This window comes from Cyanistes caeruleus, chromosome 2, assembly GCF_971803275.1.
Source record: "Cyanistes caeruleus chromosome 2, bCyaCae1.hap1.1, whole genome shotgun sequence".
Taxonomy (NCBI): Eukaryota; Metazoa; Chordata; class Aves; order Passeriformes; family Paridae; genus Cyanistes; species Cyanistes caeruleus.
This window is the reverse complement of record NC_141702.1, coordinates 32,668,412-32,740,500: the sequence shown is the minus strand read 5'-3', so window position 1 is coordinate 32,740,500 and position 72,089 is coordinate 32,668,412. Positions and strand designations below refer to the sequence as shown.

The 72,089-nt window shown below is 40.7% G+C and overlaps 1 protein-coding gene across 2 annotated transcripts; it reads right to left on the bottom strand.

Annotated features, from left to right (window-relative positions):
• Positions 1-22,358: 22,358 nt before the first annotated feature.
• On the bottom strand, positions 22,359-60,717 carry SH3BGRL2 (SH3 domain binding glutamate rich protein like 2). Of its 2 annotated transcripts, none has more exons than XM_086876369.1 (4): positions 60,484-60,717; positions 39,267-39,452; positions 27,672-27,752; positions 22,359-26,613 (listed from the first exon to the last, which is right to left on the bottom strand). In XM_086876369.1, the coding sequence occupies exons 1-4, from the start codon at positions 60,631-60,633 to the stop codon at positions 26,599-26,601; spliced, it is 432 nt and encodes a 143-aa protein (XP_086732495.1). In that variant the 5' UTR covers positions 60,634-60,717; the 3' UTR covers positions 22,359-26,598. The 2 variants fall into 2 exon arrangements, with proteins under 2 accessions (XP_086732495.1, XP_086732494.1); XM_086876368.1 differs by lacking the exon at positions 60,484-60,717 and adding an exon at positions 59,824-60,035.
• Between the last annotated feature and the right edge of the window lie 11,372 nt (positions 60,718-72,089).

The window sequence follows — 72,089 nt, the reverse complement described above, 5'->3', positions numbered from 1 at the left end:
ATGTGTGATAATTGTAACATCTGTAATCTTGAAATGACTAAAACCATCAATTACTATAGCAAGACACTTGAAATGCCATCTTTTGGGAAATACTATGTTTCTAAATGGGGATGTATAATTAGAGTCTGACTGTCACTATGCATCTGTGCACAAAGAAATAAATATTAAAAGCAGTGAAGTGTCTGGAGCCCTAATGTGAGAGTACCAAGCATGGGTTTATGGTACACACAGCATTACAGAGCAGGAACACACCACCACACTTGCTAATTTCAGGGTTGTTGTTTTCCATTTGCAGTGTTCTTCCCATTATTCCTCTCACATATTCCCTCTACAGAGAGATTGTGGTTTGCACCATGTCTCTGATAATGTCATGCCATAGTCAAGCTGTCTGCTATGCCACAAAGGTCAAGTTTTCATATCTCCCACATCAGAAAGCACTGCAAAACCACAGGGTGGACACACCTTGATCTCTATGGTTCAGGGACAAAGGGAACATGCCACGCAGCTGCTGTCTGGGTGTCTAACCCAACTTGCCCTGCTGCCTCTGTAGGGCAGCGTATGGCAATAGAGAGTCTACATCACCCATTGCTATCTTCTTCTGTGGTCTGAGCAAGCCCCTTTGTGACTACTGGCTGCTTCATATTTATTTCTGTTCTAGTTAATAAAGTAGGATACTTGAAAACACAAAGTTAGGACCTCAGCTCTCTGTAGTTTTGCTTTTTCTCTGTTGTTTGGGGTCTCATTTCAGGCAATGGAGAAGCCATCTTCTGCCACGAAAAATCTAGTTCACCGTGCTCATGCTTCTGAGCAGGCTGCAGAATTTACAAGGAGAGTGGAGATGCCCCCTTTTGTTTCACCGGGATACTGAACCCAGGCACCAGAAGCCTTGGATGTCAGAAAGGACAGGGAATACCCAGCTAGAGCATCTCCTTTTGGCTTCAGGTAGGGCAGAACTCTGCCACTGCCCGAGTGGTTTGGGGGGCCCTTAAACACACTTGAGCAAGATGCCTCCTCCCTCCTGCCCTTGCAGCAAGCTTGCCTCAGGCCAGCCCTCAAACACTCCATGCCTCAGAAAGGCTGGAAGCAAGGCCATCGGTGCCTCTCTGCTGCTGCAGGCACTTTGTGAAGATAAGTTAATTAATGTTTGTGAAGGAGGCACATTATGAGGTAATGAATGCCACAGGAAAAACTGTACTAGGAAATTAGCATTTGAGAACAGGGCTTGGCTGGCATGCAGTAAATAAGGCCTGGAGCCACACATTCAACAGCAAGGAAAAACAAAATACTGAGCAGCTTGGTCCCAAAGCAGGCCTGGTGCTTCCTCAGTTCAGAACCAGGCAGCAGCCCAGTGGGAAAACCAAGCAGGAGCATTTTGGGCCTGGCAGAGGTGGCAGTGCTGCCCCAAGGGGCCACTGCATCTCCTTGGGGTGCTTTTAATGCAGCTCTGCCTGCATGTGGCTCTGTGTGAGTGTGTGTGTGATGGAATTACCCAAGGAGAAGTAAAGCAAAGCATGCTGAGATGAAGCTACAACCTCCCACTCCTCATGAGCCAGGGGACAGTGCCAGATGGTGCTGGAGGTCCACAGCAAGATCTGGCACTGGGATTCTCTGTATTCCCATTCACATCAGAGCTGTCACAGGGCCTTAAGCACTGTTGGAAACTTGTACAAGAGAGGGTAATTTCAGCCTTCATCCTGTAAGTAGTGTTTTGTTTGCTGAAGGGGCTGAGTGGAAAAATGAATTCCAGCATAGAAATGTATTTCTGTGATAACGAGAGCTCACGGTGAGTTAATCATGCCAGCAGCATACTTTGCACTATTACCCAGCAGCCTTTGTCTAACTACCACAGCATTTTATTAGACCTGGAATTCTCCCTTGGAAATACTGTTTGTATGAAGAAGCAGGGGGGGGAAAGAAAAATGTTGTAACTGCAGTGAGCCAGATGTCCTGATTCTGTTCTTCTTATAGAAGTTTGGATATCTAAAAAAAAAAAGTCAAGGAAATATCGTACAGGTGCCTCTGAGATTTTTTTAGAAGTTTGATGTGAAAACTGCATTTCAAATCAGGGAGGGGAGGAAGGGAGAAATACTCTAAGTCATGGAAGAACACTGATTTGTTTCTATGTTATCCTCACATGCAGGGGGACACAGCTTCCCACTGGCACCTCAATGCCAGCATGGAGTGGATGTTAAAGTCATGTAAATCCTTCTCGGCAAAAGTGCCGGCTGGATTTAAATCCAATGAAGCCAGCTTTCAGGAGGAGTGCTGAGAGGGCAATAACAAATGATTCTATTAGCATTAATGCAGTCAGCTTGTGCTATTTATAATGTAAATATCATCTGAGTATAAAAATTGCCTCATTGGCAGAACAGAGGTAAAATTCCCATTCATCACATTTTAAAATAGTCTAATCACACAATATGTATTCAGTAACTGTAAATGAACGATGTTCTTAACATAAAGATGATTAATATTGGGCAGATATCTGTTATGTGCTTTTCTGCTGATGGCAAACATAAATATTTTGGCCCAAACATAAAAACTCTGAGTGTATAAAGAAGTGTTTATATCAATCCACCAAATATTTTCTTTTATTCCTTCAGGGATTAGGGTCTTAAAAGCACATAAAAGAAATATGATTATATCTTATTTATTTGACTTTTGAAACATACTACAAAAGCCATACATACACTTCTGTTTTCACACTGTTGTGGCAAGCAGCCCCAGGGGCTTGAACTACACACCAGTCCAAACATAAAGACTGACCACTACTTCCAGTTCTCAAACACTGGCATTGTTTTGATTTGGGGTACTCAGATGCCCTACTTCCAGTTCTCAACTACTTCCAGTTCTCAAACACTGGCATTGTTTTGATTTGGGGTACTCAGATGCTTTTGTTATTCAGATGATGCTCTTCCAATGTAGTCAGCAGAAGAGCAGCCAGAAGGTGAAGGAATGACCTTTTTCTGGAGCAATTATGTGAAATAATAAAAATATCTCCTTCCCAAAGGCTGTTTGAATGTAGGACTGTGCAACAGATATAACCCCCAAAGAAGAGGTGCCCAACCTTCTGTCCCCACCACATTTGGCACAGGCATTCTCCCAGCCACCACTATCCCACCTTCCCCACAGTGAATGTGTTTCCTCTGGGGGCCTCATGCACAGCTAGAAAAAGCCTGATACCACTATGCTACTCAGAGCTTTATGTCCCATCTCATCAATGGGTGGATTTTCAAACCAGCTATTTCCTCACCTGCCTTGTCTTCGAGATCTTACAAACCCAAGAGACTGTCTCAGAACCTCTCTGCTGAGCCAAACAGAAGACACAAGGTGTTCACCCAAAATACAGAAACATGGTTTTAAAACCCTGGCTTCCCCAGTTCAACCTAGAACGCTCATCCTTAAAAAATACCTTATTCCCTGGTCACTGATGAGGGTGAACCTCCCCACCAGAGTGCATGCTGCTCTGCTTTTAGGGATTGCTGACACAGAACGTGTCCACCAGGAAACCGTGTGACATGTTCTTTACATCATGATTCAGACTATTGCATGAAAAATCAGTTCCAACACATGATGTCATTGCAAGTAGGGCAGCTGATGTACCTACTTTCCTTATCTCATCCCGCCCTTACATTTTTAAAATTCCTCTTTGAAAGCAGAGGACTTTCTGCATTCAGCTGGAAGTTATGTCAGAATTGATATCACACATGGTTAGAAAGCCATGTAAATTTATTCATGGCCAGTTTGCATCACTTACTCTAGTGCTTATGTAGTCTGTGCTTGAATAATTCCATTCAGGAAGTCCCAGGAGAGATGAGACCCCCATCAGAGATTCTTTCTCTCCCATTCTAACTCATTGTTCTCATAAGTAGGGAACAAAGTTTGACAGATACTGTGACTATCACACAAAACCAGATCACCCACACAAATCACTTGGAACTATATAGATTTCAAATAATGCTGAGGAACAGTGGACTATTGTTCTGAAATGTCAGAATGAAACAGCCCTTAACACCACCTATACTGCACTAGACAGTGACACTTAGAGGCACTTGCACTACAAACTACCATGCCTTCTAATTCTGCCTTGTGTGCCACTGAGTCTCCAGCTAATTCAAAGGACTCAGCACAACTCAGCAGGATAAGCAAGGCAGGCTGGTAATGATGTAAGTAAAAATAGCAGTGAGTGATGCCACCTCTCCATTTTGAGCACACCCTTGTTCCCCTGCTCACAACTGGGAACAATCCCAGTGGGGAACCATCCACTACCAGGCACCATACCTGCTTTTTAAAAATGCAGCATGTCACATTCCCCTTGAACCAATGGGGTTGTGCAGAGCCCAGACCCACTGCCCCCTTCAGACAGCACACAGATGTGCCTGGTGATGCTACCACATACCTGAAAAGAGGACTGGACCCTGGAGGCAACTGAGCCTCCCTTTGCTGCATCAGCCCTCCAGAGATCTTCCTGGGAATCATTGCCAATACTGAAGTGGAGCTTGTCATGGATCTGCTGCAATTTCCAACCCAAAGATTTTCAAAATCTACTTTATCATGAAGCTCACCATTATGGAAACAAAAAGTAATTTCAAACTAGTTGTTTTTTTCATGCAACTATGTCATCCAACACCAGATTTCCTACAAGAAGGTTGGATGGGTTTTCTTTGTCTTCATTCTCAGTTTATATTATATTTTTTGTATCAAAAATGTTCTTCATTAATAGCTTTATATATAATGTCCATATGCAAAGGACTCTACCTCACCATGTTTGACAAAGCTGCTGATGGTAGGCAATAAAAAGAGATTACAGTGTTACAAAGGACAAAACTGTCACAGACAGCACTTTTCAGGAATATGCAAATGTATAGCCAAAACCTTACTCTTCAATAATCTCTCTGAAACAGATTGTTCCCTCTAACCTATTATGTAGCCTAGAAAAAATCAACTCTGCTGTCAATGTGACTTGTGGAGATACTAGAAGGATCATCCTCTGCTGCCCAGGGATTCCTCCACACTTCACAGACATTTGTGCCAGTAATACCTACTGCAGGGATGGGGGAGGAAAAAGAAGGGTTTGAATACTAGGAGACTCAAACATATTCCTGGATAGGTTTTTCTTATCACTACAGTCTGACAGAATAAATTTTATAAATGAGAGGGACAAGGGAGGGAGAAAGACCATGACTCTTGTCACCCACACCCCCACAACTACAGATAGAAGGGATATAATTTTCAAGACAGCATGAATAAGTATGATATGAAAAAATAACTTTCAGTTTGGGTGAGTTTGTTTTTTGTAAGGACTCTCATAAACACTGCCTGACTTCCCACAGATGCAGCTTTCCTGTAAATATTTTGCTCCTGAGACACTCGTGCACATGCCTCTGCCACCTGATTTGAGACACTCTGATGTCTGTACCTTTGTCTTTGCTAATAACTCTTAGCAACACTTCAGGTGTGTTCCTGGCTGAGGCTGGAGAAGCTCCCAGACACCCATTGCCTTGGCAGACTGGGAATTCACTTGCTATTTCACCTGCTAGGCCTGACCCTGAGACATTTTGGAGAGCACCAGCTGGTCTGAGCCTCTGTAAAACCCCACCACAGAAGGTTGCAGAGGAAACCACCTTTTCCCATGCTTGGTTGTCCTTATGAATGAAAAGGACCTGAAAACCCATAGGTATGTTGACTCTTTGGTAAAACTCTGCTTGAACCAGAGCATGTCCCAAATTATCTCTCTGGGTCAAAACTGAATGGCAGTACACATCTTACCTCCAGTGGTTATTTAAGGAAGAGATGTAACACACATCCTCAGTGCCTCATCTGCACTGATCTAAGGTATCACACCCTCTGTCTCCTCTTTAGCTAGATGGGTGGCAGTCACTTGATTTGCTACTCCTCACATAAGCAGCAAAGAACATCTATCATGCAGGCAAAATTGTATGTGCCAATGCCCTGCTTCCCAAAGGTGGTCCTGCATGTACTGTGATTTATTCCATTTATCTGTAACTTGAAAAATTAGAGTTGAGTTGTGAAATTTATCCAAAAGAAAGAGAAAAAACACTGGGGTCAGCATTGAAGATATTGTATTATTGCAACTGAAGAAGAAAAATCTTGCTTTAGTTAGGTTGGTAAGGACAGCCAGATCCAGCTACAAGTCTTCCAGGCAAAAAAAGGCAAATGCTCCTCTAAAATTCTCGAATCTCTCTTTTGCTTCTCTCACTAGAAAAGCAAAAGAAAACATGAGAATTAAAAAAATGCATCTAAATTCACAGTGAAATGAAATTCAGAATTGCCTCATTTTATAGCTGATTGCTGGAAAATAAGCTGAAGTAACAGTATCTGGAATAAAAATAAGTATTGAAATAGGCACTATGGAGTAAACTTTCCCTTTTTTCTAACTACCACAGAAATAAGATACTTTACAAGGTGGTTGTTGCCTTTCAAGGAAAATTGGGTTCCAGCATTGCCATTTCTTTGTGACTTAGCAAAAAAAACACCCTCACAGGAACACCCGGCAAAGCGATCTGTTTTCCAGCAGAGATAACACATGCTAATGGGGCAGTGAAATGCTGAGAGCAGGTTGTATCCCCAGCTTTTCTGAAAGATACCTTTCAATCACACAGCTTACTTTCATGCTGCTTTGGCCATGGCAGTCAACAGAAAATCATGCCAAATGGATTAGAAGAATAGAGTGACATAGGTCCAGCCTGAGAAGTGACTTTTTGCGGTATTTGACAAGAAATGGAAGGTAAGACTGTAAAGATAACTGAATTTAACATTTCAAACTTGTAGTTATAAAGTATGAGTGCACTTGTAAAATGGAAAATACTTTGAGGGAATCATATCTCAGAAGAAGAGAAGAGTGACCCAGCAAGAGCACAGGTCTCAGTGAGTTACTCAAAAATGAAAATAAGTACAAGAGGATACAAATAACAAATATCTAAAAGATACTGACAAAGAGAATGGGAATTACTCTTTCTCATTTCACCTTGTTCCTCCCATCTAAATGGCTTTTTAATTTGACTTGCTTGCTGGGCTGTCTCCTTTCCTGGCCAAGAAGGCCACTGGCACCTGGCCTGTGTCAGCAATGGTGTGGCCAGCAGGAGCAGGGCAGGGATTGTTCCCTTTGGCACTGGTGACACCACACCTCAATCCCTGTGTCCAGTTCTGGGCCCCTCAGTTCAGGAAGGACACTGAGGGGCTGGAGCGAGTCCAGAGAAGGGCAGCAGAGCTGGAGAAGGGTCTGGAGCACAAGTCCTGTGAGGAGCAGCTGGGGGAGCTGGGGATGTTTAGCCTGGAGAAGAGGAGGCTCAGGGGAGACCTTACTGCTCTCTACAATTTACCTGAAAGGAGGTTGTAGTCAGCTGGGCTCGGTCTTTTCTCCAAGTAACAAGGAATAGGACAAGAGGAAATGGATTCAAATTGTGCCAGTGGAGGATTAGGTCAAATATTAGGGAAAAACTATTTTAAAGGTTTATCAAGCATTGGAATGGGCTGCCATCCCAGAAGGCATTTAAAATCTGTGGCAGCTGAGAACATGGTTTAATGGTGGACTTGGTAGTGCTGGATAAATGGTTGGACTGGATGATCATATAGGTCTTTTCCAACCAAAATGATTAGTGATAGTATAATTATAACTATCTGATTTTTTATTTTTTTTTTACTGTTGATCCCCTTGATGCCAGGAAAGTGAAACATAGAAATACAACACACAAAAATCATGCCAGAAATATGAATCTAGCAGTGAAAATACAAATTAGCCTGATGGAATCTAGAAGAGAAGTAAAAACACAAACATATAAATAATTTATATAATATATATATATATATATATAAAAAATATTATGTAAATAATATTAATTATATATAATTTTTAAGGTATAAAAATAGATATGTATGTGTAGTTTTGGTCATTAAATTCTAGATTAGAAATAGCAAATTATTGAAATGAAGCTATTATTAGAATTCAAATGAACCAGACTCACATATGTATAAAGCTGTCTTTCCAATGGATATTTAAGAAGAATATCACTAAATAAATCAGAAGTGTGAGGTGCCTGCAAGCAAAGGCCCATTCATCATGGCAGGACTTAGAAGCCATAATATCAGTGACAACCTCTAGAGACAGTTCAAAATAAATGAATAAATAGAACTAATCCATATGCTTTTGTACAAATGTGAATCATTTGTATCTGAACAAATGGAGACATCCCTGAGTCCCAACACAGGGAAATTTGTCCTTGTTCTCCACTACCCACACATACTGGTTTCTCATTTCAGTGTAAAATGAGAAATAAGGTATGATTTCATTTCACGAGAGCATTATTTTTTCTTAGGAAAACCTGAGACACATCAGAAAAACCAAATAGGATAAAAAAAAAAAATATGCTTCAAAACATCTTAGATTTGTGGCAACTTATCCACTCTTTGAAGAAGTATTTGACATCCAAAATCAGAATTGCATAATAGACTGGCTTCATGTAAAGCTGGATCAATTAGTCCTGCTCAAATCAGGAGCTATTACTCTGTTCCATTGCCATCTTTCTCCAGTTCATTTTCTGACTTTTCTGCTGTTGTTCCCTGAGGAGCACACTGCAAACAGGACTGGGGAGATGAGGATCAGCAACACTCCTGCAGTGCCAACCAGCTGCAGTGCCTGGGGATGGAAAAGCCATGGAGGGGAATAAGTGGTCTCTGCCAAAGGCATTTGTGTGGGGGAAATTTGTTGAGCTGAACAGTAATGCTTCTTGTAGGAAACTCTATGAGATGGAAGAAAACTTCAGAAGGTCCTTCAAGACACAGAAGAGTGGTTGTCATCCATGCCTGGTCACTGCAACACAGACACAGCTGACAGTCTCACTCTGCTGATCTAAAAGAGAAATTCATTACTCTGTAATAATGGGTGTTCCCTGCAGAAAGTGATAAGAAATATAAATGCTAGAATGTTTCATTCTATTTTACTTTTTACTTTATTTGCAGGGACAATACCACTTCAAAACCAGGGGGAAAAAGTCACAGCACAGGTGGAAAGAGATGTAGACAGTTAAAACTCTCTGAAATTGAATCCAGTGAGGGACATAATGCGATGGGCTTCTTCAAATGTATCACCAGAAAAAGAAAGGAAGGAGATACATGGGCTTGCTGATGAATTGTACAGGAGAGCTGGTGACAGAGGAAATGGGAAAAGCCAAGCTTGATGCCTTCTTTCCTTGGTCCTTATGGGTAAAACCAGGCTTCAGGAACCCCAGATTCCCAGGGCCAGTGGGAAAGTCTAGAGCAAGGAAGACCAGGTTAGGTATCATTTCAAGGAACTGGGCACACACAAGTCCATGGGACCTGGTGATGCAGCCATCAGCACTGAGGGCACTGGCCAGTGTCATTGTAAGGTCAATCCTTTATTTTTGGACAGTCATGGCAACTGGGAGAGGATCCTGAGGACTAAAAGAAAACCAATGTGAGTCCTGTCTTCAAGCAGTAAGGGTAAGAAGGAGGATTCAGAGAATTACAGGCTGGTCAGACACACCTTCATCTCTAGAAGGTGATGAAAAAAAGCCAGTGTTCTTAATACCTTCTTTGCCTTGATCATTTCCAGTAAAACCAGACCTTAGAAATACCTGGAATTGGATGTGGCTTCCTCCTTGAAGGGAAAAGGAACTATGAAAGACCTAATATTACACCAAGTGAATGGTCGCTATTAGTATCATCATCTGAAGTATAGATAAATATTTAAATTGAGGAAACAAAAGGTATAATGTATAAAGAATATTTTTAAAGATAACTTGAACAAGTATAAAAATGCATGTATCACACTGAATTTTCAAGATAGAGGCATAGTTCTACTCCACTCTACCCAGTCAGTCCCTTAGAATTTACACTCATGGATTATTTTATTTATTTTTTTTTTTTTTAATCTAAATGTAATACAATGTACAGGAAATTTTGTGCTTTAGGGCATTCAATGAGCACCATGGAAAAGAAATCCCTGGCCTTTACCTGAATTTAGTATTATTAGTTCTGCTGGAAAATGGACATTTGACTATTCCTGTAACAATTTTTTGTCTTTTGTCAATTTTACTAAACTCTCCAAATCAGAGCAAATTATCACACCCATATTTCTTCTAAATGCTCATGCAGACAAGGCAACCACACATCTCTGATGCAGTAACAATAATTTTGAGCAGGCCAGCATGCTGCCTTTGCAGCCTGAGACCCTCTGAAGTTTGTGTGGACTGAGATGACCCCTTGGGCAAGGTCAGCAGAATCTCAGCCACTTGCTTCCCAACCAGCTTAGCCAGTAAGCAGATTATGGATGCACTTGGAGAGTTTCTGAGTGCTTAACCCAATGAGAGCCCTTCTGTGTTTTGCACTCCCAGGCCCACGGAGATGTGCAAGGCTGCCGAGGTTCCATTCTTGATCTGACAGTGCTTGGCACTGAACTATTGTCTGCCAGAACAGCTGGTTAATAGGGAGCAGTCCTGCGTTATTTGTTTATAAACCAGCTCATAAATGATGAGCACTACTCTGTCACTTTCTAAATCCATACATGTTTTGTCATCATTCATTGTAAAGAGGAAAAGCCAAGCTAAAGACGTACCTGTCAACAAATGTTTCACCTTACCAGCCCCTGCATTAAGAAATGCCTATTGAAAGCAAAGATTTTTTTTTCACAAACAAAACCAATGTTCAAAGTCTCATGAATACTCAATACTTATTTTTAGAGTAGGCAATATAATATTTTTTATATTTATATTTAGGATGGGTGATAACACTGTGATTTTTTCCATTGGATGACTGCAGTTTTATCTACCTGTTTATGAGGCTGACAAGTGTAATGGAAAATTCTTACAGATCAAAAGACCACACCTGGGTAATTTCCAAGGTGTTCCAGCTCTGCCACTCCTCTCTGTGCCCTCCCACTCCATATGTCACTGTAGTACAATTCCACCCTGCTCTAACCTCCCACACAAATCCTTTGGTCTGATGGGTGCTCCCATCAGCTGATAGGGAGTCCAGTGGATCATCCAAGGTGTTTTCTTCAGCATCCTGGTGGGCTTCAGATGTGTTCATCAGCTTCAGCACCGCCTGTAGGTGTCCATGCTCCTGCCAGTGAATATCTCACTTCCTGATGTTCACAGAACAGTTTATTACTGCCTTCTTCTTCTTCCCCCTGCCACCATTTCTACTCTTCTTTTCATCACCCCTGCCTACCTTTCTCCACCCTGTCTCCTTCCAAACAAACCACCTGGTTATCCCTGTTTTGCTACATTTATTTCCAAATGCCTAACACCACTGCATGTGCAATCTCAGCATTAAAAGTCATTAATGATATGGTTTCCTAAGCACAGCTGCCCTTACAAGGCTCAGTTCCCCAAAAGATCTTGAATTCTCCTTGAATTACCTGGTTCATACTAGTTTCAGCTGGCTTGTCGTGTATGCTTTCTAAGACATGGTGTCTCGCCTACATCTTCATTCCCCTATTCAGCTTCAAGTAAGCTCAAGCACTGTCTTGTCCCATATAAAGCTTCTCCTGTAACATTTCTTTCACCTTGTTTGTTTGGGGTTCATCCCATCCTGATCTCCCTTCCTTTCCCAGTCAGAAATCATTAGCCTGAACGTGTCCTTGGGACGCCATCCTGCTTCTTGCAAAGGCACCATCCCAACACCATCCTTATCCTCTGCATCCCACAAGGCTCTCCTGGTGATGGAGGGACACCCAGTCTGGGCACCGCAGCAGGGGCAGGACAAGGGACAGATACAACCTCCTACTGGCTGCAGAAAATGTCTCTGGGGCTCAGGTTTGCCTGGATCTATCACTGCTGGAGGTGGGTTTATCTTTGTCAATGTTTGTGCTTGAACAGATGTGCACGCTGCTTGCTTTGTTTTGGGGAGGAAACAAATTTTCTGGGTGATACAGCTTTGCTGAGAATTGACCAAACCTGGGTTTGGCTAAAAAGAGGAGGAAGAAAACCAAAGCATTTTGCTGCATTGCTTGACACCTGATGGGGAAAATGCAATTTTCCTTTCTAAGTATCTGGGAAAAGTATTTTCTATTGGCAGATATTTTGCTCAGAAGTGATAAATCATTTATTGTAATAATTTTAGTAGGAATACAAGTTTTGTGAGACCTCTCTTATCCCTGCAGCCAGTCAGTTCGCCTCTCAGGCACTGGCTGCAAATTCAAGACAAGCAATTTTGTGAACACAAAAATAGGGTGTTATAATCAGGACACCTGATTATAATGTCACAAAAAGGTAAAGGGAAACACAGAAGAAATCTGATCTTCCTTTGAAATACAAGTGCAACAATTAAAAACAGGGGGTGATGTTTTACTAGAAAAGCACAGGTGAACAGGACTTTATTTTTATTCCTTTAATTTATAAAACATTTTATGAAGACAGCTGACCAGTGTAAAAAGAGTCACTGGCTCGATTGATTGATCTTCCTTCCCAACACCTAAACTAGATGAAATGCCAGTAGAGCATGAGAAAAGCCCAAGTTTTGAGAGGGGGTTTTTTATTATCTGGTATCAATAAAGACCTGATTATGTTCTTGCTTGTTATCAGTAAAGATCTGATTATATTCTTTCCTGATCTCTACTTCATAGGAAACTTTTTTAAAGGTTATCATTGCTCGTGTCAGTGACATTTCTGCTAAGCTCTGTGCAACTCCTGCTCCTTTCTTTGCTGCCAGGGCTGAATTCCCTGTAATCTTATCTAAAAAGTCCTTATGTGTTGTTTCTAGTTCAGTTATCTACTGTGGTAACAAACCATGGACAATGGTAGTATTTATAAAGGTAGCTGGAAGAAGGAGATTAATTAAAAGCCATTTGGAAAAGAAGATGGTCCCATTGCCTTAAAAAAAAAAGATATCAAGACCATGCATCTGTAATTGCTTTGGAAGATTTACTTTCACTTTTAAAGCAGATGTCTCTGTTGTGATTTAATTGTGAATAAACTGGAATAGCTGGATGCTATGGGAAATCTGCTGCAAAAGCAGATGTCAGCCAAACTGTTTTAGCTCATACCAAGCACTTGTAAACTCCAGAGGGTTATGGCCTCTTTTAGTTAAACCACAGAGCCTGCAACATATAGTGCTTATTGTTTATTTAATGCAGTCTGTGAAAAGCAATTTATTAGGGAATGTTGAGATTGTCCCGTTCCCTGACTTGTCTTATCCTTTCCTGAAGAATAGTTCAAGGATGTTCTGCTCTTTTTTGATATGTAAAATCAGGCAAAACCAGGTTAGTACCTTATTAGCACTAAGCGCATTTTCAGTAAAAAAAAATGTAATGCAAACATACAGGTTTGGAGAAAATCTTAAGCACAGCTGAGACCTTCAAAGCTCTTTTAAGACCAAATTTCTTTGACTGGCCTTTCATTTCATGCTGAAATTAATTTTTTTCACTAAAAGATGGAACTTCTAAAATTACTCTAAGCAGACTTTTTTCTAATTTCCCTTGTTCCCCAAAATCTTGCCTCACAGTGACTACAGCAAAGTTTTGGGCAATTGTAGTAGAGCAAGCAGGAAGCAAGCATGTACCTGGAGGTCTGGGAGCTGTGACACTGGTGCACTGGAGATGGATATGGGATAAAACAGGAAGATTTTTTCCACAGAAGACAGGATTTGGGTCCAGGATTAGATAGCAAATGCCTGCATTCAAGTTGCCCTCTGTAGACGTCCATTTGTGGTAATGAGAACTTTGATGTTCATGTGAAAACATTCATCCATTAATCTTAAATTGAGCTAAGCTGTATCCCACAATTAGTATGTTTTCTAAGATGAATAAAAGGCTAAAGGATGAATTTAGTTTTTGGACTGCAATTAATGTCCACAGAATGATGATGCATTTATCCAGTGGTAACACCAACAGATGAGGTGAGGGTATCTCTAGAGTTGCTATGATCACAATGAATTCTTTAACATTGAAGGGTTGTAACCAATATTTAAACAATTGAGAACAATGCTGTTTATGTTCTTGTGGCTGCTCTGACCATGGTTTGCTTTAACAGAGCTTGTGCTTCAGGTGCTTTGTGTTGTGAGAAAGCACACTGCTGTTTTCAGGATGTGCCTGTCATCTGCTGGTCCTTCTGCCTACACAGCCAAGCAAGCATGCAGGAGCACCTTTGATGGCACACTTCTGCTTCCTGCAAGTGCATCTTTGAACCCAGCAATGAGGAGGGCTAACTTTACTCCAAGAATTTTGGTAAACTTGTATCTCTCCACAAAATTTCGGTCTGGCTGCTCAGTAATGTGTGTAGGAGAAACAATAGAGATTCACAGGGGCCTGTCTAATTGCAGCCTAATTTTCTGACTTGACAGTAGCAGCACTGAAATTCTCTGAGGGGTTTTTCCCATTTCTGTGTGCCTGTGCAAGGAGAGGCATTTCACTCTGCCTCTCCCCCAGTGGCACAGAGATCCTGTCAGCCTCAGCAAAAACAGCTGCTTCCCTGGAGAAACCTCTCCTAGGCCAGCACGTAATACTGTGGAGCAATAAGGCAATTGGCTTAAAATTGCATTTTTTTACTTGAAAAATGTATATAGTTGATATGTCACTCTGCATATAATTATTAATCTGTATTTCAGCTTTTCTTTAATCTATTTCTAGGCAAAGTAGGGATGAAAACAGGACTTTTATATAACCCTGATGAAAGCATCTGTCAAGTAACAGGAAAGAAATAAGTACAAGAGACTTGTTAATAAAACAGTAAAACTATCTGGAGACATAGCATTACAACGAGGGAGCTTAGTGCTCTAATTAAACCATCTGCTTTTAAAATTGATTTCCTTTAGCAACTGGCTTGTTTGCTGGGGTGTCCCTGTGTGGCACTGAGCTAAGCCCCCAGACTTGCCTCAATCAGCCTTCCCTGGCCATGGAGGCACTGTCCTCCACACCAGCTGTCTCAGATGGTGCAAAACAGCCCCCAAAGACATCATTCTCACGCAGGGGTGCTCCAAAGAGGTGGCTCCTGTCCCAGTGGGGTGATGTCAGCTAAGATAGGGATGTTTCTACCTCATCCATACATCTCCTTCACTAGGGTCTATGCTGAAACAGTAAATGACAGCCCCACCGTTTGGGGGAACAGGGAGGTGGAATAAAGTAACCTTTCTCTGTCCACTGAAGAAATTTCCTTGCTTGAAGGATAGTGGCTACTGACTGGTTTATAACATGAAACAATAAATATTTGGCTGTTTTGATCCTGAACATAACTGGAACAACTTTGCAGTTTAAAAGCTTTGTGAAGAAGTCAGTCCCCATGTCATTCAGTTCTACAGAAGCATCATCAAGTGTCCACTGCCCAATTTATTTTCCACACATAACATGCTTTCACTGCAGGTGAGCAGGTTTTCCTACTTTCCTCTTGCTGTGTTTGTCTGCTTTTCCAGACATGGTGTGCAGGAGAAGCAGAAATGCCATTTCTATCACCACGGGCATGAGCATCATGCTCACTGTTGCCTTATTTTTGCTGAAGATCTTTCATCAAACTAATGAAATAAAAAAAGTACCTGCAAATGTCAACCACTGGGATCAAATTCTTGCGAAAGCAAATGTGCAGGAGCCTCCCCAGCAGGAAAGTAGGCAGCAATGGGGGTGGCTGACTAGAGCCAATGTGCAGAGCTGCTGGGAAGCAGTGGCACAGGTTACACATACTGCCTTACCTGCCCTCACTGAACTCAGCCTTGTAAATCCAGAGAGCAAAGCTGAAGGCATGGGAAAAGCCAATTAAATGCAGCACTCAATTAAAATCCCTCTAAAAACTTTTATTAGTTTTGTGAAAAACAGTTTACTCATCCTTTTACTATTCTTCTCAGCTTCTTTATGAGGACAGACTGTTCAGGGGAGCTGAAAAACCAAGGTGTAGGGTAACCTGTGAGCCTGGGAAATTAACCCTTTATGTGCCAGTTTGATGTGGTCTAAACAGAGTGCTGAGCTGCTGCCTGCATGCTCAGCTACCTTGAGAGGAATCATAGAACCATAGAATATCAGGGTGGAAAGGACCTCATGGACAATCTGGTTCAACCTTTCTTGACAAAAATATGGTCTAGGCAAGATGGCCCAGAACACTGTCCAGCCAGATCTTTAAACTGTCTAATGCTGGGCAGTCCACCATTACCCTGGGGAGATTATTCCAATGGCTGATTGTTCTCATTGTGGGAAATTTTCCTCGTTGCTCTGGTCAGAAGCTCCCCAGGAGTAACATTTACTCCTCACCCCTAGTGTTTTACATGTGACTCCTTATAAAAGGGGAGTGTCCATCTTCTTTATAAATACCCTGTAAATACTGGAGCATAGTAATAGTGTCTCCCTTCTCAAGGTTCTCAACAAACCCTTTTCCCCATGTGGAGTCTTTCTAGTCCTTAAAATATCTTTGTGGCCCTTCTCTGGACCTTTTCCAGCCAGTCCACCTCTCTTTTTGTCTAGTGGGAGCCAAAACTGAACACAGCACTTCAAGTGTGGCCTCACAAGTGGGATAATGACTCCTTTATCATTGTTGATGCTGCCCTTGTTCATGCAGAAGCAGCTCCTTGGCTTGAAGTGATTACTGACCACCTCCTGGGGCAAAAGACTTGAGCCTAGCTCAAAGAGCAGCAAACAGTCAAAAATAATCCCTCTAGAGCTTCTTGGAAATGGTAGGAATTGCTGTTTGAGCCTTTTCTGTTGTTTTCTACATCTGTAACACCTTGGTGTTGGCAGAAAGACACAGAGAAGGTGGTCTGTCTGTAATAACTTTTATTTTCTTCCTCTTCAGCTGTGCCAAGAAGAGGAGCCTACTGTGAAAATATGTCTCTAAAATTAAAGCTAATTTATCAGGAGCACCCCTACTTATTTTCTTTAATTTTAAAAGCTGCCTTATCTTGCATTAACAGAGGCTTGAGCAACATGTTCTTTATAGGCAGCTGTAAAGTGCTCACAATGCAAATGGATGACAACAGAATCACACAATGTTCCTGGGTGCTCCTCCAAGCAGACGGACCCCATCCAGACCCAGCCACAGTCCAGTAGGGCAGGAAACACACCTTGTGGTAGGGCTTGTACCCTGCAGCACCCAGCAGCACCCCATAGCCCCCTGCTGACACTGCAGTCAGCACAGGGTGCCAAGCAGGTGCCCGTGGACCCTGGCATTAGAGACAGAGGGCTCTGCCAGCCTCTGACCTCCCTCACCTGGCTGAGTAAAGCCCATGGGCTTCACAGCCATAGCAGGTGATGGCTCTGCCAGCGTGTTCCCCAGGATGAAACTTCTGCTGCTGCAAGCTGGTTTGGTCAGTCTCACATTTTGTGTTTGGTGGGAAGAGGAAGAAGAGGGCACCCACGGAAGACAGCTGGTGCCTCACAGACGGCAAAAGATGCCACGTCGGAGTTCAAACTGGGGAATACTTAAAGGTGGCATGAATATGGAAAGCCAGTGAGTTTCAGCTGCAAGTATCTCTGCCTGTGAGTGGTGCCAGGCCAGGGAAGGCTCACTATACGTGAGGTTTGGTTACCTCATGTTTCACAATGTACAGACTGTCTGTGCTGTCCTCTAGATGTCAGTGACAGACAGCACATCCCAGCTCCCTGCTTCCTTCCACACCCTGCCATGGCTGGGCCAGGCTCTTCCCTCCTGCCCTTTCCCTGGCTTGATTGTCTCTGATACAGGACTGACATTTTGGGGCAGCACCAAAGGAATTCGTCCTCCGAAGCAAGCAAAGATGCAAAGCCATGACTTCCATTTTTTGAAAAGGCCTGTTTCCAGTTTTCCCATGGGTTACCACTCCTTGGTAACATGGTGTCACTATGTGCTGGTGGAGCATCTGGATGTCCATGATAACATGGCTGTGCTTTCCCAAAGCAGGTGTGCTCTCCTTAGAGGTGATCAGGTGATCCCTGATTGAGATGGGGAGCACCACACCAGGGTGTGCTGACGGTGTTACAGCAGGACCTTCCAACAGTGGATAGATAAGAGGGTGCAGGAGAAAGAGAAGGCTATTCAACCACTTCCTGTACTAATTTATATGAAGTGAGCTCGTTATTAATGGAACTGCTGGTAGTACAGTTTTCCATCAAAGCCCTTCTTGATGAAAAATGAGGTGATTGAAAGTGCACATTTAAAAAAGTCAACGTACTCGCTCTCTTTGCGGCGTCTATCTTTCAAGAAAAATGCAAAAAGTAATTATTGCATTGGCTTATTTTCCATCTCTTTATTCTACAAGGAAAGTGAATGACATCTCTCTAAACATCCCTATTGTAAAGATCTTCAGTCAGCACACTGAAGCACAGTGAAGACCATATTCACTAGAGACCTCATTCCCTAATTTCACCTTTCTTTCAGCCCTCTACCTACCTTTTTATTCCCCAGGATGTGAAAAATGTCTTCAGAAAGGTGCAACAATTACATAGCTTGCCTTTATTGATCTCCTGTAGTGCTAAGTGCATCTTTTATAAGGACTGCTGCTGATTGGTTGAAGATTTTGCTAAGATACTGTGATGTAGTTGGGTGGGATAGAGGAAGCTAAGAAAACCTGGAATGTTTTTCTAGTTTCAACTATTACCATCCATGAACACAGTTTAATATAAATATTAGGTCATCCTAACCCTGAGAGGATGTTGAGCAGGTCTTCATGGTGAAGAAGGTCCTGTAAAGTTACAGTGATCAAAACTCTCCCCAGTCTTTAGCTGGGAAAAGCTGCTGAAGTAGTCACCATTTCATGTTTCATTCTTCATGGTTTTAGGACATATGCAACAGTGGTCTTATTCTTATTCTTATTCTTATTCTTATTCTTATTCTTATTCTTATTCTTATTCTTATTCTTATTCTTATTCTATTAAATTATTACATTAAATTATTGTTATATTACTATATTATTATTATTAAATATAAGAGCATCTGTCCCACTGGGGTTTGGAAAGCATGAGCTCCACAGCACCATCTCGATGCATCTACTCTGAGGGCTTTTGGCTGCCACAGTGAAAGGTGTTTTCTAGTGAGTGGTACATTGCAACGGCACTTGATTACTCTGGGAAGAAGATAACCAGTATGTTTGTTACATTTCCCCTTAAAAAATGTCCCAAAACTTCTCATTTATCTTTGTAACCTCTCAGCTGGTGACACAAGGCAGGAAGACTGATGTGAAGCTGGGGGTGGTGGCAAAGAGAAGACACAATGGCACAGGGATTGTATTTGAAGGTACAGAAAGGTGTAAAACAAAGAGAGAAGACTGGAAATTACTCTGTTAAATGTGTTGGAAGTCTAGGTAGGATGGTACAACAAGAAGTGGAGGGATTCAGTTGCAAGAGCCTGCTGAAAGACACATGCAGGAAGCAGGTTGGACCAAACACCACAAGAGAGATTTTGTTGGGACAAATGCAGTGATTTTGCTTTGACATTAGGAAATCCAGGCAGCAGCACTGTGCTGGGGGTGAATGAGAAGCAGCAGCAAGAGAAGGGGAAAGGGGGACAGCCTGAGCCCTATGCAGAAACAGCAGGCAGCATTCAGCTGCTGAAAGGAAGGAGACAGATTGTGTACATGCTTGTACATGAAAAGTTGCCATTGCCCTTGTCTTGCTCACCACAGCCCACAAACAGAGCCATGACCATAACAGATCTCAGGCCTCTCACATACAGGATCTTATGCAGGAGTTGCTGCTGTCTGCCAAGGATAGTCATGTTCCTTGTTTTAACTAGCGGGGAATTGGAATCTACATTTACAAACATCTTTTAAAAGATATGTCTATCTATTAAACTGAAATAAAATTATTAAAGTTTTAAAAGATGGCTGGCTACCCCTGGTCTTTTCCAGATCTGTATTTCACTCCTGCAGCTATTATAAGTTCAGGGAGTGCACCCCTGGCTATCGATTTTTCTGACACCTTTGAATTAACTGAAGGTTAAAGTCTGTCAAGAGAATGTTTAATTCATGTATTTAGCAAGCACAGTTCTTTCATCTGCCCACACAATATGCCAGGAAATATGCTAAATTGGAGCAATACCTCAATCAGGGCTAAAATGAGAAACTGTTTAACAGCAACACTTCTGCCAAGACACTGAGAGCAAGTATCAGGATCATCTTTAATTACAAATTCTGCTAGCTGAAGTAATTAAAGAGCTCATTCTGGACTTGCTTTGTGAAGCTACTCTGTGTTATTGACTAGTGGGAATCTCCTCATCCTAGGGATTTTGATTGGCCCTGGATTTCAGTGGTGCCATCAGGAGAACTGGACTCTTCACTGGCTCAGCCAGTTCTTCTACCTGACAAAAGCATAGCTAAGGCAGAAGGAACCAACTCATGACAGGTAATTCCTGCAAGGGAGATATGCAAATGAAAGAACAGCCAGGACAATGAAGACAAGCTGGCCATGAATAAAGTTCAGTCGGAATTTGAAAGATTCTTTTTTGCTGCAAGAGAAGTAGGATTTTGAGACAACCTTCCAACTAGCACAGCAGAGCCAAAAAACCGCAGGGAAAAAATATCCACCCAGACCCAATGTTGTGCTTTTAGCTGGAGTTGTGTAGTTTTATGAAACAGGCTCTGTGGCAACAGAAACAGCAGAGGACTTGTCTCTGTAACCCAAGAATCTCCTCAAGGCTGATTATTTAATGCAGACCATGAAATCTGTTGTATTGAAATGCCATCCCCTCCACAGGTTTCAGTAGATGTAAGCGGGTTTGATGGATACTCACACTTTGCTCAGAGCAAGAATGTTCCAAAGGACATGAAATGGCCACTTAGGGCTTAAGTATCATAGTCCATCTGGAGCAGCACTGATGCTACAGCAATTTACCTTAATGACTCAAGAGCATATTTCACAGCAATGCTGTATAGCTCTTCAACCTAAAAGCCCTTTCATGGCTTAAACTCAAATTTACGCCACTCACAGAATACATCTAAAAGAAAAAAAGACATATCCTTCAAAATCAGGAATAAAAACAGAGGACTCGAAGCTATGAAAACCCAAAGATTAAAATGTGCTGAAGGAATATTATACCAAGAGTGCCAGTGATTATAGAAGTCTCAGAGTAGGAAGATATTTCCTTGGGGGTCAGCAGTGAAAGCCATTAAATAGACATCACCAGGTGCAGAGTGGTAGGGCAGCAGCAGGATGGCCAGACTGCAGCACCAGTCAGAGGCAGTGCTTGTGGGACCACAGCCATCTCAGCAAGCAGCTTTCCTGTCTTTTGGAGATGGCACAGGGCTGTGCCACTGCTCCAGGCAGGTGATATCACCAAAGGACTCTGCAAGGGCTATTCCCAGCAGAAAGACATTAGGCAATAGTTGAAAGAGAACAATATGGGTGTGTGGGCAAAGAAAACTGAAGCAGAAAAGCTGGAGCCCCATCCAGATATAGCTTTAATTAGAAAATCCACAATTAAATGACAAAGGTTATGTATCTGAACCCATTTGTGTGCTGCTCATTTTACGCTCAAGAGTGATTCAGCTTTCTTAATTCTCACACCTGATAGGCTGACCTCTTCACATCCACATTCTTCTTGCATCCCTCTGTTAAGCAGATAAAACTGTGAAATTCAGAGAATCTAAGGAAAAAAGAAGGGAAGGGCTGTTAGCCTTAACATCAGGCTCCATGAGGTGGATTTTTCAAAGGAAGGATGGGCTGGTGCTTATGCGCTGCAGACAGCAGCAGCACCCACACCATGTCCAGCACTGTGTGTGCTTTGCCCTGTGAAAGAGAAGTTGACACACAAATTGGCAGGAAAGAAGGAAAACTGGCTGAGGCAATCTTGGAAATGCATGCAGAAAACATGAAATCTGAGAGTTACCCTTTTCCTGTTGGGCAGCTGTGAACTGGAAGTATTTAATGAAGAGCAGTAAAGGGGCATCAGCAGCTGGAGAAGCAGAATGGGACAAACCTGAGCTGTTACCTTCAGCAAACCTCACCCACTACAGCTCCATATTATTTGCCTGGCCTTGCCCTGAGCTCCTGACCACCTTCTGCAGGTTTGTCTCCATGCCAGCATTGATCTGCTCCTCACTCCTTCAGTCACACATTGGTGAAACAAATCCCTCATGCCTAGGTGCAGTGGTGGTCTGGTCCTCTGGGAGTCAGAAAAGCAGCCATGGCTTTTGTTTGGCATCTGGGGCTAGAAGTCCTCTACACCCTGACTCTGCTATTTACCTGGGTAGACCCCAAACCTGCAGGTATTCTGGACACATTGCAATTCCCACGCAGCTACCGGGGTTCAAAGCCAACTAACATCTTACAGAATCAGGCTCACCCATCCCAGGTGAAAAGTTCTGCAGCGCTTCCACCTGCAGATGCTGCCCAAACCAAAGCACCAGGCTGCCACCAAAGCAAGCCACAGCAAGAATAAACTCTTATTTTTTCATTTCATATTTTCATTTCAGCACATACAGCACAGTGCAAATTTCTTTTTGTGAATTACAGTTCTTTATTAGATGAACACAGTTTAATACATAACACATACACAACCTAGGATGCAACATGCTCCCTCCCCTACTGAGTTACAGAACACTGATGCCATGAAGGGGAACACCAGCTCTGCGTTTGTGACCCCACAGGGATGTTACAGATGGCTGGGAGTGGAAGCTTTGCACACAGGGAGGTCTACACAGGACAGAACGACATACAGGAGGAAGAGGTAAAGATAAGGGAATAAGCTGGATCTGCCCTGGCTGAAGGACTGCTCTCAAAAAGATGTTGTTTTCCCTCCCAAATTCCTTAGGGAGCCGGAGGGTGAAGCATAGGCCATGATGCAGCTGGAGTCCTGTGGAAAGCAGTGGTGTGTGGTGTCACATGCGGCGCTGCCAGTGAAGGGCCCCTGTGAGAACCTCTGCTCAGGGTGCCAGAGCAAGCTGAGGGCCATTCTGCACTGGGCCTTCCACTTGGGCTCCCCGTGAAGGGTGAACATATAGGGCTCCATCCTCCTCCCACTGCTCATGCCAAGGGTAGTGAAATCAGCGAATAAGTTACTGAAAACCAATGAGATTTGGCATTTCCCTGGTGATCACCTCACTCTTGCACTCCTGTGAAGGGCCACAAGGCATTTCAGGGTCCTGCTTCTGAACCATGGTAATGCCTGAATAGGACACCTCAAATAAATGGCCTGAGGGTGAAAAAGGACAGGGAGGGACAAGCAAGAAATCCACTGAGAGCTTGGCAGCTACTCTTCATTTCAGTGATAGCACTTGGGCTGCTCAACATTGAAATCAGACACTATTTTAAAGAAAGTGTAAACATGAATTTATGGGCTTTACTCCAGGTTCACTTCTCTTGGCAGATTTGATGCTAGACAGTCAACAAAAAGGAAAAGAAAATTAAAAAACAAAGTCACCTAGGAAAAATCAAGAGTTCAGAAGACTCATCAAAAACTGTTTCAGTCTTACAAAGAATGTGCCTTTTGACTCAGGCCTCAAAATAAATGAACTGTATTATTAAAAAAATAGCAATATAGAAACTACGTCTTTCTCAGTTCAAAGTTTAAGCACACCTAAGAAGACCCCACAGAAACAGTCCTCTTTCTGGCAAGGCACTATCCAGTAGTGTGTGGCACAAACAAAAACACCTCTATCAAAGCCACTGATACAGTGAATGTGCGCGTGCACGTCAGCCCACACAGCAACTTTAGCTAGGTACAAAGATTAAGTTTCACTCACACTGCTCTCCATTTCAAAAAGTGGGGTAGTTATAAGTATTAGCTAGAAACTGGGATCATTTGGTTCTTAAGCATAGCTTTATACGCCAAAATTTTAAACAGAATTAAGAATTTCCTATCTCTTTCAATAAATGTCTCTAGTTTCCCCAGACCTTTTCAGTTACCTGATAGCTATATCATTACTACAAAACTGATTAAAAAAATTCCAGATCATCTTGTGTAACAAACTAGAAGTCTACTTGCTTTGATTACAAAAATAAGGCTGTTGTACAACAGTCAGAATTCACATCCAAACATATATATTTCTTTTTTTTTTTCTTTTTTTTTTTTTTTAAACTAGCTACTTATAATTCAAAAGCACACATTCTAAGGGACTTACACTGCCAATCCATGCAAGCAAGCAGGATATCTTTGGAGCTAGTGTTGTCCTCCATACAACTGTCTATGCCCACACACATGCTCTGAAATAAGCCAGGTTTACTTAACAGCTGAAACAAGACTAACTCTCCACTAAACGAGAGCCTTCTATTCTACAATTATCAAAATTCAAAAGGAGCTTTGTGAAACTAATTTCACCTCTGGAGAAATCAGAGTGTTTTTTCCTTTCACATCAGTAAGCCTGGGGTTTCACACCCAGGATTACTCATGTGTCTATGCTTACACACTTAGGTAAATTTATCAAACCTGGGACTTCAGGCAGTTCTCAAAGTTTACAACATATCAAGTACATGATAAATCCAGGATGGCTTCTCTGTAATCAACTGCAAAATTACATAAATTTATATATCTATTAATTTACAAAGTTAAATATTTAACTTCTTTTTAGGAATAGTTATATTGAATGTGGTGAAGTTAACAATGTACAGCTCCACCTCATGTCATATTCCCTTCCTATAGCAAGGTTCAAGTCTCATGAAAATACGGGATTGGTTACAAGAATGTCACAGTACCTTGACACAGACAACATAATTCTTAAAAATGCATGTACATACATCAATGCCCGTTCAAGATTCCTCTAAAGAAGGTGCTCTGGAAAAGATTTTGACCAGTGAATACAACCACGGACTTCAAATCTGTGTGTGCTCTTGTTCCATCTAGATCTTTAGCTCAACTGAGCAGCCAGGTTTGTTCAGTCTGGTAAGAAGAAGGCTAAGAAGTGACCCAATGTTAGCCTACAACTATTTTGAGGGCCATTAAAAAAGGAATGGTGCCAATCTCTTCTTGCAACTGCCAAAAAAAAAAAACTCTGCAAAGGCAGCAGCCTCAAATTAAAGCCTAGGAGCCAAAGCTGGACTTGAAGAGATAAAGTTTTCACTAGGAAAGCACTGCAGCAATGTCACTGGTTACTTAGAGAGTTATGAGATCTTCAGCTCTGGATATTCTTAATGCTCTGCTATACAAACCCATATCTGATCCAAGCTAGTGTGGTTCTTCAGCCTGATTTTGACAGTGCCGGACCAGAAGACCTTCAGCTATCCCTTCCAGCTGACATGTCTGGTATGCTACAATTAGTGATGTCAACAGAATATGTGATCTGTTTCACAGTGGGGTTTTGTTGTGATAGTATTGCTTTCTGACACTTTTTACGAGTCTGGCTTCCTTCAAACCACACAGTCTGAGTGATTGCAAAGCAGCTTTTCTACACAGTGGCTGTCTTTCATTTGCTCAAACACAAGGATGTCCACTCTGATGGCACTACCTTGCCAGTATGAAATCACTTGAATAAAAGCTACATTACAGCATAGCTGTTATTTATGTATCTGGATTTGATTCAAAATGCGTGATGCAATTTTACTTCTATCTAGAATGCATTTTGTAATGGTCACTGGCAAGTCATGGGCCCAAGTTCTGCTATGTGCATCAATGCAGTCCCTCTGGAATAATCTCCACTTCCTTTACTTGGCTCCTGTTCCTCAGCTGAACAACCTCACTGGCCTCATTTGGCAAAGCACACACACAGCTTTCTCACTGCCTTTGAGGCACCTCCACATGACCACATCTGGGGATATAACCAGGACAGCAGCTAGGCAAGTTAAGCATGATCTTGGACCATGGTGGAGTGTTTAACCATGGGACTGAAACCTTGCTCTCAAAGTATCCCCCTGACCCTCATGTGGTTTGTGGTGGAGCTGTGTGTTACTGAAGGTAAACTGAAGTTTTGGCAAAATTTCATTTTAAGACAGTCCAACTATAGAGCTCCAACCTTGGGTGTTAAGACTTTCTCAGTTAAGACATAACTTCATATTATCATTAGCTATGAGGCTCTCTTTAGCTCTTCTGAACTCCCCAGTATTGCCACCAAGTGCTTTACTGAACATTTTACCTGCATTTGGAAACACGTCAAAATATTTCACTTTGGCACCTCCTTCATGCTAGCAATTTGTTTTAAACAGTCAGTTGCAATGTGCATCATTAGACAAATTGACTCTTCATTAACAAGATTAGCAGCCCATGCCTCTTAAAACAACCATGATCTGGAATAAACATCACAATAAATAAATGTAGAGCAAAAATATGGCAGTTATTGGCTTAGACTGAGATCTCAAGATTGATGCTTTTTACCTTCTGGATCATAGCCAGCATAAGCATCCTAATAACCACCAGCACTTCAACTATCATCATGAGCTAATTTGACCTACAGTAGTGGGAAGAATTAAAAAAGGTAAAGAATATGACAAGCCCTACACTTCCAATCCTTATTCTCAAAAATACATGCCTGCTAGAATATCAGGGCCACTTGCAAAATCCAAAGACAAAAGTGAAACATCAACAGTGAGCATTTTTACAATGGAAGATGAGTAGCCCAGCCTTAATCCTATCTCATATGTGTGTTATTAGCTCCACATTATCAGAGAGCACCATCTCATGGCAAGCAGACTACTACTAATGACATGTTTGCTCTATCACAGTGATCCAGTGGGGAAGCTGTTATGTGCTGAAGAATAAAGTCACTCATTCAGGAATGTGCTTGTTGATACTTCACATGAGCTTTCTATGGTTCTGACTCCTATTGAAAAGAGAAAAAATAAAGAGTGTTATTAATTATTATTAACATAATATTAATGTTATTAATACATTCTCATCTCCCATACCTGTGACCTTTGCATATAAGGTGACCCTAACCCCAGACCACTTAGGAGCTGAGGATGCATCTCTCTGAAGTACCACCAGACTGAAGCAGTAAGTTTATTGAGACACCCCTCCAGGCCTCCAACACAATATTTCTTAGGAACAGAGCTGCACAGAAGCTGCTATTTCAGATTGTGCCAGAACACTATCTTTTTCCTAGGACAAGTTATCCAATCTACAAGGTGAGGCAGGCTGCCAAAATAACCTGCTTCTGTGGTTCTCTGCTGAGGTTCCTTCCTACTCCTGTCCCTCAAGGGGTCCAGAAATAAATGAATTCCTGACAGAAGAAGAACTCTATAGATACCCAAGAGCTACCACCCAGGCCTGAAACAGTACTAGTACCAAATATAGATATACAGTCTCCAAGGAAAGAAAAATCCTCCCCTCTGTGTCTGATCTACTGCCAAATGGTGCACCACAGACTGTGTTTGAACAAGTGTCCAGACTTCCATATGGCATATACTTCCTTCAACAGAAAGATGCTACCTGGCTTTATGTTTTGACCTGTAGATATGTGTTTGCTAAAACTGAATTCAGAAAAGTTAAATTAAGTTCTGAGTGCTCCAACATTTCAGCATTAAAAAAAATTGTTAATGCCTAATGAATAAATGCTGAGCCATTATGCCAGGCTTCAGAAAGTCCAGTGATTAAGATCCCAGTTCTGTCTCCTCTTATAATTAAGCCAGTTGCAATCTTTAAACTTAATTTACCTGCTGTCCCAAATTACTCCCATGCATGTGCTTGTTTTCATTTAAAATGCTTTACTTTTCCTTACAGCTATCTCAATTACTTCATTAGCATTAAGGTGATATGGACAAGGTATGGATCACAGCAGGGATGCATCCAAACACAGAGTTCCATCCCACACAGGGATCAAAGAAAATTCAATCTCAACATCTCAATAATTCCATAAAAAGTCTGCAATACTCCACTAACCTTTGATGCCAAAGTAGGTTTCAGTCCAAGAAAGGAAAATACAGTGTTGCTCTCCTTTGATTCAAAAAAACCATCATAATCCTAGAGAATTAAAAGAGGAAAAGATGAGTCAACGTTTATATTCCTATTTTCCTGATTGATATTACCACACCTTGTATTAGACTAAAAAGTGACATGTAATAATGCTCATAAAAATATTGACACTTACCCCTATTCTCCTACCCAAACCTAAAACCTAAACAGAAACGATATCACAAACTACAACCTACAGTGGTGAAGAAAAACACATAAATTCTCTAACTTCAACATCTCCCACTACTCTGACAGGAAAGTATAAGCATGTACTTGCATCAAAAGAAAATCTGGTGTGGGTATATTTTAAAGGTATTTAAGTGCAGAATTTCTCCTAAAACCTTTATGGTGTGCTAGGATGAAGATGCTTTACCAGCATTTCAATGATACACTGCTATATCAGTGTGAACTGGGATACTTTGCAGTTGCATAATTATTGAGACAGTCTCAGCCCTCCCAAAAACACAACCATAGCTGCACAAGGACAGCTCCTCAGCCTAACCCCCTATACTAAAAGCACCTGTGAAAGATACCAAGAAGCCAGCAGGAGCATATAATGGTCCTCAGGCCTCAGATTTATTAGCTGACAGAAGTAGAAAGAGTAAACCCTCTTAAGATGACTTTTTGTTGTTTTCTTCTTAAAACGTGGCATATGCTAACTTAGGAATTAACAAAAATTTACAAGTAATTGCCAGAAAGCAAATCCAAGTAAAACAGGCAAATCAACTAAGCCATGGTGTAAACCGAAAGATTACTGAAAGGATTCCCAACAGTGCCATGGATTAAAAAGGGACAATATAATCATTGAATACCTAGAGGAGTAATAAGTAATACTGAAGCTCTGCAGAAGGATGTCGGATTAAGCCCTTGACCTCTAAGAAGGAGACTTCAAAAGCTGCATGGACACTAGTAAACCTTAAAAAGGTCTGTTCTGACTCTCCTAAAGCAGATGAAAACCCACGAGGGATAAGACTATATAAGCAACACACAGGAAGACAGCGTGTGATCTACCTGAGAAATAACCTTACTTTGCTCCACGGTGCTCATCAAGTGAGTCACACTGTCTCTGGGGCTGAAGATAGGGCAGCAGTGGATGAGTACAACCCACAGCGACCCTTTCTTTAACATCAGGGCTGACCCAAACTGACTGAAGATGCCCATTACAACCCTGCAAACTACCAGCAGACAACCTGTGGGCATGCAGCCATTGTGGCAGACAATGGGTCTCCACCAGGAATACTGTCCCTCCTAAGCACCACAGGCAGTCTTCACTAACCCCCAGACACTTCTTTGTCTCAACAGTGTGTCCAAAGAAGGTTCTATGTTTGTTTGGGTGACTCATCATCTCTCAGCACCATTTCCAAGTTCTGGGGTTCTCCTGAAGTCTCTCAATCCCAGTACTTCAGCTAGCTCTAGAAGTATCACTGTTCTAAGACCATGGTTTTTACACTATTTGTTAATAAACTGGTAAGAAAAGAAAGCAGAAAAGCGACTGAAAATAATGTCATGAGAAAAAGGGCCACACTCCTGGCTCAGACAATGACTGACACTCAGTTAATCCACCAAAATCTGTTTTTGAACATCTGTTTAACCTAACCTCCGTAAAGTAATTTAATACTTAATGATAAAAAGCTTTCTTCAAGTACTAGCTATCATTTCACTTTCAGAATTATCAAGTCCTGACTTGGTATGTTTTTTCCACATTTTTACTGATTACCAAACCTGGATTCACTTACTGAAAAAATTGTGAAGGTTAAGTGGCGAGCCAAACTGAGTCAGTCTGTATTTGAAAGCGCACAAAACCCAGTGGGGATTGATTCACTTTAAAAGGACCTGAATATTTAAGAACCACAAGAGATTATCCACCAGAAGCAATCTCCCTGATGTTTTGAAATATCTGCATTGCAAAATGTGTTTAAATGCTACTGAAACTTACTTTCATGGGTGGTGGGGGAGAAAAAGCATAATGCTTTTAGATAAAGTAGAAGTAAATTTTAAATAGGAGAATTTTCCTAGTGATGTCTGCAATTACAACATATGATCTCAAAATATTCAAATGCAAAACAAAAAATGTTACAAAAAAGCGCAACAGTCCTATAAATATTTTAAGAAATCACTTTGGCACGGTAATTTCTTAAGAGATTATTGTGAAGTATGATCTCAATGATGCAATGGCTGTGTCATGAGTGGTAGGAGTTCAAAGTGGGCATCCCTGGCTTTTCCTGTAACACAGGCAAGATAAAAGATGCTCCAAAAACACCCTGCCTTTGATCTTACCATTAGAAGGGGAGGAAATCTGTGCAGATTTGGGCCACATGTAAAGACACCAAATCCATGAGTGAGGACATAAAAATTCTTATCACAATAAAAAACATCACACTGCTACCAGCAGTAGATGCAGAGGCTGAAGAGGGAAAAGAGCACAAGCTCAGTGAAAATGAGAATTTCATATCCAGGCAGGAGCCCAGCTCACTGGTGACCCAATGGGTTCCATTTGGAAAAGTTCTGTGGGACATTCTGCCTCCCACGGAGGTTCATTCACTGGTTTTGGCAAGGCAGTGGTTCCCTCTTTCTTGCACCACACTTCACCATCAGCAAGCAGCAAGTTACTACAACCTTCTTGTCACTGTCCCAAGCAGCTCTGCCCCAGGAGCACTGTGGCTTTGCTGGGATCAGTGGAGCAGTGCTGTCCTGCTCCTGCACAAGGAAGTTGCTCCCACTGTCAATGGAAGGCACTCTGAGAGCAGCTGCTAACCTAAAAATATACAAGTATGGCAAACTGCTACCCACTGCCCCACTTCAAAGGCAACTATGTGTACAAATATAATTTTAACTGTAGCATTTTAAATCGTGAAACTCGGTGCTTTCCAGAGCTGCTAGTCACACTTCTTTTAATGTATGGAATTCTGGCAACATCGGTGGTTGATTAAAACTGATTAAAAACTGAGTACTAAAACTAGTAGGACATGGAGACAGTGGATATGAATCTTTAGCAATGCAGAGATGCTCAATCCCTCTGGAGAAATCGAAAAGCCAAAAAAACAGATGATAAATCCTATGACTGAGGGTATGAAATGTTAAAAAAAAAGGACAAATGCCAGTTAGGAGGAAAAAGTACATCTCAGAATGGTTTAAAGGGACAAAGAAGGGATAGGAGGATAAAGAAGGTGAGTAAAAAACTATTTCAAGGGAGAATGGGCTTTTTAACAAGTTAACAACTAGCTGACTGCTTTAGGCATGGTTCCTCACCCTTAAAGTTGGTGGCAGGTCCATCACCCACCACGTAACTGGATCGGGATACAGCCTCTCTCTTTTAACACCACAACACTTGCAGCATTCAATATGCTCAATGAGCTGCTGTGGAGTGGATTAGCTGACCTAATAAGCTCTTGCTTTGTTGAAAATAAGCTGAAGCCACTGCAGGTGAACTACTTGCCTGTGGCTTACCTATAAACAAGCAAAATCTTGTCGGCCTGGTATGGCCTAAAGCTCTGCTTTGCTTTCCCAGCTCCTGCTGAGTGACTAAAATGGGATAGAGAGACAAGCTCTGGCTGCAAAGGTCTTCAGGACCAAAGTTACCCCAGAGGGTAATGGCAGGAAGGCTAGGAAGGCTGTGAAGCTCACTGTGGTGCCAGGATGCTTGGTAGTAGATGTGGTAGTGAGCACATGAAATGCACTTCCAGAGCATAATGGAGATGTTAAAAGTTTCCACCACAAGGCTTCATGAAATAAAAATGTAGTAAGAATTACTAAATATGCTAAAGTGGCATTTATTTCAGAAAAATAACTAGAGACAAGGAAAATACTCAACCACTTTATATCTTGACTTGTTTGCAGTCTTTCCTAGGCTTATGGTCACTGTTGGGACAAAACTAGGCTTGATGGACCTTCAGTCTCACAAATATAAGGCCATTTATGCCAATCTTAAGGTGTATCCTACACTAGGTTTTAAAATTAACATGGAATCAGAGAATGACTTGGGCTGGAAGGGACCTCAAAGATCATCTAGTTCCAACCCCCCATAATCAGCAAAGCCATGTGGTGTTGTCTATTAAGTATGATGGTAAAGGAAAAAAAAGAAAAGAAAACAAAAAACAACCCAAGCCTCCAAGCCTCACACTCCCACAGCTTTGTTTTTAAAATTTGTATCTTTGCAGTTTATCTTGGAAATAAAAGGTGCTATGGCTGCTTTCCACCTCTTTAAAACCAGATTATCAAAGACAGGAGAACTTTGTTAATGTCTACATTGTACAGTAATCCCAAAGACCATCGACTGCCCAAATGTTAAAGAAAACTAACATCAGTTTACTCTTTGAGACACTGGACAAGCATTCAGGAAATCTGACACAAATGCCTTAGGTTCTTCTGGCCTTCATGTGGGTTTTATGCCATTTTACTCCAGTAGGAAAACCACTGGTCCTTGGGAATTCTCTCCTCTTTAGAAATCCCACTCCCAGGGTAGGTTCTTCTCTCAACAGCAACAGCCAAGTTCACACAGCTCAAGGAGGCCACAGGATTAGATGCATTCCAGCTGTGATGATTGCTAGACCCTAAGTGTGATGTATTCCTGGTGCTGGGAAACCAGATCACTGCAGTGGTGTGATTACAGACACTGCCATAATTAATTTGGCTCAGGATTTTGTTAAGCAGGTATACTCAGGATTGTTTAAATAAACACTGTCACTGCTAGGAGAAACTATTTACTGCACACCAAAGTTAAAATTGGCAGATCAGCATAAATAATTATTTGGGCTTCAAGGAATATAACAGAAGCGTGAAGGCATTGGATCAAAGTAAAACACTGACACAGAGTAGATTTACAATTAGCAATTTTACCTTCACTGCTACACCAAGATTAGGAGAACATTACATCTAATGAACTTTCAAAGACAGCAACTGTGAATAAAGTTCTTTCCAGAAAGTTTCTTTAAATAAGCACATTGGTTTTGTTACTGTTTGCTTTAGCTGGCAATGAGAGTGAGCTTGTTAAACATCTCAGACAAATCTTTATTGCTTACCACACCAAGAAGCAAAAAACCAAGAACCTCACCCAAATGCAGCTTGCATAGCTTTTCCTATCGATTTTTAAAGTGCAGTGATTACTGGACAACACTTACAGATTACTCCATTGGCATGCTGTTCAAATGTATTTCTCTTTGTCAATATTTGTAATATAAGATTATGATCTCTCTATTCCTATGAAAGGGCCAACATAATTGCTCCTTCAAGTAGTAGTGAGGAACTCATAATTTCAACATATTCAATCAGCACTTTGCTACTGGCTGAGTTAATACTGCATGCCATTGAGAACAAGCTGTTAACATCCTCCCTGAAAAGGGCAGTTCAGTTCTCCAGAACAGATGACATTCATTTACTGATCTGATTAGGATTACAATGGAAAAGTCTTGCACAGCACAGCTACCCTCATGGAATCTGTGTGCATGCGTGAGTCTCTTCTAATATTAAATAAATACACAAATAAAAGGCGATCATGTCTCCACAAGATCAACACAGGACAAGCTAAACATGACAGTTTTCATTACCCAACCTTCTGATAAGATCTCTACACAGGGTTTTTAAAGAGCTTATAGAATTGATTCTACAAAGCAACTTGTTACTCCTCTACTAAAGGCCAGATGTTTATTTCGGTAATCTGTTTAGTTGTAGCCTTCCAGAAACAAAGGCTTTAATAAAAGGGAGCAGATGTCAGCCCCAGCTCTATTGTTTGGACAGTACAGGACAAACTCAGGCTGATGTGATGTTTGCCATTCATGCAGCAATGGTGCCAGGGTACACAGACATCAGCAATCTAAGAACTGATATCCCTCACCTCCAAGGCAGGGAGTGCAGCAGGACTTCCCTTAGACAAGCACTGAAGACCTCAAACGTAGCGCCTAGAGCCCACCTGGGGTAGGGGAATATTCAGGGGAGTTAGTGGCAGAATCTGTAAGTACTATTGGGTGGTAAGAGCTGTCACCTCCACCTTTTGTGCCCCTTCCAGCCCATTGTGTCATCTTGCAAATTGTTTGGATAAGAGTATTACCAAATCAGACCACAACAGGAATTTGAGATGGAAGTATCAGGGAGTTAACTATGGTAGTCAGGCTGTTACATGAGGTAATGACTAAAAGACACAAAATGACCATGTTGCACAGAAGCTCTGCATGCACATATTTTAACTTGGCCACAAGCGGAACAGTAGTGGACTGAATTATTTCATCCTGGCTGTTGTTCGCTGACGACAGCCATGACCTTTTCTAGATATTGTTCCAAAATACATCTGTATTCTGTGCAATACTATGTGACTTCAAAGTATTACTGACACTTACTAAGATTTCCTAGCCTTTCCTCATGTTATCATTTATCCTCTATTTTAGAGCTGGCCTTTTAAAAATACTTTAGTTAAGGTAGTCCATCTTTAATAATAAAACCTGCTTTTTCAAGAAAGCATGGCACAATAGGAAGTTTCTGTTCCATGGACAGGAGTATAAGGATCCCAAACAAAATTTTTAATGACTATGTCATACTTGCTGATAAGTTTTGCAGAATATCAGTGTAATAAATATAAAAATGAAAAAGAAGTGTGCCATATTTTCTACAACATCCTGTAAATGTAACGATTCTAATTTTACACCAGTCCATTTTAAGTGTTCTAAAATACATGAACACCCTACATTATTATATTTATATATAAATATAAAATAATAATTAACTAAATAAGAAGTCTCCAAACAGAGTAAGGAATCTCCAGAGATGTCTTTGATGCCTATCATTTTTACGTAAAGGGATGGTTTACAAAATAACTGCTACTTCACTTTGAAACAAGAACTAATGAAGTTTATTTAGTTCAAATAAAAACTGTGGTGTTCAACAGGATTGTAGTCTCTCCACTACAGGGTAAACAGCAGCACTATAATACATTACTGAAACGAGTCCTGACTTCTAGGAGGAAGATAAAATTATTGGATTATTTTATTTTTACTTAGTTGCTAAGCTGCTATTTTTTAAGCCTTTACACTGAGCAAGCTGGCTACTCTACACTTAGCCTCTGGTACTACATTTCCCTTTATAAAGTACATATTACACAGAACTAAAACTCTTTTCCTCAGGAGACAGAAAAGCAATGACAAGTGGATACCAAAAGCATAGGCATAATCTGAAAGTTACAACTAACCCTTGTGAATGATCTGAACAGAATCCTCCCAGTGTGGAGAAGACTCTTGGGCAGAGGGTGCTTTCCAACACCAGCTCTGCCTTCTATATTCCTCACTTGAAAAAAAGACCTTAATCAGGAAGATAAACAGTGCATGTCACTGGCCTCAAGTCACATTCAGCCTAGGGTTTGTGGATGAGCCAAAGCCTGCTCCAATACAACTGCAAAAGGCAATTAGGAACAATTTCACACACAGAGCTCAAAATTGCCATACAAGAAACTCTACTTCTGATGGCAAAAATAATTAGTCAAGAAAGTTTTAGCATCATTAGCCATTGTTACATGATCTCTGAGCAATTCATGTTAACTTTTATTTAGCAAAATTATCCCCCTTCTAAAAGCAGACCTGGACCAAAAAATGCTAAGTGAATCAGACAAGATGTCTCTAAGGGTGCAGAGAATCAAATGTAGACTTGCTGGATACCAAATTAGCCTTACAACTCCTCTAGCTCCTAAAGTGAACACACTATAGCAGAATGCTAAGGGGAGTTCTGCCACATTGTTTGAGGATCTAGAGTTCAAACTCTCTGTACCTGTAGACACAAGAATAATAACAAACTCCCCAAAGACAGGCCAGGGCAGAAAAGCTGAGGTGGCCTCTAGCCAGTTTTGTTAAATTCTTTTCTTTCTTTTATCAGTAAGCAGTTACTTATTTGTAATGTGACACCTATAAAAGAGGAAGAAAAAGAAACATGTATGCATCTTTTCACAATCTTAAAAAAACCCAGAACAGAATGATGCATAACAGTGCAAAGAAATCAGGGCTACAATAATTGTCTGTGCACTGAATAGTTTCCCAAGAACACTGCACCTCTTTCAGCAGCCTATTTTATTTCTTTCTCATCTATATGCCTTTGCTGTTTTGTTGGAGTTGACACCCATATATTACATTTCAGGGAAGGACAATAAATATCACATATCTCTGTTTCTACTGCTGCCCACTAGGCACTCTATCAGGACTTACCATAACACTCTAAACCATACAAACAGCCTCAAAGGGATAAACAAAAAAAAAAAAAAAAAAAAAAAAAGAAGAAGAAAGAGTCAGTCTGCTATGTAAATATTTTCCCATTGGCTCAAATTCCCACCTGGAGACAGATTTTCTGTTAATTTTGCTTGGCCTAAATTTCAGGCAATCTCCCTTCAGTGGCAGATTTCTGCATATAAAGCTGTCACTGTTCAAAATGCTAACTTGCATCTTCACAAGACTGCAGTTTCACTGGGAAGTGGGTATTTCCAGTCTTCTGAAAGATCCAGGAATCACTTCTACTCTAAAAAGAGTTGTGTACTCAGCTATGGAGAAGTGTGAGGCACAGCCCTAATTTCAGGCATTTGTTTTCCAACATTTCTGGCTCTCTGCTTAAATATCTGGGCTGCTGCAGGGCACTGCTGCCTGGGTGGAGAACCTTGTAAAAGGATGGTTATGCAGATGTTCACATACCCGAGAGCCATGCCATTGAAGAACAAGGAAACAAGGAACAGGCAGACCAGGCTGCCAGAACTGAAATGGCTGCAGTGGACCTGGATTCAGGTAAGGGCAAGCTGACTGCAGCTCAGTGGGCCTGTGATACATCAGAACACCAAGGAGGAGATGCAACGTAGAGACAGGTTCATGATCAAGGGGTGGACCTGACCACTGAAGTCACTGAACAGGTGATCCAGGAATGTGAAACATGTACCACGACCAAGCAAGTCAGGTGGGTAAACCCCTCTGCTGTGGAGAACAGTGGCTGGGAAAGACAGAATGGGATTATTTTCTTGGGGTAACATAATCCACAGTTTGAGTTGCATTTCATACCTGTAGGTCAAAGTATTATAGCAAGAGCCACTAAATCTAACTGAAAATGAGGTCTGTAAGGAATCAGGCAAGACAAAACTGATTCCAGTGCCCAACAATGCAACACAACCTAACAGATACTACTAAGGCTCTACTCCAAATTAACCCCACTTTACTATTCTTTATGCCAAGTACATGAGTTTTCTCCAGAAACAGGCACTAGACACTAGCATCTCCTCACTCTTACAAAGCACTAACTAGAGCAAGATAACTATACTGATTTCAGATTTACACTACTGCAAATTTGAAAAGCAGGGTCATGTGTCTGATTTGTCAGAATGGTAGACACTGTTCTCACATACAATTTTATAGCAATGTCACTAAGATGAAACAACAGACTGTAAAGTCATTAAAACATGTAAATTATCATATTGCTGGTGCTATAACATAGCACTTGATTATCACTAAAATTATTTGTGGTCTTGTGTGCTTGGACCTCTTATCTTGCTGTCATGGGGTAGTCTACAAAGACTGATGAAAGACTGTAGCAAGAATTAAGACTGTTTTTAACCACCAAAGTCCTAAAGTTATTTGTCTCTATGTTGTCATGTGTACAGAGAAATAATTAAGATGTAGAAGATAAGGAAGTTTTCTGAAAGTTTATTCTGGTATTCTCATTCTTGTAGTTTGTTAATAAACTGTCTTTATTCCTTTAAGTCTTAAGCCTGTTTTGCTCTTGTTTTAATCCATATCTCACAACAAAAAAATAAGTAGTTTTTTAGTTACTGGTTTAAAACCACGACACTTGCTCACAGGAAATAATAATTGTTCTTGCCAAGTACTTAAGTTCAAAATCTCTTAGCATAGCTTGTTACTGAAAAATGGGGAATGCATCTCAGAAGAATGAGAAAAAGAGACAGATTAATGATTTATAACTGTATCTGCAATTACATTTTATTAATGCAATTAATATTTTTAATAGAGAAAACTGGATTAAAAATTGCCTGGACACAAATCAGAAATTATTAACTACAAATTTCACCAACTCAACTAACAGAAAGCTCAGCATTTTGTCAGTTTGTTACTTAATAGAGATTATGCTTTAGTTATTTATGTCAAGATAAACACATGAAAACACTCTGAATGTGTTTGAAATGAAAACACTCATAAAACTGTGGAAATCACAAAGAGAAACAAGATGTGCAAGGTTTTCTGATTTCTATCTAATTGTAACATTTTACCCCCCTTTCCAGCACTGACCTCCTTTGCCTTCTGCATAATGTTGTGCCTCCACTATATTACCTAAGAACTCCATTAACTAATGCAGCAGGTTAACTCATGAATGTTGGAGATGCTGCACATCCTTTTTCCTTCATCCTAGAAAATATAGTTTCTTTCAAAGCATGTTTGCTCTTTGAAGATGTTCATGCAGACAGTGAAGTCTAGTAATAGGATTAAGTCTGCTCAACCAAAATGGCTATCAGCTCAGCAGACAGATTAATGAGATCATCTCACATGTTGCATGACATCTTCTGCCTTGCTAATTCCAAACAGCAACTTCTAAGACTAGGTTAAAACACTCTATAGGGTAAGAAACAACATGTAAAAATGTTGTATTTCCCAGGTAAACTAAAATCACACAGAACAATGTAAAAGTTATTATTGGTAAGTGAGGGGCTGATCCATAAGCGAGGGCAATAATCCCTTCCACGTCCCAGATACATTTCTTTGATTGACTTACCTTACCTGGAAGTAAGAAGATAAGAGTTAAACTGCTGAGGTAAACAAGTAAAACCAATACAAAGCACATGGGAAGGATGTTAAACACAAAGCAGCTTCAAGAAACCAGTTAGCTGCTGCATCATACCCAATCTCTTTGTTGCAGAGGATCATAAATCACTTTTTATATGCCTCCTGCATTAAGCTAACAATTGCACTGCAGTCAACAGGCTCTCATCAGACCTGAGCAGCACAGCTGAAAACTGCCAGGGACTAATTCAGAACCACTTTGGATGTACATATCAAAGGATACTGCTTCAGCTTGCGCTGGTGGATGGAGAAGCTTACACCAAAAAACCAGTCCACCCATCAACCTCTTGTCAGATTTAAATGAAATAGTGTTCATTTATCCTAAACAATCTGATTGCATAAAGACGCTCTGAGCATAAATGAAATTTACACCGTGACAGCAGCAGAAAAGGAATTTAATTACAATAAAAATAATACTCAATCAAGCAGGAAGAATACCACAAATTCTCAGCTTACAGTGGTCTCACCAGGCACTTTACCATCAATAGGTTGTACATGAAGCTTGCGACATTTCTGATTTTCACATTCCTGGAGGGAATTCCCTAGACAGTCCTAGGACTTACATAAGAATGACCTGAATTTTCCCTGTATGATCATTACCTGATCCTATTGCCCCATTAATTCAGATTCTATTAGAGAAAGCTCAATAGCAAGTCCCATGTTTAAATGGCCAGCTGAGTGTACTGAATACTGAAACCCATTGAGAACCAAAAGAGCTACTTACCCCACAGTACCGATCATCACTGAATATCTGTGGTGGCAGTGGATTGCCTTGTGCAGGCTGCCTATCCTCAGGAATATTTTTATACATCCATTGTCTCTTCTCCTCTGACATGGTGATATCCACTTCTTCGAACTCAATGCGATTGGCTTCTAGAAACCTCACCACATCCTGTTGCCTCTTCTTTATCTAGATGGAAGAAGGAAAATTAAAAAACCTAGAGTCAGAGCAAGTCCTCCATAACACAGACATGCTTACAAATCTGTGAACATTCCACCTCTCCCACCCCACTTTCATAGGATGGGAAGTCACAAACTCAGAAAGACAAAGGAGAAAATATTTTTTGGTAATTTCAGCCTTTACCCTCTAAAGACATTTCTAAAAAGCCAACTGTAAGGGTCTCTTCAGCAGCAGAAATTAAAAGAGCCAGTCAGTTTTCAAATACATTAGGGGCTACATTTTTAAAGTATACAGGCACCTAAAAATGTGAGGTAAATAACCTGGAAAGTCCCAGAAAAATTTACTCCCTTACTACTTATTTAGAAGTGTTCATTGAGATGAGCATGTCAGTACATCTGAAAACACCCATTCCAGGTACACACATTTTTGTTTTTCTAGACACCTACACATTTTTTAAAATTCAGCTCAACAGTTTCCTGAGCAAGGCTTGTTGAATATTTAGCCAAGAGTGTCTCTCAGCATAATACACATGACTGAAAGTAAGCATGATCTCAACTCTTGAAAATGAATTCTTTTGCAAAAAAAGAAAAACATGAGTTTTGTGTATGTATGAGGTTTCTGCCCCTCAAAGAAATGATCATCTTTATACAAAGAGGCAGAACACTGGCAGTTTTTATCTCATTGTAGTTAAGATTGATTGAACTCAATGATCTTAGAGGTCTTTTCCAACCTTAACAATTCTATGATATTAAGATCAGCCCTTAAGAGCTAGCTGGGCTTCAAGAAGATACACTCAGGTAAAGACAACCTCTGCCTCAAATACAACTTTACATCAAGACAGCAACCTTTGAAATGAAAGTCTGTGTACTTTTTGCATCAATCTAATGAAATTAATACTTTCAGAAAGGAACTATAAATTATGTGCCGCATTTTTTACAGCTATCATTACTGTAATCATTTTGAAAGATATCATTGCTGTATTTTGAAAAAAAAAATCAGCTTTAATAATTTTACAGTATTCCTGGAGTGTCATATCCATGCAGTTGCTGGCTGGCATAAAGCCCAGGTGGATGAATCATGCCTGAGGGTATCATATGACCTAGATACTATTTGGAAATCAGAGGATTTTCAAAATGAATGTGCTAGTTGCTCCTGTCATACAACCGAGTCTATCTATCTAAATGCATCACAAAAAATGCATAATTTGGGAAGCGATATTTCCTTGAAATAAGGCAGCCATCCCAAGAAACTACACATCCAAAGCTTTGAAACAATTACTGTCTTTCTTAAGAAGTGGAGTGCACAGTAAATTTGTGTCACGGTCTCCAATTCTTTTTCCTTTATTTGCACACACTGATACCATTTTTTAGGCATATGTGAAAGAATCACTTTTTCATAGAGAAGGCAGCTCCTAAACTTGCATGCAAGTATGCATTATCAACAACAGCAAAATTACTGCATCATCATCACTGGTGGTACCAAAGGCAACACGCCTTTTACTACATCCCTAAAAATTCAAAGTGTAGAAAGACAAAACTATTTTCCTCTGTCTTTCAACAAAAAAAGAAGCTGCAAAAGAACACGTCAGAGACAGACTGAGATAGTCTTAATGCAAATATTAAATATCTGGTTAAACAGAAAAGAGATGTCTTAAATTATATATGGGAGAGGTAATTTCCTTACAGTGAAATGCTGCTAAAACTCACATGAATTCCCTCCTGCACTGGTCAGAGCAATGAGCAAACTCCAGAGTGGCTGGCCCAGCCCTCTGGCCCCAAGGCCAATTGGCATCCTCCAGCCAAAGGTATTACACCTTCAGCCTCTCAAAGCTGCTGCTTGCAAACTGCACACTGGGAATGATCCCTGGCATGCTGTAACATCTAAATCATGGCCACGGGCTGCCTGTGAGACTCTAAGTTAGCCTTGGCCAAAGCTGACTGTGCCAGCATCCATCCTTCAAACAGTTCCAGAGTACCAGAGCACTCCATTCTCAGGGCCAGGAGATGCACCAGTACAGGTATTTACACATGGACCCATTTTCATCTGCTGTCTCCCAGCACCCTGTAAACTGAGCAACTTAGATTTAGTCAGATCCCTATTATTTTACAGTTCACACCATTAGAATTCTCCCACAAGCACAAGTTTCCTAATGCCTCATTTTATTTTTATAAACTAATTAAGATGTTGAAGTGAAGTAAATTGGGGTTTTGGGGTTTTTTTAGCCATAAGCCTTACAATTCTCCACATGACATCTGTATGAGTTATCAGCTGTGGATGTACCAGCTGCATAAACCTAAACAAAATAGCCTGAAAATTTCAAGCCAAAAAACTAGCATTTTCTCCTCCCCAATTTATTTGATTCAGGCCTTTAAACTGAAACAAGAGCATTAGTTGTATTTAAAATCCTATTAAATTATGCCTTGTTGTTTAAGATGGATGCTCAGAGCATCTGCCACAACAGAAGCCAGCTGATTATTCCCCAAGAAAACCACAGGACCTTTGTCTCTGTCTACAACTGGATCTGTGCCGCAGAAGTGCGTCAGCCTCACAATCCTGCCTGCAACTCTCATCTGTGCTTCCCCAGAGCCCTAAAAGCATTTGGGCACAGAAAACACCGAGAAAAGGCAACATGGCACAAAGAGCAGTGTCAGTCCTCGCTTCCTCACTAGCCTGTCCTGTCAAGAGCCCAGTGGAGAAGAATACATCCTCGTCTGACAAACTACGGAGGTGGATAATACTCTTTGTAAAGTATCATGCTGCTACCAAGGTTTTCTCCAGTCTGATAATCCCATTTTCAGAGGTACCATGTTCAGAAAAATTTGGGTTGCGGCTATTCATACACCACGTTGGGAAAGCGTTTGTAGTCTTACATGACAGACTGCTTCAGCATCAAAATATTCTGGGTTTAATACCTTTCAGCACACCAAAAGTAACTGTAAAATACACCTTCAAAACATATATCCACTGTGAAGTTTCAGAGGAAAGTCTTTATGTAATATGACCCTAATCCATCTTTAAATGCAGTGAGAAAACTGATGGAGTTATCAGCAGTTATAGTCCAACATTCGCCTCCCCTATTTTTAGCATGGTAATTCTTTTCTGAACATCATTTATCTGGGTTTGGTTTTATTGTTAATCTATATTTCTATTCACAAAACTAAGACAGGAAAAAAATCCCCAGAGACAACTCAATTTTATCCTTGTATTCAGAGCCGGTATCTTTATTAGAATTAAAAAGCAGAAAAAATAGGATGTCCATTGTGATACATAAAACTGCTAAAATGAGCTAATCACTTAATCAGTAACCCAATTTATAAAGGAAGTCTATTGTAGCTAAAGTATTCTGTCTTTCTGTCCTAGTTTTCATTTCTTTATACTGATTTGCAACAGGTAACAGGAGGATGCATTTTCAGAGCACTTTGGAGAAATATTTCAAAGACATACTCAGGCCAGTCCAGGTGGGACCAGTGGGATTATCTGTTCTGACTATCAGCATCCCTGAATTAATTCCTTTTAGGAGCAAAGGGTTTCTTCAGACTTCTTTTCCCCTCTAAGCTCCATTCCTGAATTAATAATAACAGAGAGCTGGTCTTTGCAAATTGTTCCCACAATTAATTGACTGTCTTTACTTGAAATATTTGCTGGCTTCTGTTCAGAATCCACACCTCACTTCAGCCACGTCACTTTTCATGTCTTCAACCAGACTGAAAACTGTTCTGTTCTAAGATTTCTGTTTCCCACACAACTAATACCAGATCTCCCACCTAAGCTGAACAGTGATCTCTGGTAGCAAGAGAAATCATATCGCTCATTTAGTAGCCAAATGAGAATATGAGGATGTTACCATTATAAATCAGGTCTAGGTTGGAGCAGAAGTTTAGGAAAATCAGATATTATCCTCTAGCAAAGTTCCCTGGAAGCTTCTCATCACTTCCAACAAGTAACAGTTTCCTTCTTTTTTGCCCTGTCTATGGTTCCTGAACCTGCTTTCAGAAGCTCTCCTCTCCTAGAAAGGCTTCCCTACTGACAGCTGCTGAACCAGAGGAGCATATTGGTCTCTTCATTACTAAAAGTCAGCTGCATTTCATCATTTCTATACTATTTTAACAAAGATATTCAATATTTTGCAAAAATCTTGATAGCCCAGGATTTATCTAACCCAGATAGGATAAACAAATATTATTTCTACTCTACTATATAGAAGATGACTCAAGTTGCAATATTAATATGAACTGTGCTATTATTAAAGATAACTTCTCTGCCTCTTTTCATTAGCCCAGATAATATAAATGGGACAAAGCAGACACAGTCTCAGTGTCAAGTTTCTTCACAGTGTCAACAGCAGGAATATTGCTGAGTGTCTGGTGCTCACAGAGTGGACATGGAAGGTTGGTCTTCTGTAGACTCTTCCTTCCACCTTCTGGAAATAAGGCACTCCCTGGGTTTTTGTCCTCCTGCCTGCAGGTGGAGGGAATGACAGCAGGTGCATTGGCTGGTGACTGAGATGTGCAGCACTGACTGTTTTACAGGCTCATCCTCTTGGAACTGAAGGAACTGAAAGCCTAGCCTGAGCTGTCCTCTTATTCCAGACAGTCTGGAATAAGAACAAACAGCCAACTTTCTGACACAAAATCCCACCCCCAAAATATATTTGCACCACACATGGTGAGTGAGAACAAAGCCTTATGAGGTTATCTTCTAAGCTGGCTTGTCAGACCACAGGCACGTTTTAGAAGCCTGACATTTAAAAAACAAAAATTGAGTGCATGTTTAACTTCACCTTCTTATCAGGCTTGTTTCACATACCTGTGCCTCTAAAGATGGAGATGGTCCTACTAATTTTTCTCCTTTTTTTAATTTGGTTACTCTTTCCACACACCTGCCCTCACTCCAGAACTGCATCAGCCGTGTTATGCACCCACTGACTCAGCCAAAAACTGAATGTATTGCATTTGGCAGGGGCACCTTTATGGTGCAGTTTGATGATACAGCTCAGCAGATCTCACTGCTGGCTGTCACTGAGATGACACAATGTTCCTCCCTCCTGCCAAGTAGCTCCTGCAGCTTTCCTCGCACAAGCATAATGCAGGAACCAGGGGAACAAGGGAAGGAGCATCAATAAAGCCAGCACCACAGTCTCATCAGTTTATATCAGGAGCAAAACTGCATCCTAAGAAAATGGCTCAGCAGTGGCTAAAGCATGACCAGCTACAGGTATTTGAAATATGAACTGCATAAGCAGCATTTGTGTTACATAAACACAAGCTCGACTCACTCCCACGACTGAAAATATTAAATGTGAGACTCTGCCTTTACAAGTCATGCAAACATAACCAAAGGGACTGCAGCACTGTAAAATGCAGACATAATATAGCTACTGCCAAGGATTACTTACCTTCACTTCTCACACAGATGTGGCTTAACATATACTCCCAGATAATAAGGAGATACTATGCTCTAACAGATATAAGGCCTAAACACATTAAAGGAACAGGATTTTAAACTGTTTCAACACATTCTTTTCTTATGTTTCCACTATGTTTCTGCTGTCATAAAGAAGCAATAAAAAACTATCCCATTCAAGAGTTTTAAATGCAAATCTTCATGGTCCTGTTACATTTGACACTGGGGTAGTGACAGAGATTTTCTGCCAAATTTCTCTTTTCTTTGCCTTACTTAGGAAAGGAGAGAGTAACTGACCCCTGACGATTTTTTATTGCAGTGAAATGGCAGCACTGTGGCAGACCTTTACAGAGGTTCATATGATTAATTCATTGTTCTTGGCACAGGAAAATACAACTCAGCTATATACATATGAGGAAAAAAAAAAGGCATGAGAAGCTGTGATGACTAGAAGAAGGCTAATAGAGAAGAAATTTTTAAAATAAAAAACCAAAAATCAGCATTGTATAGCTATTTCCAAAAATAAAAGTGAGGGGCTCTCCGCCGTAGCAAATACCACATGGCATCTGACATAAGGAAAACACTGTCTTCTCATAGCAGGCCTCCAAATAGCTAAAAGCACCTGAATGCTTCACCCTCAAAAACATGAATGTTTTAATACCCCAAAAACTAACCACAGAACTTTTCAACCTGGAGAGAAACACAACAGAGAACATTGACCACATGCAGCCAGCACTGCCCTGGTCTCCTGCTAGCAGCAACCTTCTGCTTGCACACAGAGACATAATTAAGGACACACAATATGAAACGCTATTAAAGTGAGAGGGCAATCTGTTCAGCTTTATGCAAAATCAGTCTGCAGGTCTCTGGGAGCTGCTGAGATACTGCTTAGCCAAGGACTCTGCACACCTTTGCCTCTGTGCAGTGTTTGCGCGGTAACTTTGAAAAGAATCCAGCATTTAAGAAACGCAAGTGAAATTTGAGACAGGTTTGGTTTTTAAGAGATTCTTAATCACAAGCAGTCAGCAAAGGAAGTAATTTTCTATAAAGCTACAAAGACAGTTAAACTGCTCCATGCCCAATGCCTGCTAGCCTCATACTGCCCTAGCCAGATGTTACACTCTGATAAATGCATTTAAATCTATTTCTGTGTGTGCACATATGTCTATCACAAGGTGAGGGGAAAAGTTTATTATTTAAGGCAGCTTGTCTGCCTTAAATAATAAAAATTCATTGCTCTCAGTGCAAGTAAGAGAGTAACATTCTGAAACAAAAAGGAGTCTTTAGCAAGTATAAATACAACTATCACTGCTAAAAACAAGACATAATGGGAGATTGCTCACAGGTTTATTAGGCATGGCTTCAATTAGCATAAAGGGAAAAGGAGAGACAAAAATGGAAGAAACAGAAAAAGGGGAAAGACCAAGAAAGGAAAAAGACAACATTCAATAGAAAAATCACCTAGAGACAGTGCCACATGGGGTGCCTTTGAGATGTATGCAGCTGGAAAAGCCTCTGAAGTCATACCCAGGTCTACTTCTTTTGAATTCTATACTTTGGTAAACAAGGTTTGCTGCCAATGTACATAAATAAAGTAAGAAATTCTATAATTTTCTTCTTGCAATAGGAACAATGTGTTCTTACAGTGTTGAAAATCCATTTACACAGGAGTTTCCGATGGACTGCAGGAAAACAGATGCTATGAACCCCAAATTTTGGCTCATCGCTTCCCCATCAAAAGAATAAGAATGTCATTGATGCTGGATCTACCTTCCAATTAATAGCGTGATTTTTTTTTTCTATCACATCAATGTGAAACTAAGAAAAGCAGTATTGCTGTGGAAAGAAAAAATGGCTAAAACAAAGTGAAACTTGAAGACTGCACAGCAGGAATTGAACCAGAACCTGGAAGTCTCACTGAGGGTACAGGAAGCTCCAAATTAGTGACACAGACAAAGAGCCAAAGGACTCCATGCAGACTGAGTAACATAGCCAGAAGATTCCCTGCCCAGCCTGGCAAGCAGCAGGTGACTGCCAGATTAAAGGTCAGGATGCAAAGCTGGTTGTTCTAGTAGGGGAGCTTGCAAAGCCTGCTGCCAGTTTAGATTATAACCTACAACAAGAATCTTTCTATCCTGAAAACATTTATATTTGAGAAAATGCATGCTTGAAACTGCATTTCTGCTACAGATACAGGATCTTTCCTAGTCATAGGTATTTTCTTGTGAGGACATTGGGAAAGTGTGTTGGTTCTTCAATGGTTCTTCACCTCTAACTAAAACAGAGGGCAGATTACAGATTATACTAATATAATTATTACTAATATTATTATACAATATAAAAATGCATATTATATTATATAGTCTATATCATAAATTATATATATTATTACATAATATAATTATTAATTATTCTATATTGTTATGTGTTAGGACCTTTTTTTTCCTTTTAAATGAAATTGAGGTTCCTAGTGGCTAGCCCAAGAGACAGGAGAAACTTTGACCAGCTTGGAAGATCTCAGGAATTTGTAAAATATATCACTTCTCCTGATGGAACCATCCTGCAGGGCTAGACTATTGCTTCAAAAGGCTAACAACTCAAATCTAAGCTGGCAGCTAACTTCTTTCAATAAATAAATGTTTTTGTTTGCAATTTACCATATGTTCAGTAGTTCAAGAGAGTGGTTAAAAAGAAAGTGTTATTTTCATGCATTTTTCCAGCAGAAGCCTTTCAGAGACACCAGAGAATAATATAAATCTCCTGTTTGGCATTCTACATTTAACTCCTCCTCGTACTACTCTCTTTTGTCAAAGTGGCATATTTATAGCAAGTATTTTGCATCATGAAAGAAACCCTTTCAACAAGCAGCATCTATCTTCCTTTTCAAAATACATACACATAAATACAAGTATGATAACTGCAACCCTTATTATTTCAATTACTTTTCAGCACCTACTAACTAAATGCAAGTTGTTCTCTGATCTCTATGGTATATTACATTTATTCATGTTTATTTCTTCTGATTTCTCCAAGTTGTTTGATTCTGGGGAATATCCTTTGCTCCCCAGCAAAGTTACAGTTCAGCAAGGTAGATGAGAACTGTCAAGTCTAAACTATTGGAAAGTCAGTCCTGCATAGATGAACAGAAAGTTGATCTTTCGGTCTCACAGCTGTAAGCAGAGTGGGGGATAGTTTGCATACTGGAGTCCAAAACTGCTGCAGTTAAAAATCTGCAGGGATTTAGAGATGCTGCCTTGTTGTGTGCATTGGCTTGCTTGGTAGAATTATGATTTTGGGAAGTAAAACATGATTAATCCATTTTCTTTCTTTATTTTCCTAAAACATTAAATATTTGGTAATTGATTCAAGTTCCCTGAAATAGCACCAAAAAGAGCAGCTTTTTAAGCATGTTTTGGAAAGTAAGCAAATGCTTACTTTCAGCAGTGTGCCCTGGCAGCCAGGAGGGCAGCCCACATCCTTGGGTTCACCAAGCACAGCATCACCAGCCGATCCAGAGGGGTGATTATCATCCCACTGCATTCAGCCTTGCTGCTGCCTCACCTCGAGTACTGCGAGCAGCTCTGGGCTCCAGAGTTTAGGAAGAACGTGAAGGCCCTTGAATGAATCCAAAGGAAGGCAACAAAGCTGGTGGTGGGGCTGGAAGGAACGTCCTGTAAGGAGCACCTGAGGGCCCTGGGCTTGTCTAGTCTGGAGGAAGGGAGGCTGAGGGGCGACTTCATGGCTCCCTAAGGTTTGCTGAGGAGGGGAAGCGGAATGGGAGGTGCAGATCTCTTCTCCCTGGTACCCAGTGATGGAATGTGTAATACCTTTGCCAGGGGACATTCAGACTTGTCATAAGGAAGTTCCAGTGTTTGACTACCTCTCTTCACTGGAACAGGCTTCCTAGCTTGTCATTGTTTAAGACACATTTAGACAATGCCATTAACGACATGCTTTAATTAACTTCCAGTGAGTCCTGATGAGCAGTTAGATTAGATGATTATTGTAGGTTACTTCCAACTGAAATATTCCATTCTACTCTAAATTCTAAAAAGAAAAATAAAAGTTTAGAAACAAAAAATCCCCCTAACCAGATATTCACACACATTTCCTATTATGTAACATGTTTACCACCTGAATTTATAAGATGAAAACACAGAATTGACTTTTTTCATGATGAGGTGAGTCATCCGAACACAGAAAGTGTTTGAACTCGTTCTCTGTATTTATTAGTCACATTGTTTTGTTACAATGAATAAAGCATTCCCAGCTGTATTTTCTGTATTTACTGCAAATGAGATATAAAAGAAAATTTTCAGCACTGAAAAAAGTAGGTCATGTTTCTTCCTTCTCATTATCTTTAAGCAGCAAAACCTGGTAGCGCAGGAACATTTATCTATCAGAACGGATACAAACACCTAGCAGCCCAGGAGACATAACAAGCAACTAGCCTTGTTTCATCTGGGTGGGGTCTTAGTTCTGTCAGCTCAAGATAAAAGTTCTTCTGGCCATCTCCTGCCATAACCATGAGGTGCACCCTCTATATTTTGTCACTCAGGGCCCAACACCCAGGTACACCCAACTGCGGCTCCAAAACAGGAGCAAGAGCCAGTGGATGCAGAATGTGGATCCAAAAGATGCCACGCGCAGCAGTCTCCAGACAGCAGGGCAGAGGGTTTAAGGCACAAGAAGGCACTCTTGAGGACTGCAGTATTGTCTAGCCCAGCCAGTGGCATGCTGGGTTTAATGCAGAATCCTATTCCTACATAAGGAATATACAAGGTCACAGCTATATTATTCCCACACAGGTACTAATCCTCCTCCATGAATCTAGGGGAATCATAAGTCCCCTTGACCGCTTGGAAAAAATACCTAGCCTTTCCTTAAGGAGGACTATGCTTGCATTTACTATGATTCCAACATGTTTCCAAGAATTTCAAACATAAGTTTGTGAAATAAAGTTGTCAATGCTTTTGCTAGTTTCTCCTGACAGTTACTATCCACACAGCACAGATGTGTCATTCTGCCAACTACAGATATACACACCCCTGACAATGCACTTTAAAATAACAGCAGTAACAGCAGTGCAAGTCATGCAGAATTCATTATGCTAAGTTTTTTACGATATTTACAGGTTTTCTCAGCACTATATGAAACTGCAACAGAAAAAATGCACTTGTGGCTTGAGACAAATGTTGTATTTCAGATAAAATTGGACTATATTACTGCAAAATTTTCTCATGTTTTTGTAATCCTAGAAGATGGATTTTATAAACCAGGGCTGACTGCCACTACTATTACTCAGATCTGTAACAAAATTATCTTTGAGTCAACTGAGCAGAACAAGGTTTCTACCCTTATTAATAAATGTCAACATTATTTCTCTTTCAACAAATGCAACAATATCTGTGTAGCCTGTGTGGTTTTGCAGCTCTGTATCTGTAAATTCTCTTTTCTTTTATACTTCTGCAGACCCATTTCTTAGTGACAAGCTGCATCCCCAAACACAGCAGCCATCTGATTATTATCCCATAAACCGCAGACACATCTCCTGTAAGGTCAACAGGAGGCACCTCCACGCAGCCAAAGGTATTGTTGAATACCGTGCTGCATAAACCCACTGACTTTCAGACTTCCCTGGGGCCTGATGCTGGGAATCTTTACTAGAAAACAGACCTTGCTGCAGGCAAGCCAGTTTGACTGAGCAGGAAGGGACTGCTTGCACAACAGGCCCTGCATAGCAGCTGTCTTCTTTGATCAAAGACTAGTTTTGTATCTCTTTTCTAACTAATTTTAGCTTCCTAGCTGGTCCCTACTGAAGAATGTGATGCTATCTACATGTTTCAAATGCCACTCCTGTCTCTGTTTCTACATAAACCTATCAGATCACTCAATTAGAAATGTTTCAGAAAGGCTATCTGACCTCAGGAGATGCAGATCCAGATCAAAGGTTTAATGCATACTTGAATTGCATTTCTTTAGATTGGACAGGGATGATAATTTCACTAGGCCTGCAGCAATTTAATGACAGTTTTCAGTTGCTGATGCTCTATTGTTCATCAGATCAAAGGAAGCTTCCTTTCAAATGAAGGCACACAGAAATTCACTTGATTTTCTCAGAAAAACAGATTAAGAAAACAGTCTTTAATTGATTTCTAATGTTACTAATAATTTGTTCCAAATAATCACTCATAAAGGTTTTAATAGCACTGGTAATACCCAATATAATCCTCTGCAGCATATGAAAATGCCAGGAAACAAAATAAACTTGTGGAAGTTTTAATAGAATTTCTACTGTTAAATTCTGATTAGTTTTTCTCTGAGTCACTTTCTCTTGCTTCAAGTGGGACCTATCCAGTGAATTCAGAGGACCTGTGCTACATGGACTGGTGAAAAGAATCACAAAACTGTATCTCCCAACATATGAAGGTAAACAATATTCTGCCCTTTTGTAACAGCATAAAAATCCAAAAGCCAATGGAAAAGCATGTTAGCATGTGTGAGTGGAACATACTCAATGATGTTTTGATTTGCATTTAATATGAAGTACAAGTTCATGGTTTCAGGCCTCTTCTGACAAACAAAAGCTCTGTGGGTAACCCTGCTGGCAGAGTTTGCAACAGAACAATCCCATGAAATGGGACATTCAGAAAGCCAGAAACTGTGGCTGTTCAGGGCTTTGCCACAAGCAGAAGCATGTCCTAAGTTATCATCACCCCTGTGACAGTGGCATAACTGGACACAGCCTGGTGCTGCAGACACTCAGGTCCAGGGGTCAACGTGTCACTCGCCCACCTCATCACCCACAGAGGAAAACGTTCACAGCTGTGACGGAGGAGGCCAGAATTCGGCCAAGTGTTCAATCCTGGAGCTCTGCAACAGCCAGAAGAACAACTTTGAAATTATCAGCACTAAGGTCCTCAAATGCCCCTGCCATCCCTGTCGGAACTGTCAGATAAAAATCTCTGTAACACTCTTTATACCGATGATACCTTTTTCCTATGGAAAGGAAGGGAACTATTTTATTCCACTGTACGTCCCCATTAGCCAGCACAATCATATTGGTATGTATCTTATGTTGGCATAACTATTCTGATATTCTGCAACAGCTCATTAGCTGTAAGGTACATAAATAAAGCTTTTAAGCACAGGCCAGACATGTGGAATAGCACAGAATAATAGAGATAGGTGAGCAGCACCACAATTTCAGCGCTCTAGTTTACACTGAAGATAGACATCCACAGCTGCAATAAAGGAGCAGGCATTTTTGACATGGCCCCAACAGGTGCTGACATATCTTGAACATCCTAAAGGCACCAGGACTTTATTTCTCCTCTGGGAATGCTAAAATCAGTGGTTTATTTTTACTGAGAGATAATTAGCATCTATCAGTGATTCAAAGGCTCAAGTATGTATATATAAACATATATATACATATCCATACCCAACATATATATATGGATATTTGTATCTCTCCATATGTATGTGTGCATGCAAAAGTACATATCTACATATGCATATTCAAACAAAATGCAAGTTGATACATATGCAAATGTCACTCCCAAGCACTGACTTCTACAAGTTTATTCCTTGCAGTAAAATGACAAACACCTTGTGTTTTCCCATTATGTCTTGGTAGGAGTGATGGGGATTAGTTATTCAGGGACAGAACAGCAAAACCAACAATAACAAATCCTGGAACTCTTAAGTGTGAAGACAAGGTCAGTCCTACCCAAGGCAGATGGGCAGGAACAGAAGGACACACTGTCACTGATGATTCACTTTACTCCCTGAACAACCTGCATTGCCTAAGAACTTCTCTTCAGAAATCAGCTAGCAAGACTGTTACTCCCTTTTCTTTGTACCAAATTCAATTACAGTGAAGTACAATATTAAATTTAGACTAAATAAGCTTGCTTACTGATGTAAATCAAATTGATTTTCCCTTCCTCCACTAATGAGATAAAAATAACTTGTTTTGAGTAGGTTCCTCATCACTGTACTTCTTATGACCACAAAAGGAGGATACCCACATGCTTTAGACTCAGCCCCTTCAGAATGGTGATAAATATCTTCCAGTAAAGTAGCACACCTGAATGGAAGGACTGCCACAGCTTTGAAATGAAGAATGAAAAGATTTCACTCAAAAATACTTCACAGATGGAGGTCTACAGCCCACATAAGACAAGAAGGAAGTTTTATGTCTCTGTTCTCTTGCAATAAGACAGGCTATGTTAAATGAATTGCCTGTACAATGCTAATATCTCAGCCACTGCTCCTGCTCAGCCATCAACAACTTGGAAAGATCAGGTCACCCTTTGCTCATCTACATGAGACACACTGAAATCTGGTGTTTTCAGAAATGACAGGCAACGGTGACTTAGGTCTCTGAATTGAGTCCATCTGCCCATCCAACAGGCACCAACTAAACAACACACCAACCCCAGGAAAGAAGATTATGGAAACAATATTTCAGCTACTGAGGGATTCAGAGGTTCTTCTAAGCTTTGGCAGCTATCTGCAGACCAATTTCACTGACAGTCACAGGTAAGAAACATCACCACTGCCTCTACATTTCCCCTCACCTTGCCAAGGAAGAAAATTTGCCAACTTAAGGGACTTGTGAAATGTTAACTATCTTCTGTAAAACTTATTACAAAATTAAGCTGTTAAAAAACACTGGCATACTTGAACATGGTCATGCTTTTTTGGATATAGTAGATTTCAACCAGGAATAAATTCCATGGAGAACTGCGTTTCTTCATTCATTACGCTTCTTAGCAAGCTTCCACACTGTCAGGAAAACAAAGACTGCAGCATTTCTTTTTGGACAGACTCCCTGAGGAGGCCAACACTTGAGGCTGCAGCTGGGGAAGATGTTGCCCTTAGAGTACTAAGCTAGTAAAGAGATACACTCTGGGTTACCAGCTCAGTGGCAATTCTCTATCTTCAAGTTGCACTCAGATTGATAAACATAAAAGTGATACTGATATTATATAATGAAGAACTTCCTTACATGCTATTTTTCCACAACTCCCAATTTCTGAACATTCCTAAGTAATTTGCACTAAAAGATTGCATGCAAGTTAGCTTTTACTTCAGTGTTCTTTTTCATTTATTATAATCAAATTCAGCTACATGCAACATCCAGCAATCACCGGTACGATGACCAGAGTTAGAAAAAAGAATTTCTAGACTTTAACAACATGGGTGGAAGATTAAGGAGAACAGGTCACCATCAGTGAAGTATGTCCATTTGGGTACTTGCACATTGATACTGCTGTACTCTGTAGAAAAACAAAGGGGAAGTGTCTCCATAACCTCAACCAGAACAATACCTCCTTTGAAGTTTTATTACAGCTAATTGTAATCAAAGGTCAGTAACCAACCTTCTGCACATGACACTGTGTAGTCCAAAGCATGTTGTCTAAAGCAGCATTACTTCTGACATGATCTATCTGCCAAGAAGAAATGTAAATATTTGAAAAGCACTAGAGCATACAAGAATGGTGAAACAGTTAGGTACTAAAACCATACACAAATTCAACCTGCATGCTTGTGATGAGGGTTCACACTCAGCTCCCTCCTGAACACATTCCTTAGGCAATCTCAACTGCTGTTCACAGGCTCACAGTTCTCTCCATCACAAGGCAGGAGAGTGGAACTAGAGTTTAGACTTCTTTGGAATACAGACCTAAAACCCAGGTGCACAGACAGGGAGTCCTTAAGGTAAGAACCAGTTAAAGCCCTCAACATTGACCTCCCTGCCTCACAAAATTCACAGTTGTGAGGCTCTCCACCTCTCTGCCACAGCCCTGCAAAATAGAACTGAAAGAAGCCAGCAAAGATGAATATGAGTCACCTGACCCAATAAGAAACTTGAGGAAGAATGAAGGAACTAATTTTGTTTGTCAAAGGGACTAGATCCAGAAAGTCCCCAGATCTCCTAGGTACCTAATAAAATTGATAATGTCCAAGGTGCGGATACACATGATGTGTCCAGTGACTGAGCAAGGACAGTGATTGTTCCAGCAATTACAGCAGTGCTCTGTAGGTGCACAGCCAAAAGCACCACCATCTTGAACAGGTGAAGTGACACAGTGTGATGTTCATGTGGGATTCATAAATCAGGCTTTGAGGATCCTGTCCAACAGGTGTATTCTCAGCACGCTGACAGGTGTAGACAATACCGTGGCTAAGCACTTAAAATACTGCTACTTCCTATGTAAATATTACATGATCACTTCCAACTGTAAAGAGTATTCTCTCATTTCTGAAAACTGAACTTATCTGCTGTTCTGATCTGATTTTACAAAATTCAAATATTAAAAGATCATGATAATGTTTATAATTTACAAAGCTTATTTTTTTTTGTTGTTGAGCTTGCATAAATCACATGCAACAAGCTGCAAATTCCTCCAAATAACCACCATAACTAATACTTTTCTCTCAAAAAGCACTTGTATCACTCAACCACATCACTTTCAGTCTTGAATGTTGTGCTTTTGGGGTGCAGAGAGGCAAGCAAAAAAAAAAAAGTTAAAGATGGTGGATATTCTAGACGTGACATATTCTAAGTTAACTTATTCCACAACTCCAACAAGAAGCACAATCTTTCTGAGAAGTACTATGAGAAATGTTGAGTTACAATGACTTTTTACAAACAAGGGTGGAGTTGGAATTCATCACCCATCAGAAACCAGCTTAGCCTTAAGAATGCTACCACTGTATTTGTCTCCATTACATTACCCAACAACACGTGAACCAAACAAACATGACTGTAATTATTCTGACATTCCAATGTTTTATAATGTGATTTAAAGTCATTCCAGGAAACAAAAAATCCAACTCATTTGACCTCCATAATACGCTTAATCAAAAGGAGAGCTTTAGTCTCATAAAACCAATATTTGCTATAGAAACAATTTAACTGTAACTGCACCCATCTTATCAAGCTTCCTAGTAAAAAATCCATAATCCTCTTCAGTCGCAAGAGTCAAAGTCCAAGTTTTGGTAATTTAAAAAAGTCTGTTATTTTCAGGTTGCTGTGGCTCCTCCCTGAAACACTCTTGTCATCCCAAACGTGTTCTCCTGAAGAATGTGGCTGAGCAGCACTTATATTTGTGCACTAAAAGGAATTCATTTCAGTGACCTGTTTTTCTCATCTTGTGAACATACAAAAATTTCAATGGGAAAGTGTTTCGCATATCTCACTATATGGATGGTACCTGCTGTGCCATTATTTCACTAATTCCCCTATATTATCTGTTCAGCTCAACAGATGAAGTTTCAATAAATTAATATCACAAAGGAGAAAGTACAAGTGAGGCAGTTGTTTGAAGGTCCTTCATTATTTAACAGCTCTTCAATGATACTTCCCTTACCTCATCTTCAGCCCTCTAACTGCAAGACTGAAGTCTTCTCTGGTTTGATATTTCTAGATAACTGTAGGAATTCCAAACTTAAAGTTACTTAGCTCCTACTATCAGCTTCTTGACAAAGGTAAAGCTGCTTTAAAACACTGAAAACCATTTAACTATGAGTCCGTAAGTAGTACAGTAGCACAAGTGTAAATTTTTATTGACAGACTAGAGAAAGTGAAACAGATAAAATGACAGTCACCTTGGAATGATTTGGTGAAAAACTGGTATAAACTATTTCCTGAAAACAGTGAAGCACTGCTGCGGGAGAAAAGTAAAGGCTACTTTTAAAGTAACCTTTCTCTTAGGCACAAAAGAACATTGATTGTCCTTATCAGGGAGGAGTACAAAGCCTGCCTCCCCAGCCCTACAAAGAAGTGCTTGGAATTCGAGACACAGCAACCAACACAAGCAGAAATTCAGGTCAGAAAGAGCAGGAGACAGTAAGGCTTGTAGAAACATGCCTGTCTACCTATTCAGAGGCTTCGCATTGCGATTCAATTGAATCTGCCTAATGCATGCTTAAAACAACACGAGGTGATTTAGAAATGTACCCGCACGCACAATGCCTCCCTCCTCCCTTCCCACAAGAAGGTCTCAGAAACTTCTCTACAGCGTCCCTACAGGCTAAACCCACTGACCAGCCTCCAAAAACACTCAAAATCAATGTTTCCACTCAAGCAACAACTATATTTTGGGATCTGTGAGTTATTTTAAGCTCATGAAGCATTTATAGTCACAAGTTTTATTAAACAAACAAAAAGCAGTTACAACGATTAACCTCTCAGGGTCTAAGAACTTTCTGATGTTTGCAAGATGCTGCAGAGAGAACTCCAAAACCAAATGAAGGGAAAAGTCACATTACTCTTGGCTCCTGATTCGTTTCAATTACTTCCTTTTCTCATTCTTTGGAATCATTCTCAAAATATTTTATGCACTAGACTCTTAGAATTGTGTGTGACAATTACATATTTTTATCTTCTTTAATACAAAACAAATTACACCAAGTATAGAGATCAATAAATGCTTTAGTAGTTTCTAAATAAAGTTATATTTATGCAAACTAAAAGCCTTTCCTGAGTGTGTATATATATATATATATCAGTGTATTTCTCAGGAATGTTTCAGCCATCATCATTTGACCTGGGTATTCTGAAGATTTCAAAAGGACTCATACACCAAGAGTTTAGCTCATTATATTTGCCAAAACAAAAGCTTACTCTAGAGACTACATGAACTTTCCACTGTAAAATAAAGATTAACTTAACAAAGTATGTCTAGAGAGATTGGAAAAATAATTATGTCACAATGGCACTGCTTTTTTTTTTTTCAATCAGTATTACATATAGAAGTTTCTGGCCAATTACAGCAGGTCAGATATTAATCTGAGAAACAGCCACTCTTTCAAGCAGCTAGCCTACAATTTGACTCAAGTTGACTTACAGCTAGAAATTAAACCATGGATTCTGACACCATTTTTAGCAGGTGACAGAGCAGGATCTATATGAGGTACTCATTTTTCTTGATGGGGAAATAATTCTGTCTCGTGAATTGCACAGGATCCCAAAAAATAGCTGATATAGTGCTGAAGGCTGGAGGAGATGACAAATGTATGACTCAAAGACTTTTCCTTGCCTTTCACTGATGTTTAATTCTAGAAGAATGAAAAGAAGTTTAAAACTTCCCTTAAAACTGCTTAGAGACATGAAATACAGTAACCACCTTCTTCTCCAGATGCAGATTCCCACATAACTAGCTAATAATAGTGTTTTCTTCATCATTTTCTTCCATCCTTAGCCTGGATCTAAGGACACCTCCTGCAAAGCCTACAGAAAAAAAGAAAAGCCTCCATGATGCAATACTGAGAACAGCAGGAACCCAGCCCATAATTAAAGTTCTTAAATGCTGTGATAACACAGATGGAAAAAAAACCCCCAAAACTGACAGAAAAGAGATGTCACAGCTCTGGCCCTTTATAACAGTTCCTTCAATGACTGAATCATCTGTTCTGCTCTGGTTAGGCTGCACTCAGATGACTAGGTCATCATTAGGCTGACTAGATGAAGAAAGTTGACCATCACCAGGATGCAAACTGTTACCCATATTCTGTCATCTTCTTGTTATCCAACCCAGAAAAAAAAGGCAGCAAGAAAACTGATGTGCAATTGAAATTGCTTGTCAAACTCCAATTTGGTTTGCTGGGTTAATAGATAGTTATGAGGATTATATTTCTCTGCTAAGTGCCTATGTACCTTGCAGGCAGACAGCGTAAGGAGAGAGCAGAATCAAAAACTCCTATCAGCAACCTTCTTGCAAACTGGAGATGGGCGTGGGTGAACTACATGGCCTTTCTCTACCCCTCCAACAAAAACAAAAAAATACAAAACTATGTATTCTGTTCAACCCACGGGGCATGAAACAGAAACTAAAACCAGCAACGCTACACTACAACAGTGTGAACCAATTGTCCATGCAGGGAAGGTGATGTTTCTCTTATGGATGCTTGATGGACACGGATTACGGAGTTCTGAGGATGCTGTGTTTACTCAGTTGGCTACTGAAATGGATAATTAGTTTTTATTAGCTGTAATGCAGCCACTAAGCATTTTGAACACTTCATGCCAAAACATACCAGAACACACACATACCTGTCATCATGTTACTGAACTGAAAACCAGATCCACACAGTAAAAGGCTGAAGGAACTGAATACACAATAAACCAGATAGGAATGTGCTACGTCTTTCTGCAACACAGAAAGTGCTGCTGCCCTCACTGCTGAAGCAAAGAATATCAATTATATCTAAATCCTTTTGATGTTTCTTATTAAAGAACGAATTCAGTACGACGTTTACGCCCAGATTTCCCTAACAGAAAGCTGTCACTTTATATGGAAATATGGAAATTCACAGGTCACACGTATTTTAACAAGAGAATGATGTACAAGCTTCAATTAAACAGAGAACGCAGTGATGCCCTTCAAAATCGAGTCTGAGAAAAGCTGTACCTATTCCAGATATTTCTTAATGCAGAGGCGCTGGTGGCCTGAAGTGTGTCCCTAGGCTCCCCTCGTATTTATCTGTTCATCCTGCCGTGGGTGGCAGGCACTGAGGCACCGCACCTGCCCGGGCTCGGCTCCCTCGGGATGGTCTCCCCTGCACCGCCGCGCTGATCGCCGCCCAGCAGGGAAAGTTCCGCCTCACTTAACGACCTCCAAGACCCTTTAAACACACCCGACATTTGTCGCCTACAAAGGTTTCGGAGTGCTTGGTTTGCCAAAGGCAATTTTACGAACTAGTTAAGCTTCGGCAGCCTTGCGGAGGAGAGTTGTCTTTTCCGCCCCCACCGCACAAGCAACCGGGCAAATTGAGCCCCGCGTCCCAGGGCAGCCCACGGCCGGGCTGGGGTCCGTGCGGGGCGAGGCTCGGAGCCGAGGGCAGGCTGGGCAGGGCGGCCAGGACGAGCTGCCAGCCCCGCCAGTCCCCGGCCCCTCAGGCTGAGCCCTGCCCGCGGCGGCCGCGCTCCTCTCCCCGCTCCCCGCCGCTCGCCCCCACTCACCGCCACCGAGCCCGAGGAGGAGGCGACGAAGACGCGGATCACCATCTTCACCTCATGAGCCGCGGCGACAGGAGCGGTGGGGACGGGGCAGCGAGGCTGCGAGGAGCCGCTCCCCCGCACGGGACGGGGCCGGGGCCGCCCAGCTCCACCCCGCCGCTGCCGCCCCCGAGCGTGGCCGCCTCCCTCAGCACCCCTGCCCTGCCCTGCCCTGCCCTGCCCTGCCCTGCCCGGCCCGGCCCGGCCCTGCCCGGCAGCGCAGCCCCTCTCGGGCGAGCCGGGTCCGGCTCCCGGCTGGCAGGAGGCAGCGATAGCGGCGAGAGGCGGGGGTGTGTGGGCGCCGCGCAGGGACCGACGGGCGCTGTAGTCCTCCCCGGGCGGGCACAGCCGTAGCACGGAGCCGGGAGAGAGCCGGGAAGGAGACTGCCCGCCCCCAGCTGCCGGAGGAAAGCGAGGAAACGGGGGCATGCGGCAGCCTGCCCGCCCCAGCTGCCGTGGCCCAGCGCCCGGCGCTGCCCGCTGCCGCCCGGGAGAGGCTGAGAGGGGCTTGTGGCGCCTCCAGGTGCGCTGCCCGCCGGTCGAGGTGAACAGCGCCTGAAATTGCTCCCCCGCGCCACGAGGGCTGCCCCTCGCTCCAGCTCAGGCTGCTCCTGGTTCTCCTACCCGTGTGGAGCCGCCAGATCTGATCCGCTGGGTCCCTTGGCCGCCGCTTACTGCGGCAAAGGTGGAAAATGAGCCGTTCTGGACAGGAGTTCCTGTCAAGGCAAGGAACAGGGATAACACTGGGTGAGAGGGCTGTCCCACGCCATACATCCCAAAGGAGCTAAACAGCGCTGCCCCTTTTCACTCCCTGGTGTGGATGTACAGCGCCCAATATTGTCAGCTGTGGAGCAGATGTTATTAATCATCAGGATAAGCAGATAACCCCAAATAACCCTTCGTCAGTCAGCTCATCTGCAAGTGACCGCGGGGAGCTCGGTCCTCATCAGCTTTTGGGTCTGTGAGGATGCAGCCTGCCTTTATTTAAAGTCAAGAATCACACAGCTGACAACCTTATATATGCTACTACCATCGTAACCCTCATCCTCTTTCTTCCCTGCGTGCAGCCCGATGGTTGCTCGTTCCCTCTGACTAAATTTTCCCTTCGTGCCGTTTCACCCCAATGATGAAGTGTGCTGTGTCATCCTCCTTGACACCTGTGCATTGCCACTGCCCTCAGTAAATTTCCATTGTTCAGACTAAGTACAGACCTCGACTTGCTGCTAAATATATCCTTAAAGCTTGTTGTACATTTTAATATTGATTATTTATTTTGAAATCCTGAATTTCTTGAGGAAGGTATACCTAGCAAGAGCCATAAAACTCAGTGCCGTCTTAGATCTTGATTTGTCTTGTGGGAGTCATCGGAAAGCTTTCTACTGATTTCACTGTCCTCTGGACTGGAACTTAATATCAGGAATATAAAGTCCTAAAATGGGAATTCAAGTACCAGTCTTGCAGAGATGTATGCATTACATGGCTTTCATGAGAGTGCTTGTTGAAAGAAAAAAAGCAAACTTTATTGGAGTGCACTTAGGTACAAAGGTTAAGATTTTCTGGCTTCAGTGCTCCTGTCTTCACTTAAGCATAACTTTTACTATGGGAACCACAAACAGGTGAACGACCAGTGTTTATTGTTTAATTGCTGCTGACCGACCAGGGAAAGCAGCAAAGGAGACAAACTTGTTTTTATGTTGGTTTGTAAGAGAACACCAAGCAATGTGTTAAAATTCTGTGATAGGTGAGTAATTATAGGAATTTGCTGGAAAGTTCCCATTACCTCAGTGAATTTCTTTCACACTGCAGGATTATTTCTGACAACAAATTTTCCTGGATTTCTCAAAGTTTTCTTTAAAAGATGAAGGTGCTTACTTCCTACTTATTTCTCTATTTACTCGCTACTAGAAAATATTTGGTTTAATATTCTGTTTTGACCACATTCTCATTTTATGAAACAAATAAAATCAGGGCAACCCCCTGCAGCTGGTTGTACATGATTCACTCACAGCACAAATACATAACTTTAAACTATAATATTAATAACTCCTACTTGCTAATATATTTCATAAATACTGTAAAGTGGGGGAAAAAAGGCAGCAAGAGTGATTCTGAAGCGTTCTGGACATCTTTATCTCTCACTAAATAGAAGAAGAGAATGCTCCTACATCTCAGAGACAGCCTTGACACATAACCAATATCTCAGAGAAAGCATGTGGCAATGGCATTATATGGAAAAAATCCACAAGCTGTAAATAAGAAAATTAAGAATTCTAATGGGACGGTAAAAACTGTAACAAAACTATTTTTTACGATTGTTTCCTCTTCCTATAAGAATCCTCTATTTTGTTAGTTCCAAAAGCCACAGATACAGTCTCCTTTCCCATGTGAAAAACAGCTTTCATTTCAGTTCATTTCAAAGTGTTTATAAGCTGCATAAATTCTCAAAAGCTATGGGGAAAAAATTACAGACAAGACACTGCACATTTTTCTTTTTTATTGTTTTTAGAGTCTCCCTTTTGTTCCTGCAGCCCTTGGTTTGGCAGGTTCCTACCTAGGTTGGTAGGTTCCCAGTCTGAACTTAAAAACAGTCTGAGCAGCTAAATTCATCACCAGAGTTGATAGACTCAAATTGAGCTGAAGTCATGACCAGTCTGGTCTTCATGACAGAGCTCATGAAGATCTTCCTTTTATCACACTTGGCACAGCTTTAGCCAAAGCTTCAGCATCTTTATTCCACACATATTTTGAGAAACCATCAAAGAGTAGAGGACTTCTTGCCCACATTCAACTTGATAATGAATGCAACAATTAAAGCATCCTTTCAAACACTCTTTGGAACTGATTTTGAAAAATCTCAGTCTGTATTTCAATTTTCTTGTAATTCTCAATTTTTTAAGTATATTTATGGTATTTCAGGCTAAAAATTTTGCACCTAGGTCTTATCAGTATGCAACACGGGAATTGAAAATCCAGACATCTTTCTCATGTCTCTCTTTTCCCAGTTTTTCCATACACACAATGAAGCTAGTTCGTTGTGGAAGTAATCCAGAAAGTTAGGAAAAATAAACATTACACTGAAAAGCTGGAGATTTTAAAGCTTGTAGAGCAGCATCTTACTTTATGTGGCTCCTAAACATTGTTCCTCTGTGGAATGTAAAACCTATTGGACATCACTCTGTGATGTTTTGCACTTTCAAGTGGTGTACAGGTTAAGACTGGACATCACCCTTTGTCCTGCAGCTGCTGCTGGTAAATATCCTGAGGCCACACCTTTAACTCCATTTCTATTGTACAGTTCTGGATGCTTGAAGACAAAAGAGTATGAACTTTCAGTTAAGTAGAAGAAATGTAATAAATTAAAAACATTGCCAAAATGATTTATGAGCAGTTTCCCATGTTTACAGGAGGTACAGGAAGACTGGAGTAGACGATGTGAATTTATGGGGGGCAGGGGTAGTTTCTAAAGATTTCATGGTCAGAATGATGCATTGTTATGCCAGACCTTCATGGAAGGTTAAACAGAACTTTACTGCTGCTAAGGTAACAAAATACACACAAACCTGAAGCTCATGAGTGTGTGGAAACAGAAGTATAAATGTACAACTTTGAGCAAAGAACATTCTAGTTATGATAAAGGTGATTGTACAGTAAGATGCAAAAGGCATAGGATAAAAATACAGGAGAAACATAATATTATTTTTAGGACTGAAAAAATTGTGAAGTTGGCTTTTTTTTCCACCTGAAAGAAGTAGTCTGTCTGAGGCATTTTAAAAGTTTCTTGGTCTGTGGGTTTTTGGTACCAATCAATTATTTCTCTGGGTTCCATGAAACATTGCTAAGAAACGGTGAAGTCTCACAGACTCTGCAACAGTCCACATACTTTAAATTTTTAAAGAGGTCTTTATCACTTTTTAAAATTCCAAGGATCAAAACATGTTGAAAATTACAAATTTAGAATGCCCTTAAAAGCTCTGTCAGTTCAGATAAATCTTTTTTTTTGGTAGAAATGTGACTGTCATGGTAGGGAGCAGAAAATGAAGTTAAGGGGTGAAGAAGACACAGTGCTCCAGCTTCAGTAGAGCTACAGAGTATCATCAGCTGCTCTTGCACTGCAGAACACCAGAGAAAGATAACTTAAATGCTCCAAACCTTACAAAACGGCCAAGATAATGTAATGTAAGTACAGGACTGTTTCACTTGTTGAGTAATGGCACTCATTGTGGTGGCTGATAGCTGTCTTGGCCAGACACAGCTTGAAAGAACATGAGATAATGCTGCTTGGAGTCCAACTCTCTGCATACATCCTAGAAGCCACTGTATTTTTAAGGTATCATTTTATTCACAGAAGTAACCTCCAGGACACATTTTCTCTGCTATGCTTAAATGTCTGCAGCTGTGGTCTGTGCATACTCTTATGAATCTTCCTCTACATGCACAACAGGTCAAGCAGCTCGTAGTCAAGATCACTCTATCCTTTGCAAAATTATTTTGGATGTCTTATTAATCATTGATGTTTCTCAATAACAAACTCATTTTCATCCAAGCCTCTGCTCTTTCCAGAACCTTCACTGTGGCTACACAGTGAAGGCCATTTCTGATTTTTCCCCACAGTCAGATTTTAGAGATAACATCCCAAGATAGAGCCCTTTCTCTTTTGACTGGAATTACTCTGAAGCTACGACAAAGCCCATGTGTTAAAACAGGCTCTTGGGAAGAGACAGAGCTGGAAAATTTTTGAGAAAGCTTTTGATTCTTTCATTTACAAATTTGTGGCATATTGAGGAAAGCAGAGAGGTACAGCTGTTCTTCATTTCAGAATTATTTCTGTACCATCTCTTTATAACTGACAGAACAAAATAAACCCAAACAAACAAAAAATTTTTAAAAATTCCAGAGATCTTAAGTGAACTTTCCTTCATGCCATTTATATCTAAATGTACTTAGATATTACAAAGCCATATTGAGTCCATTCTTCTCAGTGGACGCTCTTTAGCTGAAGTCACAATCTGCTGCTCTTTAGTTAAAACATGAATAGTTCTAGTATCTGTGGCTGCTTTGATTCCCTCACTGAATTTCGAATACTAAGGACCTTTGAAACGAAAAACATTTTCCTGTGAAATTCCACGTCTGATATAGGTCAGTCATCTGACTTGCTCAGTCAACTGAACCTGGAGATTAAAGCATCTTTCATGTTCTGTATAAATCAGACATCATTCCTTAAACTTCCAGCTCCATCATGTAAAAAGTTCTAGAGTTCATCCTCTATTTGTGTCTTTAACGATCCAGTCTTAACCGGATGAACTGTTTCTGAAGGTGGTGGCTCTGACTGAGGAGCAGGAATTCAGGCAGGTTTCAGTCAGTGTCAAGCCTTCAACCCTGTCTACACTTTCAGCACAAGATACTGCAAGCAAATCAGGCTCAACACTGTCAAGTCCAGTAAGTTTACGTCCGTATTTCTGCTGATTTGAACAATCTTTAGTAATCTACATTACTGCAAAGGGATGAGGGATGAAAGCCCCCACAAATCTCATTTCTCCATCTGCACTTTCAATGAAACCTAAATTAGAAAGCACTCAAGATGTGAAGTGCACTCAAAGAGCAGCCATGGAGCCTTACATTCCTGCCAGCCCTTTCCGGGAGGGGCCTTCTGCCAAGCCCTCGGAAAAACAATCTACCACCACATTCATTTTGGCTTTTTTTCAGCTGTTTCCCCATATCTGTTCAGTTCCACTCTGACAAGGCACTTTAGAAGACTAATTTCTTGCAGGATGCAGAAGTGGGTCGGCAATAATATTTACATATGCAAGGACAAAAAGAGAGTCATCTTGTGGAGAATAAGAAGCAGTTGAGTACATGAATTTTGGTAACTTTCCTAAAATATATGCACTAAATGAACTAAGAATACTTATTATTTTTATAGTATTCAGAATTTTTTTTAGATGTTTCACAGAACAGAGAGGTGGGGAAACATCTCAAACATGGAAAGCTGATGTAAATTTGAGGATAAGGATTATGTGTGCTCTGCGTTTCAAGCATGGGTTCAAGCCCACACAAGGAGGCCACTCTCCGACTGAGGGGACACAAGACTGTAATCGGTCACAAAGTTTGAGACAATCTTTAGGAACCATCAGAAAAAAATCTTTGGCCCACCTTTTATCCTCATCTCAGAGGCCAAAGGTGTCCCCACATGCAGCATGGGTGGCCCAGCAGTGGTCTGCTGTCAGGTGTAGCCCATCTCTCTGCAGAGGATGACACAGAGCTGACAGAACCCTTCCCCACAGACAGAAGGCACAAGCAGCCTGAATTTAACTCCACAGAAACTGTGCAGACAACTGCAGCCAACCTGCTGGCATTCTTCTGGACCAGGGCAGCAATGCCCTGGCACTGGGCATTGTTGGCTTCTTGGACAGGGGCCAAGGGGAATGAAAGTGTGGAGAAATCACATGGGTCCTGTTTCCCAAACTGGAGAGGGGATGACCCAATCTGGAGAGGGGACTAGCAAGTGGGAGCTGAAGCTGGTAGAGGCAGAAGGCAGAAAAGGAAAGAGGAACAGCAGTAATTAGTCCTGTGCTGCAGACAGGCTGTATTGACCTACATGGGAAGTGATTGCAATGTCATAGGCTGTTTGAACCAAGATGACCCTTTTCTGCCTGGCCAGAAGCTGAAGAGATGTGGGTTCAGAGTGGGAGAACATAGAATGGAAACAAGATGCTTTCTGTGGCACCATCAGGTTAGCGTAGGTACAACCTGTGCAGCCAATGCACTGAACAATGGAACATGTAGGAGGCAATGTAAGCCAAACAAAAAGACAGCCAAATAAATGAGAAACCATACAGTGTGTCAGGTGATCGGTAGAGAAGTCATTCATGTTCTTCCATGCACAGCCTTTGTATTCTTTGGTAGCGTAACCCTGCAAAATTTCCTAATATTTGATTATTCCTTTTAAATTTGTAGAATAAAGTTTGTTACATTTTGCATTTCCATGTCCTGTGTTCTGTACAATGTTTTCCCTGATCAAATCTTTGGTGCAGCTGCTACCCTGTCTCAGAGCTACCTGAGATTTATTTTCCCCTGCTGTAAAGGTACTGGGGAGGCAGCAGTTGGAAAGTAGTCTTTTCCATAGAGGGCTAATTAACCTGCAACTGTTGTTCAGTTGTAAAATGTAAAGTGGTGAAAATGCTAAGTGGAATATTTTAGCACTTCCCAAAAGTCAGCTACAAAACTCAGAACTGTTATCCCTGGCCTTGTTTGATCTTACCATATCTTCTTTGCAGAAAAACAATGAAATTCTTTTCATCTATGATTTTCCACTGGGAGAACTGCTGGTTGACACAATAGGTATGTATGATTTTTGTCAGTGAAGGCTTGGCCTTAGGCCAGCTTCCAGACTAGTCAGAGCATGAATTGGATGGTAAGAACAAAAAGCTAATACAGCCCCATTTGTCTGGGTTTTTTAATTAACTAGAAAATAATGATGAAAGACACACAACTGGTCTTCATAGGAAATCTGTAAAACAAGCATGGTTTGATCAAAGTGAGAAGCTATGAGAGGTTAGCAAAATTAATCTTGATGCAAGAAATATTATTTTGTCAATTCATCAAAACCATCTTCTCAAGATATATATTTTCTATTTCACTAAACAACAGACATCATGCAGCCAGCAGGGTCAAGTCTGCTGCTCTGCTAATGGCATGGCAAGGGTAAGCATGTCAAAGCTGCCATTGATTTTTTCTAAATGAAGCTACACTGAACTAAAATTACTTCCAGAATAGCAGATATAAAATAACTAATGAAGGTATGGCCAAGTAACTATGCTGCTAAACATATTTTGACAGCATACCTGTCTCGATCATAACCTATTTTACTCATGGTCTGCATAGGCTGTCCTTAGATAACTCCTGAAAAAGAAGCTACAGTATTTAAAAAACCTTTCTTGTCTAAATTTCCTTATTTGTGTATCGGAAGTTGTCTTTTGACCACAATTTGTCCACAAATGGACAAATATAACAGCTCTATCAGGCCCTAAGTGGGTGAATATTTGTGATGTCTACTTTCAACATGTAAGCCTCCTCCACCCCCCAATCCAGTCCTATTTAAAACAACAGGAGCTAACATTGACTCAGTACTAACTTTTTAATCATGATAACTAAAGTTTAGGAAAGTCTGAGGAATATTAAACTCAATGCAATAGTGTTATAATTGGATGCAATATTTTTCAAAGGAATCTAGGTAACAGGACTTACAACAGACCCATTCTCAGAGTTTTTGGACTACATAATAGGCTGCATTGGAGAACAGTGTGAGAGGTTCCTCCTCACATCATCAGCAGTTCAAAGACTAGAAAGGGTTCAGCAAAGACCTTATGGGGGACTTGACAGAAGGGAAAAATATTGTTTCATATACCCACAGAGCCAGTTCAAATCTTTCACTTCAAATCCCCATTGAATCACTGAAGCCTGCAGCTGTGGTTCTTATTCCCATTGAGTAGACCCCACTCAGAGAAGTAGCATTCAGTGAAATAAATGGGACTATCTGTAGGAAAGACAGATACTCCACAAGATGGGTTGCAGATTCAGGCTGGGAGACAACTGTGAATCATTGTGAAAGCAGGAGCAGACTTCTTTTTAGAGTATGACTAAAGGCAAGAGCCTTACAAACCTTCTATTGCATGACCCAGTGGTGAGACATGGGCCTAGAGAAATCTGGCTTGGTTCTGATTTTAACAGCCAAACTAGCTGCAGCAGGCAGAAAATCAGAGAATCATATGCATCTTGCACATCTTCTTGAAAGCAACTTCTGAGAGACACTCTCTCTTGCAATATTTCTTTTTGGATCTTTCAATTTTGTCACTTTCTGCGATGTAGCCATTAAGCATGACAAGCAGTAAATAAATGTCTTCATACCTACAGATACTTCCATCTTGCTCAGATTCAGCTTTATCTATGGTATCTTCATGCTGTCTCCATGTCGCTGCCACTTCCAAGGCTGGGCTGCATCACCTCTTGATCTGGAATTGCATCTGGTTCAACACAGATGTTGAGCCAATGAGAATGGTTTATATGGGACTAGGATATGATGAAGATCATGGCTGAAGATAGTTTCCCTCAAAGGCTGGAATTCATGTATTAAGAATAAAACCTTTAAGTATTCAGAGCAAATTTCTCATGAGACTGATCAAAAACAGTGCCATTCCCCAGGAACTAAGGGCTATTTATATTTCTTGGTACAAGTTACACTAACAAACAAAACCAAGTAAACTGGGATATATTATTTCTCCTATGTCTGGAACTTGCTGAATTCCAACAGAGATATGAACCTTTGTCAGTGAACCAAATATTTTTTTGTCTGTCACATGGAAATTCATGCCTTGTTTTAATATGGGAAATGAAAGACTGTTTCCAGATGGGTTTAGTGCCATAGAGCTGGTTCTTGCACAGAAGCATCTCTCTTATCTACAGAATATTAGTATGGACTTACTAAATTCAAGTTACATCTGCCTACATGATATATTTTATTATATTTATATTCTTCAGGAATTCAGGAGACTAGAGGAGGAAAAACAACAACAAAAAAGCAACCCTACATATAGTCTAAATCTCAGCTCCTCACTCTCTTTTTCTTTCTGTGACCTTGGAGTTCTTTGCAGTACTGATTTGTAGCATTTCCTAAAATATTAGTTCTTTTCTAAAGGTTTTGCTGTCCTTTTGCTACTTTTTTGGAAAGAAAAAAAAAAGTTTGTTTTAGTAATAATGAATGATTCATAGCTCCTGCAGATCATTCAGGGACACCATTCATAGTTAATGATTAAAATGCAGTAATAAAACATTAAATGTTTGAAAGTCAACAGTGATGCCTCTGAAGGTAGATTTTTGACAAAAATTGCTGACAGTATCAGAAAATCTCCCTTTATAAATATATATCCAAACATAATAATTTTGGTCTTTATTTTCTTCTCCTTTTGCCTTCTCTTCCTTGCAGGCACCTTTTGTATGTGCAGTTTCAGGTCAATATTCTACCAAAATGTCAGTTTGTCTGTAATTTAATTTAGTATTTTTCTCTCTTCATTTAAATTTTTACTCATTTTTAGCCTGCAGTGATTATTTGCATGGAAAGAAATTGTCTTCAAAGTCTATATTTAGCCTGATATATCGGATTAGAAATGTAAGCCAATCATCCAATGAGGTTAATTTTAAATCCTGTGGAAATTGTACCACTCTATTCAGTTTTCTCAGCACTGGCACCCATCTTGTGTGCAGTCATATGACCTTTAACTCCAATGTCAAATGTAATTTTCCACCAAAGGGAGTGCATGCAATACCCTTAAAACAGTAATTTTAGAATTTATAAGGAGAAGCCTGAGCAGCAGCCTTTTCTTTAAGTTTCTTTCTTTGATGAACTGAGGGCTCTGATTGTGTTTTAAAATATGCAAAGAATGAACATAAATGTCAAGATAAAAAAGCAGAAACTTGTGCTCATTCTACTTTTCCTACCACAAGCAGTATTCACCAATTCTTAGTTCAGGGTCACCCACCAATATTGGTAGACCTGTATTTTAGCTAGGGCTTTATTTATTATTTATTATATTTAGTCAACATTACTATCAGTTTATACTATTTTTAAGTTCTACATCTGCCTTAACTGCTGCTTTCCAGCTCAGCATTCTGTCCCCATTCTGCTCCCCCAAAAAATCCTAACTTTTTTTTTTTTATTATTTTTCAATAATACTGCGGTTTTCTTGGCAGCGACTGTCTAGGGATGACTATCACATTCATCATCTCCATCGAATCTATTTATATCCATTGCTTAAAATCCAGCTTGTGATCACTGAGCTGCAGATGGAGCTCCCTGAACAGCCAAGGAGTCCATGCATCCGTGCCAGGAGCACTTGGAGTCACTGTGGAGAAGGAGCTGAGAGGATCTGTCATTACACAGTGTTTATCCCATCACCCTCAGAGAGGTGGCAAGAAAAGGAAAAGACTGCTACCTTACCTATGTATTAGTGTCAGGACTTTCAGCAGGCTTCAGGGTTTTTTTCAAGGTGACACAAATTTTACGAGTTATTAAAGACAATTTAGGTAGTAGATGTGATGTCAAACTTCCAATTAACTATTAACAAAATATTAAATAGATAAACTTTTAAAGTATGTGAAATGCAGGGTAGGAGTTCTTTTTAAAACATATTTTTCAGCAGAGCTTGTTAAATGAGAAAAAGCAGTTCTAACCTATAAACTTCTGGATGATCTGCGATAGGGTTATTTTTGTTTTCTAGGGCATGGGCTCGCTTGAATATTTCATTCCTCAAAGTGCATGAACAGGAACTGAACAAAAGGTTTTAGAAAAGAAGGAATACAGTCAGATTATTCTCTTTCAAGGCCATAAGCCATGGAGGAGGGTCCCATCCCTATGCAGAGCTGAACTGGTTTCAAAAGGGCTCCACTCCAGGTGGACATCAGGGTGTCTCCTCATGGAGCGCTGCAGAATTAGGCTAAACTGAACATATTTAATATGATCGCAGAGAGCTAAGCTGCTTATCGCTGTGTGACAGATAATACATTATACTGCTGAGTGGCTAATAGATTAAACAGAGAAAGGCTGATGGCAGGGCATTTTCACTTCCTTTGGCTTACATCCTCCCCCCAGAAACAACACTCTGAATTTGGAAGGTGCAGGAAAGATTCTCGGTTTCCTCAGTTTCTCCAGAAAACCTGCTTTAAAATATGTATAAAGGAAACACTATCTTTGGTATATGAAAAACTAAGCAATCCTTAAAGTCATCATGTCTCATAAATCTTGATATGAATGGATTCTAAACAGGAATAAGGAATTAGTAATTAGCTAAATGTATTATTACAAGAAATCAGTTAAATGTTAAGAACTCTTCAGTTCAGTTTGGAAATTTCCATTTCGAGAAGAGGTTTCAATCTACAAAAGTACAAAGGAATTATCTCTGCTAATGAAAAGATATCTATGTTTAGTTGAACTGGTGTGTACAAGCCACTGATGATACCTGTCACAAACACAGCCTGAGAAGAATCAGGATTTCACATTTGTAACTACTGTCATAAATCAGATGAACAGAATGAACAGCACTTGCATGAAAATAAAGAGGTGGTTTTATTTTCTGAATTTATATTTTAGGAAACTGTGTTTATTTAGTCAGACTGTTACAGAACTGTAACTCTGTCTCCTTCCCTGTGAAAATGTGACCACAGCCAGTGCCATGGCATTC

Bases quoted from the DNA above. Each gene is read 5' to 3' on its own strand.
- SH3BGRL2 (XM_086876369.1), bottom strand. From the start codon at position 60,633: ATGTATGGCGTGGGACAGCCCTCTCACCCAGTGTTATCCCTGTTCCTT. The intron at 39,453-60,483 runs GTAGGAGAACCA...TCTTCCATCTAG, and splicing joins GATCTGGCGGCTCCACACGG to ATAAAGAAGAGGCAACAGGA. The intron at 27,753-39,266 runs GTAAGTAGCTCT...TTAATTCTCTAG, and splicing joins GTGATGATCGGTACTGTGGG to GATTATGATGGTTTTTTTGA.